General features: G+C 46.2%; 1 protein-coding gene across 1 annotated transcript; it reads left to right on the top strand.

The window, feature by feature from the left end:
* Positions 1-42,877: 42,877 nt before the first annotated feature.
* On the top strand, positions 42,878-49,657 carry LOC309393748 (vomeronasal type-2 receptor 26-like; the record flags this gene model as incomplete). Its single annotated transcript, XM_081956243.1, has 3 exons — positions 42,878-42,961; positions 46,672-46,798; positions 48,747-49,657. 3 exons carry the CDS (start codon positions 42,878-42,880, stop codon positions 49,655-49,657), a joined length of 1,122 nt encoding a protein of 373 aa, XP_081812369.1.
* Between the last annotated feature and the right edge of the window lie 22,432 nt (positions 49,658-72,089).

Below are 72,089 nucleotides of genomic sequence, written 5' to 3'. Positions count from 1 at the left end.
CTATTCAAGGGAGCAGCCTCGCAACCTGGGGCCCCCTACCCGCTCTTTCGGGGTGGGAGATCTGGTATCGGCTAGAAACTTCGCTGGGGATCCTAAGTGGGTACCGGCTACCATTGTGGAAATAACTGGCCCCTGTTCTTACAGGGTTCACCTTGCCGATGGGTCCGAGTGGTGGCGCCATGTGGATCAGCTAAGGCGCCGCCACCCAGCCGAGGGTCCCGCTCAATCTGATCCATAGCCAGCTGCAGTTCTAAGGCAACCGGCAGAAGTTTTTCCCAGTGAGGCCTTCCCCCAGTCAGGCCTCGCCTATCCAGGGTCTGCCGACAGGCAGCCTCTCCAATGGCAGTCTCCATCCGTCCACGCCCCTCCGGGGTTTGAGCTTCAAGAGGCCTTCCCCCTGTCAGGCCTCACCTGCTGAGACGTCGCCTACTGGCAACCTCCCACTATTCCGTCTCCTACGGCCGCGCCCCCTCGCCCCATCCTACCTGGCCGTGCAAGTCCTCCCTCTGCTACGTGTCCGGACGACGTCACCAGGAGCTACCCTCCCACCAGGGAGGAGCTTCCACGGGCACCTCTTCCTTCTACGACGACTCCGCCTGGACTGAGACAATCAGGGCAGGTCCGGCGCCGCCCTGCCTACCTTAGCGAGTACGCTTGTGCTACTTTCGCGCCTGTGTCCTCACTGGGGGGGAAGGAGTGTTATGTCCTGGCAGCCAGCAACAGCCAAGCCGCGCCTGATTGGCTAAGACACGGCTTGGCTGAGCGCGGGCTGTCAGGAACAGCTGATTGGTTGTCCTACCTGACAGCTCCATATAAATAACTGTCAGGCAGGAAAGTGCTGAATCTTTTAGCTGTACATAGTTATCTCGTTGTTGTTCATTAAAGCTGGTTGTTAGTTACCTCAGACCGTGTCCTGCCTCATCCTTCGGCCAATCTTTTACACTTCCCCCCCCCTCGCTCTTTCTCTCTCTCTCTCTCTCTCTCTCACACACACACACACAAACACACACACACACACACACAAACTCACAATCTTATCCCTGCAAGTCCCCCTTCTCTGCCTGCTCCAGAGAGAGAAGCTTCCCTGCGCAGAAGAGGCACCGATCGAAGCGCGTCCCAATAAGTTAATCAGCCGGGCTTTCCTGGGATGCGAGCGATGCTGCCGGGCGCTTGGAAAAGACTTCGGCCACCGGCCCACCACTAAAATCAAACAATGAGGCGAGGCGCAGAGCTGGTTGGAAGAGTGTGTGCATGTGTGTGTGTGTGTGTGTGTGTGTGTGTGTGTGTGTGTGTGTGTAAAATGGGCGGTTTCATCCAAAGGAGTTTTTGTTTCAGGTGGATCTCCTAGCTTTGGAAGGAGGAAAGGAAGGGGTAGAAAGAGAGAGAGAGATGAAAGAAAAGGAAAAAGAAAGGAAAGGAAAAGAAAGGAAAGGAGAGAGAGAGAGAAAGAGGGAGTTATGGAAGGAAGCGAAAGAAAGAGAGGGAGGGAGGAGGAAGTGAATGAGATATAGTTGGATGGATGGGTCAATAGATACATGGAGGGAGGGAGAGAGGGAGGGAAAGAGAGAAAATGAGAGGAAGGAAGGACACAAACCATGGCTTCAGAAGACTCTTTCAAACAGCACAACAATGTTTGAAAGGGCTGGAAGGGATCTTGGAGGTCATTTTCTAGTCCAAGTCCTGCTCTAGTAGGGTCAGAAGGGACCTTGGAAGCCATCTAGTCCAACCCCCTGCTCCAGCTGATGACCTTATATCCCCTGGATTATTTTGGTGCCTCTAACAGAGAGGAAAATTGCCAGAAAAGGGAAGGAGTTTACTAGGACAAGGCTGCCATGCAGAGGAAGACAGAGACAGTCCTTGACTTATGACAATTGAGCCCATTTTGGTTGCTAAGCAAGAGCGTTGTTAAGTGAGCTTTGCCACATTTTACTCAATCCATGACATCTCCTGGCTCTAACAGTCATGAGCAGGCTAGGGAAGAACATCTGAAGGCCTGTGTAATGTTCTAATGTGCAGATGTTAAAGTTAAATGTGTGGCAGAAAGTGGACTCTGGGTGTATTTTTCCAAACGCAATAAGTGAGATTGAATGTGTATAATTTTAGAAGAGCTCTGTGTGTGTGTGTGTATGTGTGTGTGTGTACATACTCATACAGTGTATAAAGTAAATAATGTATCTTTTTGTGTGCCTATACACACACTATACCTTGTAATATGTATGTACACATATGGCATATATACATAGGATTAAATTGTGTATTTTGGATGTTCATTAGTAGTAAATAAATAGACAGGGAAATTGTATCTTGTTGACGCAAGGAGAGGCCAGGCAAGGTACCCATTGACGTGAGTGATGTCAAGTTGGCTACACCCACCCAGTCACATGACCACTAAGCCACACCCACCCAGTCACAAGACCACCAAGCCATGCCCACAGAACCAGTAGTAAAAAGATTTGAATCCCACCACTGGATACAACCCTCTTCCAATAACTGACTCTGTTACACACGAGTGTAAGATCTGCTCACTCTTATTCCAGAGTGTCAGACATGGAAAAAGTGAATTCAGTTACAAGAGAGGAGATTTTAGCTGAATGAGAGAGAAAAATATGATAAAAGGATGAGCTGTTTTAGAGCTTAGCCAGTAAAGCAGAGAAGTTCAGTCTCCTCTTCATGGATCGTCTGATAGCAAAGACTGAGCAGCCATCAGTCAGAAAAGCTTGAACTGGGATTCCTGGAGAGAGGAGGGGATTGGGCTAGATGATCTCAGGGTTTCCTCCAAATTTGTAAAGGTTGTCATGCCACAACATGCACTGTATTTTTCGGAGTATAAGATGCACCGCAGTATAAGACGCACCAAGGTTTTGAAGAGGCTTTTTTTTTAAAAAAAAAGTAGGTATGTAGGTAGAGGAAGAGAAAGAGAGAGAAGTACAGTAGGGAGGTAGGGAGAGAGAGAGAGAGAGTAGGGAGGTAGGGCGGTAGATAAAGGGATAGATAGATAGAGAAATAGAGAGAGATATAGATAGAGAAATACAGTAGGTAGGTAGAGGGATAGAGAGAGGGAAATAAAAAGTGATAGAGAGAGAAATACAGTAGGTAGGTAGGGAGAGAGAGAGAGTAGGTAGATAGGTAGATGTTTCCAGGTGTATTTATTGATGTGCTGGAGAAGGAAATCGCTGACAGTCTGCAGCACCTAAGACTTTGTTTCTGCTGGCCAAGCATTTGATCAATGTAATTCTCATCAACCAGTTAAAGAGCTTTCCAAGAGGGGAAAAAAAGTTTTTACACTCTGCAAACCTCCCCAAAACAGCCTGTTTTTGTGAAACTGCCCCCCTCTTTTAAAAAAAAGTCATGAATAGCCTTGGGGGGGGGGCTTGCAGAATGCTCCGGGGGGGGGGGCAAAAATGAGCAGAAAATGGCCTGTTTTCCTCAAAAACAAGCCCGTTTTTTGTCAAAAGAATTGCATGCATAGCTTTAGGGAGGCTTATAGAGTGCTGCTGGGGGTTGGGGGGCGAGCAAACATGGTCCATCCTTTGCTCCTTACTGCCCTCCCCAGCCCCCAGGAGCTCTCTGAAAGCCTCCATAAGGCTATGCACGGCCATTTTGGTGAAGGGAGCGGGGCTTTGGAGGCAAAAAATGCTGTATTCAATGTATAAGACGCACCCAGATTTTCAGCCTCTTTTTTGAGGGAAAATAGTGGGTCTTATATTCTGAAAAATACGGTAACTGTTGTGCGGTGGTTGCTCTAGCCCCACCTAGTGGCCGGGAGCAGATAAGCCTCACTATAAGGTCTGAAGCCAGACTCCATTTTCTGTCAGCCTTTGGAGAAGACGGAAGCAGCTGTTGTGACCGAGACCCCTGGTCATCCGGAGATGGCCTCCCTCCCTCACACAGAGCATCGCTGAGGAGGTTCCAGCTGCTTCTTTGCTGGCTGTTACTTAATGCTGCCTATCTCGTCTTTCTATTTGATTTCCACTCCTCTTTGCATCTCCTCAGTTTCACCTGCCCTCTTCTCCCAATAAAGCATCCAGATCCACGCCAGGCTCCCTTTCATTGGAGGAGAATAGGGGGGCTTAGCTGCCTCTCCAGCTGCACACAGACCCACCTGCAATGGGGACGGAAGGAAGGTGGAATTCCACCAGGCTAATCACAAACCCACAAATACAGGAAATTATTTTTTAAAAATACAGCATTTCCCAATTAGCAGTGCTAAATATAAAAATGCCATGGTATCTACTCTTTGGAACCATTAATTCCCTGAGTAATTAAATTGGCCAGATCTGTTGAGATGGTTCCCCTCCTTCTCCTCTGCTTTCCTTCTCCAAAGGATCTAAGATTAATGGATCCATATCGGGACCCCCATACCTGCCATGGCTGCAGCCTTGGAGACCCCAACATCTTTTCATCCTCCTTCCTTCCCCACCTCGATCTGGAGGAATATGCAGCATTCAGGGCCTGGGCCAGAGTCTTCATGAGACTGTAATGTTGGTAGTGATTTTGGATCCATTCTCTGTCCCATTTCCGCTGGGTCTCCAGTGGGGCTTTCTGGGTGCATTTTCTGCGGCCTTTGACAGAAAAGACATTCTTTGAAAGAGAGCAATGAAAATAATGATCTTGAAACTTTACTTCCACAAAGAAAAGGGGTTTAAAGGCAGAATCATTTGGCCTTTCGTTTGGCAGAAAAGCAAAGCGCCAAATACTATGGATGTATTTGAGAAGTCTGCGCTTGTTTATTTGATATGCTGCAAAATTTGTGAGGATCCAGACTTTCCCCTCAATGGGTCTTGGGAGACGCATAAGTGTTAAATGGAAAGGAAGAATTCTGTCCCAAAGGGAATCATATTCCATGAAGTGAACAAAGACGTTGACTTGTCTCCACTTAGAGAGGGAATCCCTGAGGGCTGCTGTATATCCAGTTGTTGAGAACAGTTGTGACATAATCACACAAATTCCATTCCTGACAAGCATAGGAGGGAAAATCCTCATGAAATTCTCTCCCTTTTCTGTGTCTGAAGCAAAGACGCCAATCAGGGTCCATTTGAAATGGAGGAGCAGCTGGACAATTGCTGGGTACTGGATCCCTTCTTTGGGGAGAATGTGGTGGAAAAAGGGGAATTTGCTTTTATCACTCAGAGCCTCTGAAGCTGTTACATAATTGATCTGGAAAAGGAATTGAAAGGATTAGAGCCGTGATGGGGAAACTGTGGCATGCAGGGCGTCCTCTCCTGGCACTCCAGCCACCCCAGCCCAGCTCCACTAGCATCCACATGCAGGCGCACCTCCTGCCGGCCAGCTGGTTTTCGGGCTTTTGTGGAGGGCCAGTGTGGGGGACGCGTGAGGATGCAGGGGGGGGGGCTCACATTGTGCAGGAATCTCTGGCAGGCTGGAAGTGAGTGTGAATGCCCCCCGCCCCCCAGTGCTTCCTGGGTCAGTTGGAGGCTTCCTTCAGCCTTCAAACAGTTGCAGGGCTTGTTTGGGGTTTTTTGCTTCCAGGTTGGCGCAGGAGGCTTTCCAGGGCCAAAATGGGGTTCAGAAAGCACAGGGGTTTTTTTCCCCCCATTTTAGCCCTGGAAAGCCTCCTGCACCAACCTGGAAGCAAAAAACCCCAAACAAGCCCTGCAACTGTTTGAAGGGTGAAGGAAGCCTCCAACTGATCCAGGAAGCACTGGAGAGCCAGGCCATTCACACTCACTTCCAGCCCACCAGAGTTTTCTGCCACAGGGCAGAAATGAAAACCTGTCCTGTGGAGCCCACTGCAACTTGGGCGGAGGAGGACGACGACACGAGGAAGAAGAGGAGGAGGAGAATGGCGAGGCTTTGCAGGAGCCGGCAGGGAGCAGGTCAGGTGGGGCTGGCTGGCTGGCTGGGGAGGGGGCAATCATGGTGCTTAGGTGGCAGCAGCCTGCATGCCCCAACTGTGCTGGGGAGGAAATAAGAGGCCCTCCTTGAATGGGTTGAAAGTACACACACACCCTGCCTCCCTGCTCAGGTGTCGGCCACACCAGTTTGGGTGCCCTGGCTGAAGCACGCTTTCTCTGACACACACACACACACAAACACACACACACACACACACACACACACACACAGATTACTCTCTTACCCTCGCTGTCTCTGTCTGGCCCCATTTGCATGCTCAGCTGTCGCCCACACCATTGGCAGCAGTTTGGGTGCCTTGGCTGAAGTGTGCTTTCTCTGCCAAACACCCTTGGATTGCCTGTCTCTGTCTGGCCCCATTTGCTGCTCCTTGAGACAAAGAAGCCTCATTAAGTAGCTAAGGGGAAAGTAATTGGGGGGAGAGGAAGAGCAGGAGACCTGCAGGTAACCACTTTCCCCACCCACCCACCCCCACCCCCCGAGAATGAAAGTTTCTGGATCCCTGACTCTGCAAAAGAAGATGGGTGCCTGAATCTGCACAATATTTTAGCACCCAGGAGCGTCCATTCTTGGTACAAAAAGCATTTCCCAGCCAACTCTCCTCTCCCTTCTTCAAAGACTAAGAAGCCGAGAAACAAGAGAGGAGACGGAGGTTTGGAAAGTAAGTGAGTCCTTGTTGCAGGAAGGGAGGGAGAAGCAGGAGGTATCTTAGTGGGTTGGGGAGGCCTTGAGGGTCTCTTCTATCACTAGGACCCCCATGGCCTTCCCCACCCTGAGATACAATACAATAGCAAAGTTGGAAGGGACCTTGGAGGTCTTCTAGTCCAACCCCCTGCCCAGGCAGGAAACCCTATACTGTTTCAGACAGATGGCTATCCAACATCTTCTTAAAGACTTCCAGTGGTGGGGCATTCACAACTTCTGGAGGCAAGCTGTTCCACTGATTAATTGTTCTAACTGTCAGGAAGTTTCTCCTCAGTTCTAAGTTGCTTCTCTCCTTGTTTAGTTTCCACCCATTGCTTCTTGTTCTACCCTCAGGAGCCTTGGAGAATAGTATGACTCCTTTTTCTTTGTGGCAACCCCTGAGATATTGGAACACTGCTATCATGTCTCCCCTAGTCCTTCTTTCTATTAAACTAGACATACCCAGTTCCTGCAACCGTTCTTCATATGTTTTAGTCTCCAGTCCCCTCATCATCTTTGTTGCTCTTCTCTGCAGTCTTTCTAGAGTCTCCACAACTTTTCCACATCGTGGCGACCAAAACTGAATGCAGCATTCCAAGTGTGGCCTTACCAAGGCATTATAAAGTGGTATTAACACTTCACGTGATCTTGATTCTATCCCTCTGTTGATGCAGCCTAGAACTGTGTTGGCTTTTTTGGCAGCTGCTGCACACTGCTGGCTCATATTTAAATGGTTGTCCACTAGGACTCCAAGATCTCTTTCACAGTTACTACTGTTGAGCAAGGTACCACCTATACTGTACCTGTGCATTCCGTTTTTGTTGCCTAAATGTAGAATCTTACTCTTTTCACCATTGAATTTCATTTTATTAGATAGTGCCCAATGTTCAAGTTTGTCAAGATGCTTCTGTATCTTTAGCCTATCTTCTGGAGTGTTGGCTATTCCTGCCAGCTTGGTGTCATCTGCAAATTTGATGAGTTCCCCATTTACTCCCTCATCCAAATCATTGATGAAGATGTTGAAGAGTACTGGGCCCAAAACAGAGCCTTGGGGTACTCCACTGCATACTTCCCTCCATGTAGATGCAGTTCCATTGAGGACTACACGTTGAGTGCGGTTGGTCAGCCAGTTACGAATCCATCTGGTGATGGTCATGGGCACATTGGTATCCTTGAATTCTGAGCTCTTAGGAAAGTATCCCTTCCTTGTGGTTGCAAACAGCTGTTTCCAGTGGGGGAAAAAGGACAAAGCAATTGGGGAAATAGTTTCCTTTGCTATATTTCCAGTCGGAATGAGACCATGGCAGGGGCCCTACAGAAGAGATCTTTCAAGGATCGTTATGTATTCATAGTAAAGCAACTAACTTAGCTCTGCTCTTAAATGCTAAAGCTGTTGTACATAAAAAACAGAGGAGCTCTGATCAACTACTAGAGCCATCATTTTGACAGTTTTGCTGTCCTGTAGTCTGTCCCTATAAAATGCAAGCATGGAATAAACTGAGCCTGGTTTGTTCTCAGTCTTTTCAGTGGCCACAAACTACTAGTAAAAGTGCCATTTGATCACAAGGCAAGGAATGTTTCCCCTTTTGCATTGGAGCATCCAAGACGGGACAGGAAAGACCAAGAAAAAGACGGAAAGAGGAGAAGAGAGCAAGGAAGCAAAAAGAAGGAAAGAGGGGAAGAAAGAATGAAGAGGGAAGGAAAAAGAAGGGAAGGAAGGAGATTATAATGAGAGAGGGTGAAGGTGTGAGGTAAATCCTGCCTTAGCACGATCACCAACAGCCCTGTTGCCTTTTACCATCTCCTTGTCCCATCCTCCTGACCTCTCCTGGTGGTCTCTCATCCTATCATTGAGGATGCTTTGGTTACAAAGCTAGGTCTCATAAGGAGAGGGAGTGGGCCTCCCTCTGACCCACATCCTTTGACCTCCTGCACACACCATGGGCAACCAAGGAGAGTGAGTACAGCAGCAGTGGGAGCTGGCCATGCATTGCGGTTTGGGCATTCGGTCTCTAAAAGGTTTGCCATCACTGCATTAGAGCATACACAGAGTGTAACCTAATTCAGCTTTTGTTAAATTGCTGTTGAGAGAAGCTCCATTGTAACCTAACGTGCCAACTACATAGATAAAACTTCTAGGCGAATTGCCAAGCTTAGCCTAGCAAAGTAACGTCTTGTGAAAAGTAAAATGTGGAATCTGCCAAGTAGCCTTGCTTGTACCTTAAAATGTGTGTTCAGCATTCCCTAACAAAGCTATGAGTTATACTCCAAAAAATGAATTTCTTTTCCCTTGTACAGTCTACGGTTTTCAGAGTGCTGGCAAAAATCATGAAATTTGTGTGATATCAAATTATGTTTCTATAGCAATGACGTTCTGTGCAAGCTATAAAATGTTTAGAAAAGTTTTTGGCACATGTCTGTTTTTCTCTCTCTGCCTGCTCTGTTAAGGTGGGAGACAAAAAGGTCATCCAGTCTTTTGCTTTCTGCAGAAATAAAATCTGATAATCCATAGCTTCGTCTTCAGAGTTTCACTGGACATCAGATTCTGAGCTGCATTCAAAAACCTTACACAATGAAGAATGCTGTGTTATATTTGGGGCCAGTTCAAGTCCAAACTATTATATTTTAATAAATCCAATCTTGTTTTCATGAAGGCATTAGAATAATTGTTAATTAGACATTGCTTAAAATATTAAAGACAGAATATTAGCAAGATTATATTATAAAAGTGGAAAATAATAAATAAATTAAAAAACTATAAACAATGTAAGTCATATTACTGTATTTCACACCTATAATTTATTGCAATTAGATTAACATGTGCAAATGCCAACTGAAATATTCTATTCCAATAAAGGGCCTACTATAATTTTTGAGGATTGTTGCATATTTTAATGCTTCTAAGGTCCAGATTCTTTGTGAACGAATCTTTTTAGCTTCTCCAGTTGTACAAGAAACAGGGAGACCTCAGTTCCTCATACAATTTGTCAGTAGTAGAATCCAAGATTCGTCTTTTAATTGAAGTTTTCTCTGTTCTAAGAGCCACAATTTTCAGAGTCTGTCAGTTTCCATAGATTAAATTTTATGCCAATACCCATATTTTCTGATTTTAGACAAAGTAGAAATTGTGTAAATTCCCAAATCAGCTCTGAGGGCAGCAGCTGGAGTCCTTTTGTCCACCCGAAGATACTCCTCAGAGGCTGTGATTGGGTTGGTTCTGCTGGTGGTTTCTCTCTGAAGCCCCAAACATCAGATTGATGTAAGAACATGGGGGAAACCTTGGCCTCATATATTTCAATAATTGGGGCTGAGGAAGCTGGGGAGCTATGAGGTTTTCATTTAAGCACCACTTTCAATCATGTCTTTGAGCTCCTTTGATGATGAGGGAGACAAGATTCAGTCTCAGAGAAAACAACCCCAGGGAAGGAAAAGTGTCACTTGCTCTATTGGCTGACCATCTATGGCCGTGATGGTGAACCTATGGCACGCATGCCACAAGTGGCACGCGGAGCCATTTGTCAGGGCATGCGCGCGCTGGCCAGCTGAGTTCACCTTTTTAAAAGCTATTTTTCGCCTTCCCCAGGCTCCAGAGGCTTTATAAGAGCCTTGGGAGGGCGAAAAGAGCTTCCCCTGCCGCCCCCAGAGGCTTCAAGGACCGTCCGGAGGCTTCACTGAAGCCTTCGGAGCGCTTAAAACCACCCTCCGAGCAAACCGGAGTGACTTCCGGGTTGCTCGGAGGGTCGTTTTAAGCGTTCCGAAGCCTTCAGGGAACGTCTGGACGGCGGAGGGAGGGGGGACTCTATAGCCTTGCTGCCATGCGTCCCGCACAGGAATCCCTCCCCTCGGGGATTTGCGCGGGCGTCGCAAGGATTAAGCCGAAAGGGGGGGGGACGGATAACAAGCCCCTGCGCATGTATGTATGTGTGTTGGGCAAAGCTGTTGGATCGCGGGCTTCCTTCTCGTTCACAGCGGAGTTTGGCCGCTAGTTCTGTTGCCCAGTCTTCCTTTTCTGACGTGCCCGAACATGTCCACACTAGAGTCTGTGACATATCTACCAGAAAAAGGTTTATATTGTCAACGACTACCAAGCAGCCGGATACTTGGCGGCACAGAATCGCTAAAGGGAAAAATACCGACAACATGGGCTTCTATGGCACTTTAAAGATGATTTTTTACAATGTAAGTAACTCGCGCGCTTTCGAAAGAGGCATTATTATTCTGTATGTTAGGCAGAAGAGGAAGGGAGGAAAAATCCGTATCATTGTAGATGGCTGCAGTATCTCCGAGGTATCCCAAGGATTAAGCCGAAAGGGGGGGGGGACTTGGAAAGCGAAGGGGGCTTTGTTGTCCTCCTTCTCCTTCTCCTCCTTTCCCCCTCCGGCTCGTACGCGGCGCCGGGGCCCGGCAGGCAGCGAACGAGTGAGAGCCTGCCGACTAGAGGAAGAGGGTGAGAGGCGGGTCCTGTGAACGGCGGCAGCAGCAGCGGCAATAGTCGCAACTCGGTGGCGGGCCGCCCCAGCTGGGAGACAAAGGAGGGGAAAGGCAGCTGAGTTGCGACTATTGAGCGTGGCGCGCCGCCGCCTGAGGCCGGGATCGAGGCGGCTGCACAGCCTGCCTGGTGTGGCGTGGCTAGAGGAGGAGGAGGAGGAGGAGGCGAGGGCGGCGCGGCCGAGGCCTGACGGACTTCCCTTTGGCCGAGCCCGTCCTGGCGGTGCCGGCGGCGGCGGCGGCGGCAGCGATGTGAAGGCCGGGCCCTGGTAAGTGCGCAGAGGCTGGGCGGAGCGGCGCAAGGACACCGGGCCTGAGGCGCCACGCGGCGGAGGCGATCCGGGCCCGGGCGATGGAGACGCTCGTCTCGTGCCTGTTCAGGGACTGTCCCGAGGCTTCCCTGAAGCCTTCAGAGCGCTTAAAACGACCATCCGAGCAACCCGGAAGTCACTTCCGGGTTGCTCGGAGGGTGGTTTTAAGCGTTCCGAAGGCTTCAGGGAGCCTCCGGACATTCCCTGAAGCCTCCGGAGGGCCTCTGGGGGCCAGTGGAGGCTCTTTTCGCCCTCCCCAGGCTCCTATAAAGCCTCTGGAGCCTGGGGAGGCCGAAAAAAGCATTCAAAAAGGGGCGCGTTGTGCACGCATGCGCACTGGAGGGCGCGTTGCATTATGGGTGTGGCACGCCTGCACACGACCCCCCCGCGCTCCCCCCACTTGTGGCACACGAGCCAAAAAAGGTTCGCCATCGCTGATCTATGGCTATGATGTCATTTCCCAAAGACCATAACTTTTGAACTTGATTTACCGGCATTAATTATCAGATAATTATTATGAGAAAAGAACCCAAGTCTTCCTCACATGGTATATAATCCAATGTGTAAGTATGATAATATCACAGTGTAAATCAGCATATTCCAATAGATATTTAGCATGCTAAACATATGTACCCATAACAGAACTTATAACAAAATAAAAGGGTTGGAAAGGATCTTTGAGGTCTTCTAGTCTAACCCCCTGCTCAAGAAGGAGACCCTATACCAGTGGTCCTCAAACTATGTCCCATGGGCCGGATAAAGGCCACTGAAGCCATTAATCCAGCCCACATGGGACCATGAGGCTGCCCTGCCCAAATCACCCCACCCACTTGCCAGTCCCACCCACCGGCTGAGTGCACGCCTTACCTTCGCAAGCCCCACGGACTGAAACTGCAAAGTAAGACCAAAGCTTTTGGCCGGCAGAGTACTTCTGGGGGCTGGGGAGGCCAAAAATGGGATGCACGGAGGCCCCAGGAGGGGAAATGGTGCCCTCTGCTTCAGATTCTTAGCTCGGGTTAAGTGAAATGCAAAGCCATATCGACTGGCACGCGTGGCCTTGCCCGTTGCTCTTCCGGGTTTCTTGTGTGCATGTGAGCACGACGATCAGCTGGCCTTTACATGCGCGGCAGTGCCAGGGACTGGAAGAGGAGCTGCGTGGTGCACATGTATGGACCAACATGCACACTGGTCAACTCCTCTTCCAGATTGCATCCCTGACAAGAGCACTTGGTGCCAAAAGGGTTCGCCATCAATGCCCTATTCCAAGGGTGGTTTTATCAAGGCATTATAAAATGGTACCAATACTTCTCGTGATTTGGATTCTATCCTTCTGTCGATGCAGCCTAGGATTGCAGTGGCTTTTTTTTGGCTGCTGCCACACATTGTTGGCTCACATTTGAGAGATTGTCCACTAAGATTCCAAGATCCCTTTCACAGTTCTTGCTATTGAGCCAGGTTTCACCTAATCTGTACCTCTACATTTGGTTTTTCTAGCCTCAGTGTAAGACTCAGGGGTTGCCACAAAGAAGAGGGAATTAAACTATTTTCCAAGGCACCTGAGGGTAGAACAAGAAGCAATGGGTGGAAACTAATCAAGGAAAGAAGCAACTTAGAACTGAGGAGAAACTTCCTGACAGTTAGAACAATTAATCAGTGGAACAACTTGCCTCCAGAAGTTGTGGAAATCTTTAAGATGTTGGATAGCCATTTGTCTGAAATGGTATAGGGTTTCCTGCCTAGGCAGGGGGTTGGACTAGAAGACCTCCAAGGTCCCTTCCAACTCTGCTGTTGTATTACTTTACTTTTCTCTATACTGAATTTCCTTTTGTTAGATAGGCCCAGGGTTCAAGTCCATCTAGATCCATCTGGATCTTGAGCCTATCTTCTGGGCTGTTGGCTATTCCGGTCAGTTTAGTGTCATCTGTAAATTTGATGAGTTCCCCATCTATCCCTCATCCAAACCATTGATGAAGATGTTGAAGAATATTGGGCCTAAAATGGAACCTTGGGGTCCCCCACTGCTTGTTTCCCTCCATGCAGATGTAGTTCCATTGAGGACCACAGGCTGAGTCCATCTGGGGGTGATGCTGTCTATCCCACATATTTTTAGCTTACCAAGAAGTAGATGGTGGTTTACTTTGTCAAAGCCTTTGTAAAATCCAAGTACTTGAAACTATGTGCACTGTATTTCACTGGTCCACTAATTTAGTAATTTTTGGCAAAGAGAGAAATGACATTTATTTATGATCTGTGTTTGGATCCTTCATTAGTTGAAGTAAATTGTCAAAATGAAGAGAGAATAACAAGGGTTCAAATATGCATCCTTCCCTTCCTCCTTGGTAAGTGTCAATCCTTCTTCTCATTGCTCCATTGAGCCCCAACCTCCCTCTCAAACAAGGACCTGGAGAAAGAGCCTGGATCAGGACTAACAGGTGGAGCTCCATTTTGAGGGCAATCAATTTCCTATATAATATTCCTCTGTTAATTATGACAAATGCACTAATATCTAGAAAGCCAACAAAACCCTGTTTTACTTTGCTGATAAAGAATAGATATTTCAAGACAAATTTGTTACCAATATTAGATTATTGACATGCAATATTTCTTATAAAATCTATATAGCTGTTCACTACCTAAAACCTTCTGTTTCTTCTGCAAGGAATGCATTTTTCTCAAGTTTAACTAAGAGGATCCAGGCATACATTTCAGCCACAATATCTGCTAGTCTATTTGGCCTATAATTGCTAGAGTCCTTTTTATTCCACTTTTTAGATAGATAAAATGCTACTATTACCAACTTCAATCTGAGTGGATATTGTTAATATGTGGAAATGAAGATGCCAATAGAGGCCCCAACAACCAGGGATATTTTTTGATCAGTTAAATAGTTGGTAGAATGTCTTCTCTGGGGAATGTACTGCTTGCATTTCAGGCCTTTTATGATTAATCTCAACATGAACATAAAGGGGTAAAATATTGACATTTTTGCTAATATGGAGAAAAGCAGATTTTGAATTACATGGAGAAGACATGATTGCATCTATTGCTCACCCACCACCACCCACCCCTCACTTTTCCAGATGGAAAAAAACATATACAAACCTGTGTGACTTTGTAGGTGCCTCCTAATGTTGACATCTGGACGGAGATCTCCCTTCTAGCTGCATCAAGAAGAGCCATGAGGTTCTCTTTCCTTCTACAGCTGTAGTTGGGGACATTGGCTTCTCCAGTGGAGAGAATGTCCAGCAAAGCATCTGAAGTGCGGAAAGTGCTGAAATAGTTGTCATGGAGGTTGTAGCCAAGTGTGATATTGTGCAGGAGCTGGGAATTCTTGTTGACCATTTGAATGTTGAAAATGAACATTAAGGCATCTACAAAACCATATACATCCCTATTGTAAAAAAAAATGTTATTATAATGGGCAGCAGCAAATACTTTAAAAAAATATATAAGCCTCCAAAAGCCTACTGAGCTTAAGCCAACATTGATCCAAAAGCAATGATCAGTTATACAGATATGGAAATGGACTGAGGTACAGCAACTACAACTGGTTCCACCACTACTTTAAATAAAATTCATTATTAAAGTGATAAATTAAGGAGTGAACTAAGAGAGGAAAATAATCTGCAGCCCTTTCAGCTTTTTTTTCAGGCCTATTTTCCATTTGAGTCTCTTTCACAAAATCAGAAAAAAGAGAGAATCCATGGAAATCAAAATCATTCAGGAAATCAGACATATCCCCCAATGTAGGTGTAGGAAGTTATCACCCAGCCCTCTCCCAGAAAAATGAAATATCCTAGGAAATATTGAAAAGGCAGAATATTTCTCTGGATGTGAAAAGGCAGAAACATATTATAAAGACAGAATAGCTCCCTGTAGCTTCCTGCCCATCCCCCTTTGTCAATGAGCCATTAAAGCCTAAAATAGTCCACTTTACATAATAAAGAGTTCTCCCCTTCAGCTCCAGCGGGATGGGATTAAGGCATGATAATATTGGCCCTTTATCCAACTCATGGCATCTGAGAACTCAGCCAAACCTGGATTCACAACGCAGCCTAGAGAGTTACCCCTGCATGGCTCCATGGGAATCTGACAACCAATCAGAACGCAAGCTCAAGATCAAAGGCCAGAGAGGGCATAAAACCAGGGACTCAGCTTCTCTTCCTTCCTTCCTTCTCTTCTTCTTCCCCCAACATTGAAGCATGTGATAACCTTTCCTGTTCAGGACTCAAGCCATGTGGTCCTGTCCACCATTAAAACCATCTTTCCAAGCAGCCTCCATCTCTCCAGTGTCTTTTTCCTCACTTGGAGCCGAACCCAGAAGGACATTTCTTTCAACATAGGAATAAATGAATATAAAAACAAAAAAGAAGGAGAGTGCAACTCCATCACCCTGAATGACTTACAGATCTTGGAAAACCAACTGAATAGAAGGAGCCACGTTGAAATGCAACTTAGTATGCAATATTTTATCTCCACTGATGATTATACCAATGAGATGGTCTCCTGGGCTGTAAAAGCTCTGTGGTCTTTTTCCATCCTGGTGCTTCAAACTCTGTGGGCATTTCATTCTCAGCTTCCCAGAGACTGAATGGGACACCAGCAGCATCAGAAGCAGGAGGTCCATAATTCATGGGGTGAATCAATCAATCCCCTTCCTTTTTCTAAAGAAGAATTAGAAGAAATCAAAGGACTCTCACAGGTGGAATATGATCCAGTGTCTTTCCTGATTGAAACACAGAGAAACTCTCAGCTTCATCTGGAAAGGAGAGAGACGTACATTGAAGAGCACAGACCCTGCCTGTCCCAAAACTCCATATTTCTCTGCCCAAAGTCTTCACTGGAGGATTTGGCCAAAGAGCAGAGCTGAAACTTTTATCATAATTCTCCCTCTCAGGAGGGATCCCTCGATAATTCAACCAGTTCTTGGACTCAAAGGTTGTTGGGAAATTCTCTGGAGGGAAATGAAAGGGAAATAATCCCCATGTGATTCATAATAATAGAGGAAGAGTTGGAATTAAATTCATCATCTAGAATTGAGAGTTTTGGGGTCTCCATGGTTGAAACTGGCCCCAGAGGGAATACACGGCACTTATGGCTGAAAATAAAAAGAAATGTGACTTTTGTTGGCATTGTGGTTAAAGAGAAAAATCCCAGAGGCCAGTTAATGCCAGAGCATGTCACAGATCTGAAAAATAGCTGCCGGCTGAGTTGAAACCAAAGTTTACTTTATTTTGAAAGCTATGCTCAAGGGCATCGCACAAAAGGGCTGATGAAATAGTGCAGTCAGTTTCTAAAAACAAAGTGAACTTTAGTGAAAAATTAGTTACCAGAAGTTTGCAGAGTTAAAAAAAAATCAGAGAGAGAGGGGGAGGGGTTTAGAAAAAAACCAAGTGAAAAGAGATGGAGAAATCAAGGCTGCAAAGGCTAGGAAAGAAGGGAGGGAAGGAGGGAGGGAGGGAGGAAGGAAGGAGGGAGGGAGGGAGGGAGGGAGGGAGGAATGGGGAAAGGGGAGCTCAGGATCCTTGTGTTGCAGATGAAAAGGCTTATCTGCAAAATCCAACTTCCATCTTCAGAGACCCAGGAATGCAGAAGCCCATATCCCATGTTCCCCTCCACCCTTTTCCATGCAGAGGCCAGGCAAGGGGGCTCTTGCAGGGATGCCAGACAGGACTCTGCCCAGCTGAGTGGAGAGCCCATCTTGGGAGGAGGAAGCTGGGGAGCCTCGTGTTGGGGAAGGGAAGCAGATCTGCAAAATCCCCTTCCAGGTTCCATCTTCTGAGTCCTGGGAAGGGGTGAGATCATATCCCATGTTGCACTGCCACCTCTTTCCATACATTGGGCACCCAGGGTAAAGCAAAGCCCAGACCCACAGAGAAGGCCCAGGATGGCCAGGAAGGAGGAGGGGATCTGGGGCAATCCTGGGAAGAGGCTAACCTGGTTTATGGGTCCCAGGGTTGAGTGTTGGGGGGACGCAGCCCCTGCGGTTTCTCCAGCCTTGCTTGGGCTCCGTGTCTTTCCAGGAGAGGCTCCTGTGGGGGAGAAGCCATGCAGGGCTAGGTCTTCCAAGGGGGATCGAGCATTGCCTGGGAAGAAAAGGCGGCTGGCCTCACCCTGGAGGGGAGCCTCCATGACTCTGAGGAAGATGGGGGTCCCCCATGGACCTTCTAGAATGGTCTGAAGATGGTACCTCCATTCTGAGAACAAGAAACAGACTTGAGGAGATCATTGGTTATTGACTGATTTTGTGTAATGCACAAACCATGATTTCTTATGGCCATCAGAAGTGAAATATCCCATGCTTAATTGGACTGACATATAACCCCAAAGACCCTGATCATGGTTTGGAAGCCATCCTGGTTGGTTCTTATTACTCTCTAAGTGTTGTGGCCCACCAGCGGTCAGCAGAGCTGGCAGCAGATTCGGACAGTGAGGAGGTTGGGGAGGAACATGGGCCAGTCCTGGAGTCTGGGGAAGGCTTGGACGAGGGCTCTGCATCGGAGGCAGAGTGGGGGCCAAGGCCATCTGGTAGTTATTTGCTGCCTCCGGAGCCTCTGGAGTCTGACATCAGCAAGGCAGAAGAACAACGGGAGCCTGTTCCCAGTGTGTGCATGTGCAGAGCTGCCAGGAGGCAAGAAGAATTAAAAAAACAGGATCGACTTGGGAGTAAGGCTTGGAGATGATTGGCCCCTCCCATAAGACATTAAAAAAGGAGCGAACGGGAGTCAGTTCAAGCTTTGAAAAGTTTTTTGCGACTGTGCTAAATTTGGCCTTGCTCTGCATTTGGCCATTCGGTCCCTGGCAGCATTCCAAGGGAGATAAGGTGGCTGCTTATCAACATTTTCCTGAAAGACTGTGGCAACTCCAGCAGACATCTGTCAGAACCTTCATTTATTTATTTATTTATTTATTTCTTGGATTTCTAAACCGCCCCCTCTCCCAAAAAGGGACTCGGGGCGGTGTACAGTCAAATGCAGATAAAAATACAATAATATAAAACAATTAAATACATTTGGATGGAGGAGATAAGGCTGTACAAGAAATAAATCTACTATAAAAACCCTAAAAACATCCCCAATTAAAATACCCAAACCCAATTAAAATATATCCCCGGGAGGTAAAACTAAGAGAGTGCCAGGCCAGCTGCTTGAAATAGGTGAGTCTTTAATTTTTGACGGAAGGAACGGAGGTCGGTGGTAGTTCGAATGTCAGGGGGGAGGTCATTCCAGAGGGTTGGGCCCATCACAGAGAAGGACCTACTCCTAGGTGTCGCCCGCTGGCATTGCCTAGCGGATGGCACCAGGAGGAGTCCCTCCCTGTGTGAGCGGATAGGTCGCAGGGACGTGTGTGGTAGGATGCGATCTTGCAGATAACTAGGTCCTATGCCATGGAGCGCTTTAAAGATGGTAATCAATACCTTGAAACGCACCCGAAAGGCCACAGGTAGCCAGTGCAGCTCGCGCAGGAGAGGTGTTACGTGGGAGTAACGTGTACTCCCCATGATAACCCGCGCGGCTGCATTCTGAACTAGCTGGACTGTTCATGGACTGTTTGCGAAGCCTTGTGCACTGTTAATGACCATAATTTACAGCCATATAAATAAAAGGGGGGTTTTGGGACTAAGATTGTGATTTATGCTTTCTCAGGAAGCCTAGGTCAGGACACTAAGCCAATATTGAACAAAACTTGGGACTCCCTACGAATTCAGTCCCTTCCTGGCCCTTCAGACTCAGGCAGAGTCACAAAACCTTCCCAGATTCTGAGCGTCTCAAGCCCAAAACCTCCCTGAACCAGAAATGGCTGGCAGGAACTTCCACGAGAGCCTCCTTGGCTCTTTCTCTCCGGCTATAACCACTGAGCCCACTGGCTCTTCCTTGGGTAACAGAATGGCCTCCTCTGAACCTCCATTTTTGGCCTCTGCTAACGGCATAGCTGTGGCTGAGGATTATGGTTGCTGGAGTCCACACATTTGGAAGGTGCACATGGGAAGGCCGCTTGTGGCTGTTCTGGCAGGACAGACATCCATAAACAGGACTTGGAAAAAGACTCTTGAAAGCAGCAGCGTCCATCATTTCTCCCAACGCTTGGCAGGAGAGAGACCTGAAGCCAACTCAGTGAGGGTAATAACCAAATTCCCCTTTTAAATTTGGCTTGATAAACACTCAGCCTTTCTGCTGTGGTGACCAACCCCAGTATCCTGAGGCCTGGCCTAACTGGGAATTCTGGAAACCAGCATCTAAAAACCTCTGGGAGGCTCCAAGCAGGAGAAAGAGCCTCAAAGTCCCCAGTTGATCCTCTGAAGACACAAGGAGAGATCTCTGCAAGTCTCTACCAAGCTTTGTCCAGACATTGTGGGAAATCTCTGACCCCCTCCAGCCACAAAGGTTCATTTCTGTCTCTCTCCCATCATCCAAACTCTATTGCCTGAATGCGAAACCTGGAATCAGTTCACACAATGTGCTAAACCCCGTTCACTTAGCCATAGTTTACTCAAATGAATTGAGTGGCCTGTGGAAAACCCCGAATCCAAAAGCGGATCCTAGGAAAAGTTTTCCATCCTGTGTACAAACAGACTGAATTGGCCACCAGCACACACCGGATTGGTGGTAAATGTAGGTGAGTTCACAGAACACGCTTAACCCAGGTTAATGAAAGAGAACAGCTATTTTGGCAATGTCTGCCATGCCAAAATAGAGAAACGAGATGCTGGCTTAGCGTGATGACCTGCTTTTTTAAATACATTAACACAGGCTGGGGGAAGGTTGCCAGGCACCGGAATGTGTGAAATGGGATAATTGCTTAAAATCTCTGTCAATATTTTCAGGGGCTCCATGGCCGACCAAGGATGAGACCCCTGGTCCTCAGAGGCTCCTTGGGGGGTGGAATGGAGAAGGAAGCCGCTTCTAATCTGGTTCCCTCTAGAGCCCAACCCCTTTGCACCCCCAGGAAACATCCAGGACCGGCTGTGGGCAATGCCAGGCTGAGATGCGCCCAGCTTGTGAAAACTGCTACAGAAATGCCTGGAAACCCCTGGAGGCCCTTAAAGTCAGCTGTAAAGTTGGCCCATTCTAATGACTCCACAGGGCCCAGGAAAGAGGCTTCCTTCCCATTGCAGGTTAAGGAGACGAGACGCTTCCATGAGGGTTAATGGAGTTTGGCTCCCTCGGCTGAATTCTGCAGGGCACCCAGAAGCCTCAACCCCCTGGGGGGACCTCCACGTGTCCCCCCCAAAAGGGCTCTGCCATGGGGTCCTGCAAAGGGGGCTGAGGGGCCCCTCCAGTGCTGGGCTTGGCTGAGGAGGCCCAGATCCCATCCGGATCTCCCCAAAGGCACTGAAAGCCCAGTTAGCCCCCCTATAAGGAGCCCCAGAAACTCTGCTCCGGCCTCGGCCTCTTCCTCTGGCCAGGACCAGCCTCTGGGTCAGCTTCACACAACCCCTGACACACCCGGGGGAACAACGCCCACCCTCTGGGTCCCCAGCAACCTACCCACAGACGGGGGATCCTGGCAACAGATACGGCTCCCCCTCCCCATTTTGCCCCCTCTGTCCTTGGCCACCTGGCTACATCAGGGGGAAATTGGCAGCAGAAGCCCAGGGCTCACCTGGGAGCCCCACCTATCCCCACCTGTGACATCAGAGCTGTGCTCCCTCGCAGCCAATCCCAAGGAGGGCCCCTCCCTCAGAGGTGAGCTTTCCGACAGCCCTGGGCTGCCCAGAGCAGATGGGGTGGGTGGGGGGCTCCCCCTGCCTCCCTCTCCCCCAGCCCCCCTCCCTCCCTTCCCTCACTAGGGAGGGGGAGGATCTCCTGCAGACCCCTCTGGCCCTGAAGGACCCCTGCGTGCCCCCTCCTCACAGCACAGCCTCCTGCAAAACCCTCTCCAAATTCAGCCCATTGGAGGTCACTTGACCGGCAGGGAGGAAGCCAGGCGCAGGGAGGCGATCTGGGTGTGAAGGTGGTCAGGAAGCCCCCAGGTGAAGCTGACCCAGAGATCTCGGCAAGGCTGTTCAGAAGAGTTTGCCATTGCCTCTTTCCCAGGGCTCCGAGAGAGTGGCTGGCCCAGAGTCTCCTAGCTGGCTTAGTGCCCAGGGCAGGACTGGAACTCAGGGTCCCCTGGGATTTCACAACCACCACACCCGACTGACTCTGCTGAGATCCACACAACCCACTGAACCCGGTCACTTCATCAATGGCCACATTCCCATGTGCAACTTTTAACCATGGTTTGTTTCCTGAGGTTGAACCTGTTGGCCGAGGAGTCAGTGGATTATGGGAACTCCGAAGTGGATCAATTCATTGGAGAGAAGCTGAACAATAGGATACACAGGCAGTCCTCGACTTACGACAGTTCGTTTCGTGACCGTTCAGAGTTACAACAGCACTGAAAAATGTGACTTATGACCACTTTTCACAGTTATGACCTTTGCAGCCTCCCCAGGGTCACGTGGTCAGAATTCAGATGTTTGGCCACTGATTCATGTTTATGGCCGTTCTGGCTGTGTCCCAAGGTCACGTGATCCCCTTTTGCGACCTTCTGACAAGCAAAGTCAATGGGGAAGCCAGATTCACTTAACAAGCGGGTTATTAATTTAAGAACTGCAGTGATTCACTTAACGACTGTGGCAAGAAAGGTCATAAAATGGGGCAAAACTCACTTGATGGATGTCTCACTTAACAACAGAAATATTGGGCTCAATTGTGGTCATAAGTCGAGGACTACCTGTATTGGGGACACTTTTCCTCTTGCAAGGACCACGTTCACACAACATACTTGACCAGGCTGGGGTCCCCACAGCCCCCCTGAGACAAACCAGAGGTCCATGTGGAGCCTTCTCAAAGCCTGTAAGAAACTCTGGATGACCACAGCCTCCCCTCCTCTCCTCTGGGGTCTCCCCTGGGACAAACTCAGACATTGGGGTGAGCTCATTCCTGGCCAAGAAGGGGCTTCCTCCTCTCTGGGCAGAACCCGGCTTTGGTAAGACACGGCTGTGAACCCCCTGGAGGAGAACAGAGTCTAATCCCACATCAACCTGGCATTGAGAAGCCACAGCTTGAACCCGGAGCCACCCAGGATCTGGTCTCCAGGCCCTGAGAGCAGAATCTGAGGGACGTTGAATGGGAGAACTTCCAAGCGGTGGACCTGGGATATGGTCCATCCTCTTTTCCTCACTATCAGGATGGACCTTCCTGTCCCTTCGGTTCCCCCCTTTCACTCAGCCCCCCAGTTCCCCCTTCTGGACCAAGAAGTCCATATTAATGTCTCTCACCCCCATTGAAGAGACACAATCCCTGAACAATGGATCCAAATAAACCAGGAACAAAGGAGTTTTCAATAGGACCTTCAAACCCTTTGGAGGTTTTTGGGTATAGAAAGTCTCTGCCTCGGAGATGGGAAGGTCAAAGGGAAGGTCCTCCCCCACCCCAAGTACATCCCCACAACAGAGGAAGCCCCACTAGATCTCCAAAAATCATTAGAAATCAGGTTGCACCAACCACCACACTGTGGGCATCTCGACCATCTTTGTAGAGCTTCCCTGTGATAAAATGGGTGGCCAATACGTAAATGCAATGATTGGATGGATGGATGGATGGATGGATGGATGGATGGATGGATGGATGGATGGATGGATGGATGGATGGCAGATAGATAGATCTCAGCTGTAGACCTTATAGTCCATTCTTTATTTTAAAAAACTAAAAAGTCTCAGCCTCAGACATGGGAAGGTCAAAAGGGTCCCTCCCCCCCAAGTACATCCCCACAACAGAGGAAGCCCCACCAGATCTCCAAAAATCATGTCGCTAGATCAGGTTCCACCAACCACCACATTGTGGGCATCGCCACAATCTTTGAAGAGTTGTTGTTGTTAGTTGTGTAGTCTTGTCCGACCCATCACAACCCCACAGGCAATGTTCCTCCAGGCCTTCCTGTCCTCTACCATCCTCTGGAGTCCCTTTAAGCTCACACTGACTGCTTCAGTGACTCCATGCAGCAACCTCATTCTCTGTCCTCCCTTTCTTCTTTTGCCCTCAATTCTTCCCAGCATCTTCTCCAGTGAGTCCTTCCTTCTCATTAGGTGGCCAAAATATATAACGTTCATCTTCAGGATCTGGCCTTCCAAAGAGCAGTCAGGGTTGATCTCCTCTAGGACTGACCGATTGGATCGCCTTGCAGTCCAAGGGACTCGCAGGAGTCTTCTCCAGCACCAGACCTCAAAGGCCTCCATTCTTTGGCACTCAGCCTTCCTTATGGTCCAACCTTCACAGTCGTCCATTGCAACTGGGAAAGCCACAGTCTTGACTATACACACTTTTGTTGGCAGGGTGATGTCTCTGCTTTTTAGTGTGCTGTCTAGATTTGCCATAGCTCGCCTCCCCAGCAGCAAGCATCTTTTAATTTCTTGGCTGCAGTCCCCGTCTGCGGTAATCTTGGAGCCCAGGAAAATAAAATTGTTCACTACCTCCATTTCTTCCCCATCTATTTGCCAGGAATTGAGAGGACTGGATGCTGGATGTTAGTTTTCTTAGTGTTGAGTTTAAAGCCAACTTTTCCACTCTCCTTCTTCACCCGTATCAAGAGGCTCTTTAGTTCCTCTTCACTTTCTGCCATTAGATTGGTAACATCTGCATATCTGAAGTTGTTGATATTCTCCCAGCAATCTTAATTCCAACTTTTTATTCATCTAGTCCCGCCTTTCTCGTGATGTGCTTTGCATATACGTTAAATAGGCAGGGTGACAGTATTCAGCCTTGCCTGACTCCTTTCCTAATTTTGAACCAAGCAGTGGCTCCATGTCCAGTTCTCACTGTTGCTTCTTGAATAGGTTTCTCAGGAGAGAAATAAGATGGTCTGGTACTTCCATCTCTTTAAGAACTTGCCACAATTTGTTGTGATCCACACAATCAAAGGCTATAGCATAGTCAATGAAGCAGAAGTAGATGTTTTTCTGGAACTCCCTAGCTTTCTCCATGATCCAGCGTATGTTGGCAATTTGATCTCTAGTTCCTCTGCCTCTTCAAAATCCTGCCTGTACTTCTGGTAGTTCATGATCCACATACTGCTGGAGCCTAGCTTGTAGGATTTTAAGCATAACTTTACTAGCATGTGAAATGAGTGCAATGGTGTGGTAGTTTGAACATTCTTTGGCATTGCCTTTCTTTGGAATTTGAATGTAAACTGACCTTTCCCAATTCTGTGGCCACTGTTGAGTTTTCCAAATTTGCTGGCAAATTGAGTGTTGCACATTTACTGCATCGTCTTTCAAGATTTTGAATAGCTCAGCTGGAATACTGTTACCTGCACTAGCTTTGTTGTTCCTCAGATTTCCTAAGGCCCTTTTGACTTCACATTCTAGGATGTCTGGCTCGAGGTCAGTGACCACCCCATCCTGGTTATCAGGGAGGTTAAGCTCATTCTTGTATAGTTATTCTGTGTAATTTTGCCACCACTTCTTAATTTCTTCTGCCTCTGTTAGGCCCCTGCCATTTTGGTCCTTTATCATGCCCATCTTTGCATGAAACATTCCCTTCATATCTCCAATTTTCGTGAAGAGATCCCTGGTCCTCCCTATTCTATTGTTTTCTTCTATTTCTTTGCACTGTTCATTCAAGAAGGCATTCTTATCTCTTCTAGCTATTCTCTGGAATTCTGCATTCAATTGGGTGTATCTTCCATTTTCTCCCTTGCCTTTTGCTTCCCTTTTTTCCTCAGCTATTTGCAAAGCTTCCTCAGACAGCCATTTTGTTTTCTTGTATTTCTTTTTCTTTGGGATGGTTTTAGTTGCTACCTCTTGTACAACGTTGCGAACCTCCGTCCATAGTTCTTCAGGCACTCTGTCTATCAGATCTAATTCCTTAAATCTATTTGTCACCTCTACTGTATATTCATCAGGGATATGATTTAGCTCATACCTGAGTGGCTAGTGCTTTTTCCTATTTTCTCCAATTTAAGCCTAAATTTTGCAACGAGAAGCTCATGATATGAGCCACAGTCAGCTCCTGGTCTTGTTTTTACTGACTGTATAGAGCTTCTCCATCTTTGGCTGCAGAGCACATAGTCAATCTGATATCTGTGTTAATCGTCTGGTGATGTCCATGTGTAGAGTCCTCTCTTGGGTTGATGGAAAAGAGTGTTTGCTATGACCATTGTATTCTCTTCACAAAATTCTACCAGTCTGTGCCCTGCTTTATTTTGTACCCCAAGGCCAAACCTGCCTGTTATTCCAGTTATCTTTTGGCTTCCTACTTTAGCATTCCAATCCCCCATGATGATAAGGACATCATTTTTCGGTGTTGATTCTATAACGTGCTGTAGGGCTTCATAGAACTGGTCAATTTCATCATCTTTAGCACCAGTGGTTGAAGCATAGACCTGGACTACTGTGATGTTGAATGGTTTGCCCTCGACTCGAACTGAGAACATTCTGTGATTTTGGGGATTGTATCCCATTATTGCTTTTCCTACTCTTTTATTAACTCTAAAGGCTACTCCATTTCTTCTGAGGGACACTTGCCTGCAGTGGTATACCTGATGGTCATCTGAATTAATTTCACCCATTTCTGTCCATTTTAGTTCGCTGATTCCTAAGATGTCGATGTTCAGTCTTGTCATCTCTTGTTTGACCACGCCCAGCTTGCCTTGATTCATGGATCGTACATTCCAGGTTCTTATGGAGAATAGATCTTTACAGCATCGGACTTTCCTTTCACCACCAGATTCATCCACAGCTGAGAGTCCTTTTGGCTTTGGCCCAGTCGCTTCACTCTTTCTGGTGCTACTAGCACTAGCCCTCTGCTCTTCCACGGTAGCATATTGGACACCTTCCGACCTGAGAGGCTCATCTTCCAGCATCATCTCTTTTTGGCTTTTGGTACTGTCCATGCGGTGTTCATAGGAAAGTTCCTGGAGTGGGTTGCCATTTCCTTCTCCAGTGGATCACGTTTTGTCAGAGCTCTGTGCTATGACCTGTCCATATTGCAGATTATCCATGCAGATAATTCTGTCTCCTAGGCCAAGGTGGACATATTAGTGTCTCTCCTCCAGATAAGAACAAAATCCTTGAACAACCTACCCACATAAACCAGGAACCCAACTGCATCTTCAAAGGACTTGGAAGAAACAGTAACAGAGTTGAAAGGGACCTTGGAGGTCATATAGTCCAACCCTCTGCTCACGCAGGAGACCTTTACTAGAGATTCGAACCACTGAACTGCCGACCTTTCTGATTGACAAGCTCAGTGTCTTAGCCACTGAGCCACCTTTTGTGAGGCTTCATATACAGCCTTAGTGATGGGATTGTCAAGGAGATGCCACCTCACCAAGTACATCCACACAAGCAGAAGAACTGCCATCAGGTCATCCCAAACCGGTTTCTTGGTGGGTGTTTTAAGAAACCTGATCACACTGACAGGTACTGATGAAAAAGTAATTTAAAAACTTTATGGACACTTATTAGATGTTAAGTTAGAAGAAGAACAAGTTAAAGGATCTCTGATAGCCTGGGGGGGGGGGCAATTTGAGCATGGGATTGAATTAGAGAAGTGGCAGAAATTGTGGTCTCAAAATTATAAAATGACAATGTCAACAGCATATAAAGAAAATTTGTATAAGATGTTTTACAGGTGGCATCTACCCCCAACGAGAATATCAAGAATGTTCAAGAATAAATCAGAAAAGTGTTGGAAATGTCATCAGACACCGGGTTCGTATTACCCTATATGGTGGACTTGCGCAGAAGCTAAAAGATATTGGACTAAGATCCACACGTGGTTGGAGAAAATGACACAAAAACACATAGACTTTAAACCAGAGATTTTTCTATTGGGAATTATATCAGAAATATATAATAGAGATTTGAAATATTTGATTGTAAATGTTTTAACAGCAGCTAGAACTGTATTTGCAAAAAAAAATTGGAAAAATGAGAAAACACCAATGCAGGAGGAAATTATTCAAAAAATAATGGAACGTATTCGGAAATGAGTAAATTGACATTTGAAATTAGAGAACAAGAAGATGAACAATTTTACAAGGTTTGGGATTTGTTTTATCAATGGTTAGATAAAAAATCATGGTAATGGAAAATGTTGGAGAACTCTTTATATTTAAAGAATAATAGAATGATATATACAATACTAAAATGGTTTAGCATTGTTAAACAGATTAGAACAATGTAATGGAATGATGTTGTATGTGTGATTTCAATATATAGAATAGTCTGTTTAAAATGTAGGAATAATAATTTGAGTTGAACTATTGATGCAAAATGATGTTGTATGTATGAATTCAATATTTTAAAATTAAGGAAAAATAATTACAGTTGAATAATTGATATATAATGATGATAATGTACTTATGTTTATCTAATGAACAATTTGTGATTCAATATAGAATTGTAAGTGGTGACCATGGAAAGGATGCACAAAATCTTGTAACCAAACGACACACTATATGAAATGGAAGAAGGTTGTATGTGTTTTATGTTTTTGTTTGTCTTTGTTTGTCTAAAAATAAAAATATATATAAAAAAAGAAATCAGGTCACAGATCCACCATACTATGGACACTGCCACTATCTCAGTTGCAGATCTCAAACTTCTCTAAACATCGAACTGTAAAGGATCTCGGTGTCTTACATGAATATGGACGGAAAACAGAGAGAATGTTAAGGGAAAAAATATTTCCACTTTATAATGATTACTATCTTCCTATTTACCCAACAATATAGTCCCTAGACTGTCACTTTCCTGCATATTAGAGAGCTCTCATATCAAAATTGGTATTTCTGAAACAGTTGGAAAAATGTCACTTCAGGCACAAGCAATTTTAAAATAACCTCCGATTTAGGATTCATATATGGAGTTCTGATATAAAAGAAAATCACCAACAGGCCCTTCTCTTAACATTAGGCAGGGTTCAAGGGGACTGATTGCTTCCTTGGTGTTTCAAGACAGGCAGCAGTAGAGTTAAGTGACATCAACCTCCATAACTCTGGGAGACCTTCCCCTGCAGTCTCTGGAGACAAGAGGCCATGTTGAAGGAGAGCAGAAGTCCATTTCCTTGTTATTGAACTATCTTCATCCATCATCACTTTCTGGGCATGTCCTGACAGGAAGGATCACAACCACTACAGAGCAGGGTCCCAAGGGGTGTCTCTGTGATTTTTCACTAATCAGCTTTCCTTCAGCCTCTCCTCCGCCCATGAAGCACAGAAGGTCAGGATCCCAAGGGGAGAAATTGCTTCTCACTGAAATTATAACCACCTGAACTTTGGGATCTTATGCTGCTTCTCCAGTAACTGCCTCTGATGTAGACCTCCGCATGAAGCCACATGCAAAGGTTCTTGTAACAGAAAAGGATATAAATTCCATAGGCCATGCTCTGTGGGAACAGGTTTTGGAGCCGGCATGGCCTGTACTCTTGAATGTACCTTTCTTTCTTTTTTAGGTGAAGTTCAGTTGGTTGCTGTCTGAATCAGGAAAGCCACTGGCCTTTCCATCTTGTGGGAGTGCTTGGAATCCTTCCAACTCGTCTTGTTGTTCATATTAGAAATTGGAAGAGGATTAATTCAGCTCAATGAATTATGGACCTCCTGCTTCTTATTCTGATGTTGCTGCTGTCCGAGCCAGTCTCTGGGAAGTTTAGAATGAAGTGTCCACTCATTCTGGAGAATAAGGATGGAAACAATCCATGGAGCTTTTACAGGCCAGGGGACCATCACATCAGTATAGTCAGCAGTGCATCGACAATATTGCATACAATATTGAGTTTCAACATGACTCCTAATCAGTTGGATGTGTAAGTGATTCAGGGTGATGGAGTTGCATTCTGCTTCCACTTCTAACACTTGTCTTTCTCTTTTCTTATTTCACTTATTTCTATCTGTCTAATTTCCTGAATCATTTGGATTTCCACGGCTTTTCTCTTTTGTCTTGGTGTCTGGAAGGGACTCAGCTCCAAAGATGGGGCAGAAAATATCTGAAAGAAGTCCACATTATTTTCCTCTCCTATTCAATTCTGATTTCATTACTTGAATACTGATTTAAATGAATTGTGATTGTTGTAGCTTCCCTTGCCCAGCCCATTTCATGTTTTCTAAGAGCTTATTGATCTTCAATGCCTGATTCTTATAGGAATAGAGGATAACTTGTCTTTAGAATGGCTAGAATGGCCCAGAAAATTCGTAAAATAAAATAAACTGCAGAAGAAACTGCAGAAGAAACAATTCCAACCAACCTTCCTTCCTTTGAGGACCTGTATAATGCATGAGCCAGACAGAGGGCTGTGAAAACATCTACAGACCACTCGCATCCTGGACATAAATTGTTTCAACTTTTACCCTCAATAAGGAAGCTATAGGACACTGCACACCAAAGCAACTACACAGTTCCCCCCATAATTCCCACAACATTGTCTATGCTTTAGGAATAGGATGTCAAACTGCCTAGTAGGGCTGTATTACTATTGTCCTCCTCATCTATTTAGTATCCTATTATGATTTATGTTGATTGCTTTTATTTAGTATCCTATGACTATCACTGAGTGTTGTATCTTATGATTTATGATGACTGTATTTTATGATTATGATCATGATTTATCGCTTGTTGCTTGCATGTACTGTACACTGAGCGCTTATTCACTGGAGACAAATTCCTTGTGTGCCCAATCATACTTGGTTAATAAATTATTCTATTCTATTCTTATTTCATATTCTATTCTATTTCCTCTGCCTTTTAGGATAGTTTTGCTTTAATGTTTGGATTATTTTAAAACCTGGTTACTGGGCTGATGAAAATTAATACTGCTACATATCATGATGCAAGTGTGATGTTTAACTCTATTGGAAGACGTACTGCGTGTGTCTATCCTAGACGTTTTGTGCTTTAGTGGCCCAGCTGGGGGGAGGGCAGAAGAGGGGAATTGGGCCACAAGAGTAGTAGGCTGGTGCACACATGTGCAGCTCAATTTGCACAAGTGATGGGCCAACATCCACATGTGCAAGTGCCCATCAGCCCCCTGCTTGTGCAAGTTGAGCTGCTCGCATGTGCACACTCCTGCCAGTCACTCCCACTGCCCAATTCCGAATAGGCCATGGCCCAATAGTGGGCCTTGTCCCAGGGGTTGGGGACCTTTGGTCTATCCCATTTTCTCAACCCTCATGAATATAAAACACTGATGGGTGACTATATTTTGCCTCTGCTTTGGGTCAATATAGGATTCAGTAGGCTTGTGGAGAAAAAGAGTATTAAATACTGTAGGAAAAATAATTTATTTTGGTTGTTGATGATGCTAATATTAACACGAGCATTTTTTAATATTAGTTTATATTACAGTACTTTTGGAATACTAGAATATATTTTTGATATTCAATTAATCGACAAAAATCATGACCTCCTGCACAATCTCACACTTGGCTACAACATCCATGACAACTATTATAATGCACTTGGCACTTCGGATGCCTTGCTGGACATTCTCTCCACTGGAGAAGCCAACGTCCCCAACTACGGCTGTGGAAGGAAGGAGAACCTCCTGGCTCTTTTTGATGGAACTAAAGGGGACATCTCCATCCAGATATCTACATTAGCAGGCACCTACAAAGTCCCACAGGTTTGTGTGTGTTTTTCTCTATCTGGTAAAGTGAGTGACGTTTTGGTGAATGATCCAACCATCTTTCCTATAAAATTCAAAAGCTATTTCAGCATTCCAGAAGAACCAAACTGCAGATAAAATTCTGAGAAAGGCATTTTCTCAAAGTTCCTATTTATTAGAGTAGGTATACTGGCATATCTGGGAAAACCTGAATCTGAGAGTTCCGGGTTTTCTCTCAGTAAATCAAAACTCCAAATCCAGCCCCTGCACCCATCAGTCCATCACATGGTCCAATCCCAATCCTTCCCAACTGGAACAATCCCTTCAACCACTCCTCCTCCAGGTGCAGGAATACTATGACCTCGACCGAAAAGAAGAATGCTATTATGTCTAACTACATTCCCTTTACTAAATCCCCCCTCCTAATTTCCCAAGCACAAGAATGTGGCAGCATGGAAGCCTCCGGTGTTAATATGGCTTCCAAAGCAACAAGCTGCTTTTCTCCACATTAGCAAACACATCAGCTAAGTTTTATCTTATTGTGCTGGTGTTCAAATTCCCTGGAGAGGACTTCCTATTCAGCCATTCAAACTATCCCTAGTTGTAGGGCCTCTATTGGCATGTTCAATTTCACACATAAATAATCCCTGCCATATCTAATTGGATTCAAATTGACAATAGTGTGTGTGTGTGTGTGTGTGTGTGTGTGTGTGTGTGTAATCCTGAAATACAAATGTCTAAGGTGCTAAATACATAATCAGATGTCCTGATTTACACTGATAAAACAATATCATTCTCATATATTGGATTATGTAAAGTGTTAAGAAGATTTTGATCCCACTATTATAATAACTGATTATTAATACATCTAATTTAAAATTATGGGGTTTTTTGAAAATAACATCACTGCCATAGATTCCTATTTGATGGTAAGCTAATAGAGCAAGTAACACTTAGGGATAGTTTTTCTAAGATTGCATGTCGGATCCCTCATCATCAGTGGAGCTCATTTAGAAAGGTCATGAGTGAATTTACTGATTTTTTAAAATCGTATTTAGCTATGTAGCTTTCTTCCATTTATTAAAGTATATCATGCCAAAGCTAAAGTTTGGAACCTAAATTATATCAGTGATAGAATGAATACAATAGCAGCACCTGAAGAATATATTGAGTGAGAATAAAAGGACTTCAGCAGCTGCCATGATGGCTGAATTGGGATTTTATACAATGATCTAAAATCAGGGTGTATAGTTGTTCGTGTACAATTAAAGCTATGGAGTGTGACAGATTCCCAAAATTCTCCATGTTAGTACTGACAAAATTTCAATTAAAGATATCTTGGATTGGACAAGTAACAATTAGGGCTTGTAGTCTTCTCTCTTTTGTACAATTGGAGAATGAGTTAAAAAATAATCAAGGCAGGATAGAAATAAAAAGAAAGAAAGAAAGAAAGAAAGAAGGAAGGAAGGAAGGAAGGAAGGAAGGAAGGAAGGAAGGAAGGAAAGAAGGAAAGAAAAATATTGCTGTACAAAGAATCTGGGATATTGAAGCAGAGAAAGACAACCATCCTCAGTAAGGTTGCCACATTGAAATGGATGTTCTACTACAAATGGACCTTCCAAATTGACAAGTATTTAAATGCCAAAATGCCTAAATATCTTATGTCAGTATTTTCTTAAGCAAGGTTTGAGAACCTGGACATAATGATTAAATATGAAAGATGTAACAATATAGAAGTAACACATCTACAGTATATTGAATGTCAATTGTCTAAGAAAGAGGGGACATTATCTTGGACTGCAGGTTAGACAAATGACGTGTTGGGATTCATAGATTAAAATGTTTCATATTATATGTATATAACTTTTGGATACAATTCAAAAATTATATACCATATGGACCCTTATTTGAGCCAAACAGTTCAGTTAAGACCTGGGTATGTGGGCCAGCTTTTGATAAATAGTAGAGTTGGTACAGAAATGATTTACATTCTTTAATCTTATTCTTTCATATTTAACTTTTCTTGTATTCTGTTTTTATACATGAACTTATTAATGTTCTGTGTTTTGTATTAAGCATATGGATATGGCTTAATGGCTAATTAACAATAAATTACACTATTATATTCATGACAACCAGGTTGGACTGATTGAAAACTAATACATTGAACTTGATCTGACCCCCAATATAACACAGCATTCTTCATTGCTTTTTCAGATCATACATGGGATTGCTTCAAAGGTTCTCAGTGATAAAAGCAAATTCCCCTTTTTGTACCAGATTGCTCCCAATGAAGATGTCCAGTACCCAGCAATTGTCCAACTACTCCTCCATTTCAGATGGACCCTGATTGGCCTCTTTGCTTCAGACACAGAGAATGGAGAGAATTTCATGAGGATTTTTCCTCCTATGCTTGTCAGGAATGGAATTTGTGTGGTTATATCACAACAATTCTCAACAACTGGTCATATAGCCCCCCTCAGGGAGGTCCTCTCTAAGTGGAGACAAGTCAATGTTTTTGTTCACTTCATAGAAAATGTGTCCCTTGTGGGCAGAATTCTTCCATTCCATGAAACACTTGAAAATTTGCCAGGGCCCATTGAAGGGAAAGTCTGGATCTTGTCAGTCTTGGGTCTTTTGATACCAAGAACGCACAGACTTTACGAATATGTCCATAGTATTTGGAGCTTTCCTCCTCAGTCAAAAAATAATGATGACTTTGGACCCATATTGCGTATGAATCCCAAAAATCAAGCTAAGTCTTTTCACTGTTCTTTTTCCAAGCACAACTGTTCTGTTAAAGGTCGCAGAAGATGCACCCAGAAAGCGCATCTGGGTTTTGGAGGGGCATATTTAGGCCTTCAGATCATAAGTGAAGAACCTTTCTATAATGTCATGAAGACTCTGGCTCAGGCCTTGAATGCCGCCTATTCCTCCCAATCCAGGAGGAGATGGAAGGGCGACAAGAGGCTGGGAGCAACAAGGCTGCAAACGTGGCAGGTATGGGGTCCTGATATGGATCCATTAATTTTTGCTACTTTGGAGAAGGAGGGAAACCATCTGAACTGTGTATCTTTGTGATGTAAAACGTGAACTGGTTTGGCCAATCTTAATTACAGCATGGCAAATTTTAAATTTATGTATACATTTTTAAATAAATTGCTGGAAATAGGGATTCAGAATTAACATCATAGAATTTTATATTTATACCTTGGAAGGAGTTCCTGAGATCATCTAGCCCAACCTCTCCTCTCTGCAGGAAACCCAGTTATCTTTTCTGATTGGTCTTTGCATTAAGACTGTATAGGAGATGAGCAGGCTGAGTCTGAGGGTCGGGTTAAGCAAGCCATCAGTTTGGAGTCATTACATTGCCACAAGAGACCCAAGTCCAGCCCTGCAATAAATCCCATTGACTCTTATTTATTTCTTAGATTTTTAGACCGCCCCCTCTCCCAGAAAGGGACTCGAAATCTAAGAAATAAAATCTAAGAAATAATAGACTCTACTTACTGTTAGTAGATCAAGCTAATGGTGTAGCTTATAGGTAGGTAGCATGCAAGAAAATCTTTGTGCTTTGAAGTCCGATTCTTGGCAATTTACTCCTGACAAAGACAAACATTGAAGGGGAGACTAAACTTCTCTGCATTTGCTGAATTTGCTTTCTTGTAACTGAGTTCATTTTTCCATGTCCTCTTACTCTGGAATAGTAGTAAGCAGATCTTAGGCTTCTGTGTTAACTTCTTTCGGTTATTGGAAGAGTGCTGAATCCTCCCTTCTCCAATCTAGAGATTCTTCTGATGTGTCCAGCCTAATGAAAAGAAGGATTAGGGGAGACATGATAGCTGTCTTCCAGTACTTAAGGGGCTGCTATGAAGAAGATGGTTTTAAGCCATTCTCCAAAGGACCTGAAGGCAACAGTTGGAAGCTTGTTTAAGAGACACCCAACTTTGAAATAAGGAGAACATTCCTGACAATGATAACAATTAATCAATTGAAAAGTTTGCCTCCTGAGATTGTGGGTCTCCGTTGCTGGATGTTCTCAAAAGTAGACTGGACAGCCATTTGACTGGGATGGTACGAGGTTCTTGCCTTGAGTAAGGGCTTGGCCTAGAAGATCTCCAAGATCCCTTCCAGCCCTATGATTCTATGAAACGATGGTCCCAAACTCCCTCTAATTTTCAGCTCCCTTGGTCCAATAGGGCTCTTATCATTGTTTTTCCTCAAGGCTAAGAGCAGCAACTTTGTTTGTATTTTGTGGCAAGGGGACCTAGTGCTTGAGTTGGGGTCTCCCCTGACCAAAGCATTCACGCTGCTGATTCACAATTATTTTGAGATCATTTTCATAAATATCCCTCATCCTTCTTCTCTTGCATCTCACTTCCCTTCTTCAAAGTGCTGGATTTTACTTGTGCCCCTCTTCTCTATTAAGAAATAGTAAATGTTGTTCTGGAAGTTGGGAATTTTTAAAAGGATATCAGAAGAGCTTTGTATAAATGTTGCATCACAAAATCATATTTTATCAACTACTTGCCTGTATTAATGAGAATACAGAAGAACAGATGAGCAAAGACTAAATATTATTCATAACTCCCCAGTTTTATAAGGTACATTGAAATTAATTGATTGATTGAGAATTAGGAACTAGTTTGTTATATCAATCAATCAAGTTATATCACCAGCATTTCCACACTCTATGAAGGAAGTGTGATGATATATGCAAATAAGTTATGGCATGAGGCTAGAAAGCTGGAGGTCATGACTTCAAATCCTGTCTGAGCCATGAAAGCCAGCTGGGTCCATTTGGACCAGTTGCTCTGCCTCAGCCTGGCCCACCTCACAGGGTGTTTTTGTGGGGAAAGTGTGTTGGATTGTGCTATTTGTAAAAGTAATAAAAGTGGGATACCAAGAAACAAATAAATGAAAATCAATAAATGACCTTGGTGTACATGGGGAGGAGATGCTGCCAAGGGAATGATCGGATAAGGTGGGGGAGCCCCCACAGCTGCATAAAAGGGCAGAGAAAGAAACTCAGGAAGGATCTTCCCTACGTTTTCAGGTTTTTAAGAAGAGTTGATGGGGGATCTGCATCTCAGACATGCAAGATTCTTCTGGTCTCACAAAGTTCTCCTGCATTCCTGTACTCCTGCTCAAGAAGCAGGAGGTAGTCACACCTTGAAGAGCCCTTGTACAACTTTGTGTTGTGCCCCAGTTCTGGCCTGGATCAAAATTCCCTGCACTCAGTCATTCAGGCCGTAGTCATCTTCAATCGGAATAGAGCTGGAAGGGACTTAGAGCAGAAGACGCTGTACCATTTCAAAGAAGTGCCTGTTCTGCCTCTTCTTAAAAACTTCCATTGATGAAGCACCCACAACATCTGGAGCAGGGGTGGGCTCCTGGAGGTTTGGCAAGGTTCAGCCAATCCTCTAGGCAAGGATCGCCGGGGTTTGGCAAACCCACAAATGCCACCCGTGGCTGGCCACGGCCACCCCACCCTGACCCTCCCAGGAGTCTCCACGTGGCCCATTTATCATTCCAGGTAAGTGCAGGGGCCACACAGAGGGTCTGGGAGGGCAAAAAACAGGCTTACCGGAGGTTCCGGAAGTCCAGAAATGGGCCTGTTTTCCCCGAGCCTCTGGGAGGGCAAAAAATGACTCTCCCGGAAGGTCCAGAAGGCTGGAAAGGGGCTCATTTCTGGCCTCCACAGGGCCTCCAGAGCCTGGGGGAAGCAGTTTTCACCTTCCCGGAGGCTCAATAAAACCCTCCAGAGCCTGGGGAGGGTAAAAAATGCCCCCCTCCATGGTGCAGGCAGCCGACTAGGCCACACCCACCATGGCCACACCCACCCAGCAACAGGGCAGCAAACCCATTGCTAAAGGATCTGAAGCCCCCTCCCTCCATGATCTGGAGGCAAGCTGTTCCACTGGTCAATTGTCCTCGGTGTTAGGAAGTTTCTCCTTAATCCCAGGCTGCTTCTCTCTTTGATTAGTTTCCATCCGTTGTTTCTTGTCCTGCCCTCTGCTGCATTGGAGAATAAATTGACCCTCTTCTCTTTGTGGCAGCCCCTCAAGAACTAGAACATTGCTATCTTCTCATGTTTGGCCTATGGTCCTGCACACGTAGAGCGTTCGGAAACTACAGCTGGTGAGGAGAGGGGTGGCATGGTCGGTTTTGGGGCAGCCAAGAATGGTCCCTGTAACACCACTGCTCCACGAGTTACATTGTTGTTGATCTGCTTCCGGGTGTAATTCAAGGTGTTGGTGATTACCCTTAAATCCCTTCATGGCATGGTGATTAGAGGGACTGTCTCATCTCACTAGCATTGGCCTGTGTCCCTCTCATGCCAGTAGAGGAGGCATGCTGCAGATCCCGTCAGCCCAATTATTCCAGCTGGGGGGTCCTGAAGAAGAAAAGGGCCTTTTCTGCTGTTACACCTGCCCTCTGGAACATCCTCCCCCCTCCCAGTGTGAGATTGGTCCCTCCTATTCTTTCGTAAGGGCCTAAAGGCTGGCTCTGCCAGTTAGCTTAGGGCCCCAATGGGGCAACAGCTGAGTGGAGGTGGGTGATTGAATAACAACAGATCCCAGCTCCCCCCCACTCTACCCCTGCCCTCCCCACATATAATTAGATTTTAGATTTTAATGGGTTTTTTAAACCTTATTTATGTTTTAATTATAGAGAAATGTAAGTTTTTTTATGACTGAAAGCCTCCCAGAGTTACCCTGTGGTATGATGGATGGCCAATAAACTTTGTAAATAAAATAATAATAAAGATTCTCTTGATGTAGTTTTCTAATGATGTAGAATTAGCTCATCTGGTCATTGCCTATCTGAATAATCTCTTTGTTTTTTCCTTGTTCAATTTTTTTGTTCTATTCTATCTGTTCTAACATGTTCCCTTTAGTAGAGAAATTTGATCAATTATGGTTTGTCAATACATATTTTTCAATACATGCTTGATAAATTTTGCTGAGCCTTTTTCAGTTTTGAAAATAGTGGTAATCCTTCTCCCAACTATTTGCAAGTCAAACGACTGTAAAAGAAAGACTACATGGCATAAAAAAACCCAAGGTTTCTGCTGTTAAAATTCCTGCCTGTTTCTATTCTAGTTCCATCCCTTTCTGGAAAAGAAGGAATTTTGCAATATTTCCCGCTTTAAGCTCTATTTGGACCAAAATGGAGACATAACAGCAGATTTGAGCATCTGGAGCTGTTTGGTTTTCCCTGATGAGGATTTCATCGAGGAAAAACTGGGCAGTTTTGAAAGACAGAGACTTATTATCAATCAAGATGCCCTTTCACGGCTAAAGTTGCTCAACAAGGTGGGTGGTTTTTCTCAATGTTTTCCAAAGCTTTAGGAGCCATTTCAAGTGGGCTAAGCCTAGTCTCCAAGGTGGATGATTTTCACTGAGATTAAAAGTGGGGATCAGACCTTGAAAGTTTCTTTGATTGTTTGGGAGGCCTCAGTACTATTGACCAGGCTGTTCTTCAGAGACTGGGATATGGGACCCTGTTTTCAGCTGATTCAGCAATGTCCAACATATTTATAGTAGTAGTTTAATTTATTGTCATTGCACCTCATACAACAAAATTAAATGAACATTATAACTATACAAATAAAAACACAAATACCCATCCTTCATACAATTGAATTGAAAACCCCATGATATTGCATTAATATTGCACTGTGCAGTAGAATTCAATATAGTTACTGCCCTGGGATAGAAGCTGTTTTTCAGCTTATTTGTCCTTGTTTTTATTACCCTGTACCGTCTGCGAGAGGGTAATAGTTCAAAAAAATAGTGCCAGGATGAGATGGATCTTTAAGAATGTTTTGACCTTTCTTAAGGCAACCGGAGCTATAAAGCTCTTCCAAGGAGGAAAGTGTTGTGTACTGAGCCGATCCACCAGTAGGTGGCGCCCGTAGACCTTCCTTTTTATTGGTTCCCCGACTGTCGGCGTTTGTATAAATTGCTGTCAGCCGGAAATTCGTGTATCTTGGCTTAGTCAGTTACTGTTGTTTTTAAATAAAGATTAACGTCTAGCAGCCGTCTTTTACTCCCTGCCTTGGAACACAAAACTGGCGATGAAGGTGAGCGAACCTGAACCTCACACCATAAGAACTATGGCTAATACAGCTTTCTTTGCTTCATTCCGCATTGAGGCTGAATCCTGGGAGGCGTTTATGGAACGGTTTGAATGTTTTCTTCAAGCCCATGACCTGCTGAATCTCTCGCTTGAACGTAAGAGGCGTATTTTCTTGAATTACTGTGGCCCAGAAATGTTTGCCACGGCAAGGGCACTATCTGCCCCCACCCCTGTTCATACCATGCCATGGGAGCTTCTCATGGCAAAACTTAAAACGCACTATGAGCCAGCGCCCTCACGCTTTGCCAGGCGCCAAGACTTTCGCCACTGCGTTCAACGAGATGGACAATCTATAAGTCAGTACGTAGCCGCGCTTAGAGCTGCTGCTATTACTTGTGAATTCGCCGACCTAGACGAAGCGCTCCTTGAGCAATTCATCTATGGTTTAAAGGATGTTAATCTCCACCGGCGCATTCTCTCCCGCTCGGACCTCACGTTGAAGAATGCTGTCGATGAGGCTTGCGCTTACGAAATGGCAGGTCAATCCACTCCTGACCAGAGGCGTTTTCCTCCAGCTATTTCTTCAGCCACCAACCAGCTTGTCGCCTCTAACTCTTTTCAAACTGACTTAGATTTGGCGATTGACCGCCTGCAATCTTTGAGCCATAAAGATACACGGAATTGCCTCAGCTGCGGCGGCCACCATTTGCGCTCAGCCTGCCGTTTCCGCACTGCTGTGTGCCGAAAGTGCGGTAAGCGGGCCATTTAGCAAATGTTTGCCGCTCTACTGTTCCTGGTTCCCGTCCTGCTACGGTGCCTTCTATCTACCGGCCAGCGCCGCCGCCTCTCCCTGCCAGGCGCCAAAATTTTCTCTCCCTAGGTGACATTGACGACTCTTGTCCGGAATGGGTCGTCGACGCTTCCTCCTCCTCCCATGGAGAACATGGTAAGATCCATCTCTCGCTTCAGATCGAAGGCAGCCCATGCTCCATGGAACAGGACACCGGATCTGCCCGTTCTATCATGTCCTGGAGCACCTTCTCTTCTCTTCTGCCTAACTTCCGAACACGTGACCTAACTCCTGCCTGCTGCCGTCTTCGAGACTACCAGGGCAACCCAATTCTGCTGCTGGGTTGCGCGACGCCTACTGTTACCTATGGTTCTTTCAGTGGGCGTCTGCCATTATTAATTGTAAAAAAAACCCTAGCTTCTCTACTAGGGATGGACTGGTTCCGTGCTCTTGGTCTATTTGTTTCGGGGATCCACTCTACCCGGTGTTCTTCTTCCCTTGGGGATGACCTTTCTTCCCTTCTTTCTGAATTTTCTGATGTTTTCTCTTCTTCTCTGGGCTGCTGTACAGGCTCTCCTATTTCCCTCAACCTTGATCCTACTGTTGCTCCGATCCATCTCAAAGCCCGACGTCTGCCTTTTGCCTTAAGGGCAAAGGTAGACGCTGAAATTGATAAGCTTCTTGCCCAGGGGGTGCTTCAACCTGTGGACTTTTCTTCGTGGGAGACTCCTATAGTAGTCCCCTTGAAGTCCGACGGATCCGTAAGGATCTGCGCGGACTTTAAGTCAACTGTCAATAAGGCCCTTCAAGCCCATCCCTATCCTGTTCCAGTTGTGCAACACGTCCTGCACACACTCGGCCAGGGCAAGATTTTTGCTAAATTGGACCTTGCGCAAGCGTATCAGCAGCTCCCTGTTGACGACGCCACGGCGCTTGCGCAAACAATCGTGACCCACCACGGCGCTTTTAAATGCAAAAGGCTCCAGTTTGGCATTAGTGTTGCTCCTGGCATATTTCAAAGTCTCATGGAGCGGTTGCTCCATGGGATCCCTGGCGTCACTCCCTACTTCGACGATGTCCTGATCGCTGCTCAGGATCAATCAGGACTCGCCAAAGTTCTTCGCTCCGTCCTACAGCGTTTAAAGCTGGCCTCTGCCTTAAACCCTCCAAATTCCAGCTTGGTGTTCCCTCTGTTGAATTCTTAGGTTTCCTCATTGACCGGCATGGCGTCCATCCCTCCCCTTCCAAAATAGACGCCATTCTCTCCGCCCCCACTCCCTCTAACAAGGTTGAGTTGCAGGCATTTCTTGGCCTCCTCAACTTCTATTCCTCTTTCATTCCTCATAAAGCTTCCCTTACAGAGCCTCTCCATAGGCTTTTAGATAGCTCTGCCGCCTGGACATGGACTAGCCGCGAAGCGCAGGCGCTCGCGGCTGTCAAGGAATCTCTCACGCGCCCACCTGTCCTGGTACAATACGATCAGTCCCTTCCTCTGCTCCTTGCTTGCGACGCCTCCCCCTTCGGTGTCGGGGCTGTTCTGAGCCACGCTTACCCTGATGGCTCGGAAGCCCCTATTGCCTTTTACTCCCGCACCTTGTCCAAGCCTGAGTGAAATTACAGCCAGCTGGACAAAGAGGCACTGGCCGCCGTTGTGGGGGTAAAACGTTTCCACCACTATCTCTACGGCCGTACTTTCTCCCTCCTTACGGATCACAAGCCTCTTTTGGGCATCCTCGCAGGGGATCGCCCTACTCCTCCCATCCTCTCCCCTCGCATGTTGCGCTGGGCCGAATTTCTCTCTGCTTACAATTACTCCCTCATTCATAAGCCCGGCCGCCACATGGGCCACGCGGACGCTCTTAGCCGCTGCCCGCTTCCCCTGCTTCTTTCCGACCCAGCTCCCATCGAGTCCATCCACCTCCTGGATGAACTCCATCTGCCCATTACCGCCTCCGATATAGCCCTGTCCTCTCTCTCTGATTCCACCATTTCTGCTGTCCTTAACTATGTTCGCAGGGGATGGCCTCCCTCCTCTGTCGAACCCCGTTTTCTCCCTTTTTACCGGCGCCGCACAGAGCTCTCCGCGCTTCAGGGTTGCCTCCTATGGGGCCATCGCGTGGTCATTCCTGACCATTTGCACCAGTCTGTGCTTGCACACCTCCATGAAGGGCACCCAGGCATAGTCCGGATGAAATCCCTGGGCAGGGGGTATGTCTGGTGGCCCTCCATGGATGCAGACATTACGGCTTGGGTGCAGCGCTGCACCCCATGCCAACAGGTCCATCCCGCCCCTCCCTCCGCCCCTGCTCGCGAGTGGGAACATCCTAGGGCTCCGTGGAGTCGTCTCCATATAGATTTCATGGGCCCCCTCGCAGGCACTTCCTTTTTCCTTGTCATAGATGCCTGGTCTAAGTGGGTGGAACTTTTTCCTATGCCCTCTACCACCTCCGCGGCCACTATCCGCATCCTTAATTCACTGTTCAACACCCATGGGTTGCCGGACATCATTGTCTCGGACAATGGCCCCCAGTTCACTTCCCAGGAATTCCAACAATTCCTTGCAGTTTTGGGTATTCGCCATGCCCCAGTCGCTCCCTTTCACCCTGCGGGGAATGGCCTGGCTGAACGTGCTGTGCGTTCCGCCAAGGAATCACTTGCCCGCATGGTTAATCTTCCTTTATCCTCCCGGATTACTACTTATCTGCATTCCCAGCATTCCACCCCGTGCCCCCTCACAGGCAAAAGTCCTGCTGAACTCCTCTTGGGCAGGAAAATCCGGACCACCCTGGACCGTTTACACCCTCTGTATTCCTCTTCCCCTCTTCCTACCTCTCCCCCTCCTAGGGCTTTTCGGGTGGGTGAGAGGGTTTTTGCACGGAACTTCGCGGGTGATCCGAAGTGGGTACCCGGAAGTATTGCGGACATAACGGGGCCCTGCTCTTACAGGGTCCTACTCGGTGACGGACGAATGTGGCAGCGCCACATAGATCAGCTGCGGCGGCGAACTGACGATGGGTCTCTGGATAGACCATCAACTCCGAGTAGACTAGGCCCTAGCGATGTCGCCTGCCGGCCCAACGACAACAACGCAGCTAGCTCTGAACCCGTGTCCCCCACCACGTTTAGATCTGCAGACTTATCTTGTAACTTTGGTGCACCTCCCGGGGCGGGGCCTCTGGAACCGCTCCGCCTGCCTTCTGGACCGAGCCATCCTCCTACGTCAACCACAGACACTCCTCCCCCGCGAAGATCGCTGAGCGTGTGCCAGTGTCCCGGGTATTTATGGGACTACGTCTGCGCGAACCAGGGGAAAGGGGTGTTGTGTACTGAGCCGATCCACCAGTAGGTGGCGCGCGTAGACCGTTTGTATAAATTGCTGTCAGCCGGAAATTCGTGTATCTTGGCTTAGTCAGTTACTGTTGTTACTGTTGTTTTTAAATAAAGATTAACGTCTAGCAGCCGTCTTTTACTCCCTGCCTTGGAACACAAAAGAAAGAGGGCAACTAATGATCCTCTGGGTAATGGCGTTAACCCTCTGGAGCACTGTCCTATCTGCCATATACAATTGGTAAACCATACACAGGTGAAGTAAGTTAAAATACTCTCTATGGTGCAGCAGTAGAAGGTCAACAGCAGTTTTTCATTCAGTTGTTCTTTCCTGAGAAGTCTCAGGTAGTATAATCTTTGCTGGGTCCTTTTGACCAGGGCTGCAATGTGAGTGCCCCAGGTCAGGTCCTCTTTTATGACAAGACTCAGAAACCTAAAACTGGCCACTTGCTCCACTCGCTCTCCATTGATAAGCCAGGGCTTAATGTCAGATCTATTCTTTCTATAGTCCATTATAAGCTCCTTGGTCTTATTGGAGTTAAGGACCAAGTTATTGTCTCCATACCACGAAAGCAACCGTTCCACCTCATCTCGATAGGCAGACTCATTCCCGCCTCCCCTGCCCCCCGGAGATGAGTCCCACCACCGTTGTATCATCTGCAAATGTAGTAATAGTATTACTGGCATGAGTTGAAATGCATTCATGCACATAAAGAGTATAGAGTAAGGGACTCAACACACAACCCTGTGGTGTAACAGGGCTAAGAATAAGGGCTGAAGAGATATGATGACCTAATCTGACCCTCTGAGAGGGGCCAAACAGGAAATGCAGAATCCAAAGGCAGATTGAATAAGAAAGCCCAAAATCCATAAGTTTAGGCACTAGTCCATGTGGAAGAATTGTGTTAAATGCAGAGCTAAAATCTACAAAAAGCATCCTCACATAGCCCCTCCCCCTCGGCTGTTCCAAATGAGTCAGAGCAGTGTGAAGAGTAGTGATGCCTATAGCATCCTCTGTAGATCTATTTCTTCTGTATGCAAACTGGTGTTTATCCAATGTATGCGGAAGAGCAGGAATGAGGTCCCGGCAGACCAATTTCTCAAAGCGCTTCATGAGGATCGGAGTCTGTAATTGTTGAGGTTATTGATAGGGAACTTCTTTGGCAGCGGAACAATGGTGGAAGCCTTCAAACAAGTTGGAGTAGTGGACTCCAACCAATTGAAGACCAACTGAAGATCCTGGTAAGGACTCCAGCCAACTGATCAGCACACTCTCTAAGCACTCGGCCAGAGATACCTTCAGAACCATCAGCCTTTCTAGGGTCCACAGCTCTCAAAACGCTCCTCACCTCCCCTTCCTCCACAATGAGGTGGGGGCTGCAATGGGCTGGTGGTTGTATTTTGTCTGCTCTTCAAAGCGAGCAAAGAAATGATTCAGCTCCTCTGCCACCATTAGTTTGTTTAATTTATGTGCTGCCCTTTTCACTGTAGAAAGCAATATGGGACAGAAAGTGAGAAGCCTTTAAGGAACAGATCAGGGCATTTTCAGTCCCCTCTGCCTTCTGGGGTCTTCCTAAAACTGGTGAAAGAGACTTTCAAGTGCTTGGCATTGTGGCGCTGATAGCCTCAACCTGGCTTGTTCCTTGCCTAACACAATCTTTGGGATTGTTCTGCTGTCATATCCCTTCATGATAGGAAACAGAGAACATGGGGAGCAAGGTTGGAGAGCTGCCTTATGGCATTCCCCCAGATTGTAGCCATTAATGAACCATTTCTCTGCACAGAGTTCCTAAGTATAAATAGGATGTCCTTTGATCTACATTCCCTAGCCAGGCTCCAGTTACAGTTAGCCTGCCTCTTCCCAAAAACAACTATTTTAGTTTTGGATGGTTTTATTGAGGACGTTGAGTGCACAGGACATACTAAACCTGTACCTAGATTGTTATCTGCCATGAGTCTCTCTGGCCAGAAAGGAGACTCTAAATGTAACTGATAAGGAAAGTGGGACTGTCTTTCCAGGCCAGTTGATGTCATCTAATTGTAGTTCTTTTACATGCTGCAAAAGTTGCCTGACTAACCCTGTTTGAGCGACACGTTCTCATCAGCTCAGTTCCAACTTGCCTCACTTCTAGAAAGTAGTCAGTCAAATTTAGTCTCATTTCAGGAGCATGGAAACCATATGAAGAATATATATATATATGTTGTATTTGTACTGATAAATAAATAAAGGGAGACTAGTATAGATCTATTTCGAGCTAATTAGCTCTCATCAGCTAGCCATACCCTTACTGGGATTTGAACCCGGGCTGTATATATCGTAGGCAGGAGTTTTAGCCACTAAGCCACGGGCTCACTTCCTTATCAGTTGAGCCAGGGAAATAGGTATGTATTTGTGTTACAACCCCTGGTATGCCTAAATATGGGAGGAAGGTCACTACTCCCTCTTTTTGTCCTTCGGCTTATCACAAAGACCATGCAGGCAGAAAACCATATTTTTATTTATTTATTTTTTTTAAGTAGTGACCTTCCTCCCATATTTAGGCATACCAGGGGTTGTAACACAAATACATACCTATTTCCCTGGCTCAACTGATAAGGAAGTGAGCCTGTGGCTTAGTGGCTAAAACTCCTGCCTAAGATATATACAGCCCGGGTTCAAATCCCAGTAAGGGTATGGCTAGCTGATGAGAGCTAATTAGTTCGAAATAGATCTATACTAGTCTCCCTTTATTTATTTATCAGTACAAATACAACACATATATAAAAAGGCAACATTAAAAATAAAAATATGGTTTTCTGCCTGCATGGTCTTTGTGATAAGCCGAAGGACAGAAAGAGGGAGTAGTGAGCTTCCTGCCATATTTAGGCATACCAGGGGTTGTAACACAAATATATATATACACAAATAGAGGTCTGTCAACTATTTTTCCCCTTGGTAACTTAGTTGAGACAGTTTTGGATTTCTTTCAAAGGGGAGCAGCTTTCCAATGTTTTCTTTATTTATTTATAAAGTTTATAGGCCACCTATCTTACTCTGGGCAAGTTACCTTGAGGTAGTAAGTTGCCTTTTTGTAGTCCAGAAGAAATCTTTGCAGATCCTACTGGTAAAAAATATCTTTGTTCATCACTGTTTTATACTATTTTAATAAATACAATATAATAAAAATTTACTGAATCTTTAGATTCAATTTTATTCTAAAATTTAACATGAATTAGTTTATCAATCTGAAAAACATGGATATATGAAGAATAGAGGAATGGATATTAACACGGCCATGAGGAGGAACCCACCAATTGTCACTTAATGCTTCAATCTTTTCTCAATTCCTTTCCTCCAGACTTTAATAAGTAGAAATGTGCTCCTAGTTGTATCTCTTGTAATCTTTTGGGACTACTAGTTAGAGCTTTCATATTTATCTTACTGAAGACCAGGTACTACTTGTCTAATATTTATTTCTATCTCCATTTTCCATGAATGAAGAGTCCTAACACATTTTCTTGTGTTCTTGCTTCTTTCTCTGCATAGCCCCTGCCTCAGTCCAAATGTGTGGAAAGTTGTCATCCTGGATTTGTCAAGAGGGCTCGAGAAGGAGAGCCAGTTTGCTGCTATGACTGCGTTCCTTGTCCGGAGGGGACCTTCTCCACTCAGGAAGGTGGGTCACACTGAGGAAAATGGGAGGCTTTGTGGAACTGGATCCATCCAGAACATTTTGATAGAAAGGGCAAGTGAAAAGACAGATTGAAACTCAACTCTTTTTTTATTTATTATCAAAATGCCTAATTTCTTACCTAACGGGACAAGTAGCAAAAGGATCTTGAGGGGGGGGGGGCGGGTAGAGAAGTGATAGGAAGCCATGGCAAGTAGGTAAACTTTACTACTGCCAGAGAAAATGTATCTTCTCCTTTTTAGCTTGGATGTTCCTGCCGCATTTTTCTTTCAAGGAACATTGGAGTTCTTCAAAACTGAGGAATTGTTTTAGATGCACCTCCTGGAAGGACTTCTGCAATGCATTGCACATGGGCCCTTTAGGATGACTGAGAAGGTGTTGCTGGTCCAGAGTGAGGTGGTGTGGTTAATTATGAGTGCACCTCACCAGTGACGTGCAGTGAGGTTTATGACTGGTGAGGCACTGACACAGTGCTGGGTTTCAAATATTTTTAGACTTGTGGACTTCAACTCCCAGAATTCCACAGCCAGGCATGCTCAGTTCCAATTTAAAGCGACAGCATTTGTTTTTCTCCTTTGCTCCTTCTTTCTTTTTCTTTTTCTTCTCCTTCCCCTCATTCCTCCCTCTCTCCCTTCCTCCCCCTCTCGCAAACACAGACACACACACACACACACAAGTTGGATTGGACTATCTCTCCTACCCCTTTCCTCTCTTACTCACTCTCAAACAAACCCCCACACACACAAAAGTTGGATTGGATATCTTTTCCAGTGGCTTGAAAGCAGCTCCTCTGCCACCCCTCCCCATTCCCCTGCTGCCTTTCCCAAACACCTCCACCATTGCAAATGCAGCCTGCTGTCTGGGTGGGAAATGCCTGGAACACAATAAAGCCCACCCACCACCTCCTGCTGGCAGACTGGGGTGAGACGAGAGGCAGAGAAGCCGGAGGGGAGCTGAGCCGAGCCTTCCAAAAGAAAGAGGCTGGGGGAAAGTGTGTGTACTACAGCATGGCTCTTTGCCTGGCTTCCTGCCTCCTCCTGTGGTCTCCTCAGTGCTCGCTTGTGCTCTCCCTCCCCAAGTGTAGTTTGATTGCAGGTGGAGCCACGTTGCCTTTTCAAACTTGTAATCAGTGAAGCTGGGCTAGATTTTTATATAGTTTTATCCAGCTGTGTGTGTGAGAGAGAGAAATGAATGGGGGCCTGGGGAGGAAGTCACTACACTTGGGGAGGGAGAGCACCAGTGAGGTCAAGCAGAGTCATCCACGGTGAGGCAGCAACTAGCTCAGCTTTTTCCTTTTACTTTTTTTTTCATGATGAGAGTGGTGAGGCTGTGCCTCACTTGCCTCACCTGACTGCACGTCACTGCACCTCACTGCACCTCACTACACCTCACTACTGATATATTGCCACTGCTCCCAGTACCTTCTCTAGATAATGTTCAGGACTAGTTTTCTCTTCCAGTCAACTAATTTCAAAAGATGGGCATCACCTGGGTCCAATATTTCTTATTTATATCCTACTATTATTATTTTTACAAATAACTCAAACACACCTTCCTCCCCCCATCATTCTCACAACAACAGCCCTGTGAGGTGGGTTGGGCTGAGAGAGAGAGAGTGATAGGCCAAGTCACCCAGCAAGATTTGATAGCTAAGGCAGGACTTGAACTCATGGTCTCCCACTTTATAGCCTGATGGCTTAACCCCTAGACCAAACTCTCTTTAATAAGAAGTGCCCTGTGTCAGAGGCCAGGAAATTTATGAGAAAATAGTATAGATATTTAAACCTGAATTTTCCTTATCTTTTTATCTGTGAAATTGTTCAGAAATGCATCCTGGAAAATAGTCCTATTAACACCTGTTGTTCCCAAAAAGGGATTTCTTGAAATGTCAAAGACAGAAAATTAAAGAAATATTGCTTTTGGGGTTTTTCAGATATCGAAAAATGCACCAAATGTCCAGATGATAAATATCCAAATGAGGCCAGAGTCCAATGTATCCCCAAAGTTATAACCTTCCTGTCTTATGAAGAACATCTGGGCATCATCCTGGTCTCTTTCGCCCTGGTCTTGTTCCTAACCACAGGCCTTGTTTTAATCATCTTCATTAAATATCGAGAAACAGCTATTGTCAAAGCCAACAACCGGGATCTCTCCTACATCCTCCTGGTCTCCCTCCTGCTTTGCTTCTTGTCTTCTTCTCTCTTCATTGGTCAACCAAGGAAAGCCACCTGCCTTCTCCGACAGACAGTTTTCAGCATCATCTTCTCAGTTGCCATTTCTTCTCTCTTGGCCAAAACCATCACTGTGGTGCTGGCTTTCCTGGCCACAAAACCAGGAAACCGAGTGAAGAGATGGTTGGGGAAGAGCTTGGCCAACTCCATCATCCTTTCTTCTTCTGCTGTCCAAATTATCATCTGTTCCATCTGGCTGGGAGCTTCTCCCCCATTCCCTGACTCTGACCTCCACTCTCAGCCTGGAGAGATCATCCTGCAATGCAACGAAGGGGCTGTTGTCATGTTCTACATCACCCTCAGCTACATGGGCTTCCTGGCTGCCATCTGCTTCACGGTGGCTTTCCTGGCCAGGAATCTGCCTGGGGCCTTCAACGAAGCCAAGCTGATCACCTTCAGCATGCTGGTCTTCTGCAGTGTCTGGGTGACTTTTGTGCCCACCTACCTGAGCACCAAAGGGAAATACATGGTGGCTGTTCAGGTCTTCTCCATCCTGGCCTCCAGTGCTGGTCTGCTGGTCTGCATCCTCATCCCCAAGTGCTACATTATCCTTCTGAGGCCAGACCTGAACACAAAGGAGCATCTCACAGCGAGAATAAATGTAAAAGCATGAGATATAATACCATTATGATATTGGAAGAATTGCTAAGTTTTCTTTTATTTGAAAGAAAATATTATTATTTTTCTACTTAGATAGTATGCAGTAATCCAAGAAGAATATATGTCTCTGTTTGTTTAATCCCCTTCTCTTTCAACTCAATAAATCTTAATAAAGAGAACTCTGTGAAGGTCATTCAGGAGAATTTGATGTTCAGCAGCAGCCAATGAACCTGATGCCTTATAAAAATAATTGGAGTAGGTTTTCTTACTGACAGAGCCAAAAAGTGTCTGTGTGTGAGAAAAAACCCAGAGGAGGAAAAATGGCAAGATGAAAGCTGTGGGAAAGAAGCTCCAGTCATGCTGTGAGATAATCTCTGTGAGAACCCATGAAATCCCGAAATGATGTGAACTGCAGGGTTTCACCTGCTCTCTGCTGGGGAGGGAAATCTGCACAACTATTCAATGATCCTTTCTTGATGTCCTGATGAAACCGACTCTGCCATAGACGTCCGGATGTGAATCCCTTGTTGTGAAATGGGGCCCTGGGAGACAGTTGGGCCTGCTGATAGTATACCTGGCTCCTCGCTATACATCAGCGGCCCTGCCTGAACTCCTCGAGCTGATCGCATCGGTGGTGGTTGAGACCCCCAAACTTCTAGTGATGGGGGATTTTAACCTGCCATCGGTGGGAGAAGCATCCGAGGGGGTTCGGGAGTTCATGGCTTCCATGACAGCCATGGACCTGACTCAATTGATTCAGGGCCCGACACACGAGGGAGGACACACCCTGGACCTTGTTTTTGTCTCTGGCCAGTGGTTGAGTGATCTGGGAGGAGGGGACTTAACCATCACTCCCCTGTCATGGTCAGATCACTCACTCCTTCGACTTGACTTCCCTGGTGCTACCTCCCGCTGCGGGGAGGCGGAACCGGAAAGCACTAGATGGTTCCGCCCCAGGCGCCTGATGGAACCAGATAGGTTCCAGACGGAGCTTGGGCCACCTCCTGTAACCCTGACCCGCCCCCGGGTAGAGGACCTGGTGGTCGCGTGAAATAATGCGACTACCGGGGCCTTGAACCGGGTGGCGCCTTTGCGGCCTCTCCGGCGGCAACGATCCACCCTGGCCCCTTGGTTTACTGAGGAGCTAAGGGTGATGAAATGCCGCAAGAGACGCCTAGAGAGTAGTTGGAGATCCTCCCGTTCCGAATTTGACCGAACACAGGCACGAGCTCATTTAAGGACGTACCTTGTGGCATTGAGAGCGGCCAAACATCAATATTGTGCCACTCTCATTGCATCCGCAGAGAACCGCCCTGCCGCCCTGTTCCGGGTGTCCCGCTCCCTCTTGTTTCAGAGGCCGCGGGAGGCCCCTTTACAGGGCAGGGCAGAGGAATTTGGGAAATATCTGCAGGATAAAATCGCTCAAATCCGGAAGGATTGGGTCCCTGTCAGTGGTCCAATGGAGACGTCCGTGGCGAGTCTTGAGGAATCGACCTGGGAGGAGTTTGACTTGGTTGCCATCGAGGATTTGGACAGAATGCGTGGACGACTGCGACCCACCACATGTTTATTGGACCCGTGCCCCTCCTGGCTTGTACTGGCATCCTGGGAGGTTACACGAGACTGGCTCCTGGGCCTAGTGAACGCTTCGTTGAGTGAGGGGTCTCTCCCCGCCGCCTTGAAAGAGGCGGTGGTGAGACCCTTGCTCAAGAAACCTTCCCTGGACCCTATGGAGCTGGCCAATTATCGTCCTGTCTCCAACCTTCCCTTTTTGGCGAAGGTTGTAGAGAGTGTGGTGGCTTACCAGTTTCCACGACATCTGGAGGAAAATGATTATCTAGACCCGCGCCAGTCCGGCTTCCGCCCCGGGCACAGCATGGAGACGGCCTTGGTCGCATTGGTGGATGATCTCTGGAGGGCCAGAGATAGGGGTTGTTCCTCTATCCTGGTCCTATTAGACCTCTCGGCGGCTTTTGATACCATCGACCATGGTATCCTGTTGCGCCGGCTGGAGGGGTTGGGGGTCCGGGGCACCGTTTTGCGGTGGTTCGGCTCCTTCCTTTCCGGCCGGATGCAACGTGTGTTGGCAGGGGAAGAGAGGTCGACCCTAAGCCCCCTTACTTGTGGGGTACCACAAGGGTCGGTCCTCTCGTCACTCCTGTTCAACACATATATGAAGCCGCTGGGTGAGATCATCCGTGGTTTCGGGGTGGGATATCATCTGTACGCTGATGATACTCAGCTGTACATTTTCACCCCGAACCACCCCAACGAGGCCGTCGAAGTGATGTCCCGGTGTGTGGAAGCCGTACGGGTCTGGATGGATGACAACCGACTCAAACTCAACCCCTCCAAGACGGAGTGGCTGTGGGTACCGGCTCCCCGGTTCAGCCAATTAATTCCATCTTTGGCCATCGGGGGCGTTCAACGTGCCCCCGTGGAGCGGGCGCGCAATTTGGGCATCCTCCTGGATGCCCGGCTGTCCATGGATGACCATGTAACAGCCGTGGCAAGGGGGGCGTTCCACCAGGTTCGCCTGGTGCGCCAATTGCGCCCCCTACTGGACCGGGACGCCTTACGCACAGTCACTCATGCGCTGGTGACGTCTCGCCTGGACTACTGTAACGCTCTCTACATGGGGCTTCCCTTGAAATGCACTCGGAGGCTACAGTTGGTCCAGAACGCAGCCGCGCGGGTAATTATGGGGAGTACTAGGTACTCCCATGTGACACCTTTCCTGCGCGAGCTGCACTGGCTTCCTGTGGTCTATCGGGTGCGTTTCAAGGTTTTGATAACGATCTTTAAAGCGCTCCATGGCTCAGGACCTAGTTACTTGCGGGATCGTATCCTGCCCCATACATCCCTGCGACCAATTCGCTCGCACAGAGAGGGACTCCTCCAGGTGCCGTCCACCAGACAGTGCCGAGGGGCGGTGCCTAGGAGTAGAGCCTTCTCTGTGGCGGGCCCAGCCCTGTGGAATGACCTCCCTCCGGATATTAGGACTACCTCCGACCTCCGCTCCTTCCGTGTAAAGCTCAAGACCCACCTATTCCAAGTAGCTGGCCTGGCTCAACCATGATCTAACTATATCGCTCCTGACGGGTTTTTATTTGTGTAATTTAATTGAATTTATTTATTTATTTAGGGGTTTTTAAATATTGTGATTTTAATTGTTTTTATCCATCAACCCACCTCCTCCTTGTACACGTCTTAGTATATGTCCTTGTTATATGTATGTCTTGTTCAGATATGTATTTTATATGTTTTATTGTACGCCGCCCCGAGTCCTTCGGGAGAGGGTGCGGCTAAGAAATAAATATTTATTATTATTATTATTAGAAAAAGTGTGGCTCACAACAGCTGTCTGAGATTTCACTTTGGGGTCATTGTGTAGTTCTGTATTTTTTTCTTTCCTTATTCAAGAAATAAAAGAGAAATATCTGAATATGTTCAGGCCCTTTAATTGTCCACTATACCACTTGTACCTAAAGCATTTTCTCTGCTCCTCTTCCAAGCTTGTCTTGTTTGTGAAGGGCTGGAGAAGATGTCCAGAGAAGGGGGACCTTGAGACTCTCCCCTGAAGGAGGTTGGAGGGATCCTGTCTAAAGGCAGCCGCATCATTGACCAGGACACAAACCTTCAATGCTGCATAATATCCATCCAGGTCCAAGAAGGGGGAGAATAAGGGGGGAGGACTTTGAGGTTTCTAACAAGAGGCACCCATGGAAGCTGTTCTGCTCTCTAATCACAGAGTTTGATGATTAATTAGAAACCAATTTTTATGTTTCAGAATTGCTTTTACTGTAATTGTGAATCAAATCCCTTTCGCAAATTCCATTTTAAGGAGAGAAGAAAAGCTCTGATAGATCAGATGGAGGTCAGCCTAAGATTCTCAGTGAGCACAGAGAGGCCTCTGGTTCTCCCACAAGCAGAAGGAAGAGACTTTGCCCAACACGCAAGGGTGTTTCCCCACAACTGAACTTTCCTCCATCACATCAGACAGTGTTGGACACTCAGCCATCCCGCCATTTGGGAACCCCCAATTCTGATACCCCAAATGTTCTGATACCAGAATTGGGGATTCCCAGATGGAGGGATGGCTGAGTGTCCAACACTGTCTGATGTGATGGAGGAAAATTCAGTTCTGGGGAAACACCCCTTGTGTGTTGGGCAAAGCAATAATAATAATAATAATAATAAGTTTGAATTTATTAGCCGCTCCCTTTCCAAGTAGGACTCGGGGCGGCGTACAATGGGGCATATAAAACACAGAAAATATATAAAACACATAGGCGTACATACAGAACATACATACAGATACACAAACACGGACTCGGAGGAGGTAAACAATTTACATCGTATAGACAATTAAAAGACCCGCATTAAAATACCCCAATTGTAAAAACCCGATATAAAATTAAAATTTAACGTTTAAAATACAATTTAAAAACAGTTAGGAGGAATAAGAATAATTACGATTGAGCCAGGCCAGATAATTGAAAGAGGTGGGTCTTCAGCTGTACACGGAAGGAGCGGAGATCGGAAGTAATCCTGATGTCACGGGGGAGGTCATTCCACAGGGCTGGGCCCACCACAGAGAAGGCTCTGCTCCTGGGTGTCGCCCCCCGGCACTGTTTGGCGGACGGCACCCGGAGAAGTCCCTCTCTGTGTGAGCGAATTGGTCGTAGGGATGTGTGGGGCAGGATGCGATCCTGCATATAACTAGGCCATAATAAATCATTAATATGAGAACATTCATGTGAGAAAATGTTTCCAAGTTTCACTCCCCCAATCATAAAGTCCTAAGGCAGGACCGGAACTCAAGAGTCTCCTGGCAATTGGCCCAAAGTCCCCCAGGAAGTTTTCATGCCTAAGGGAGGATTAGAATTCAGAGCCAGCTGGCTTTCTTGTCTAAAATAGGACTAGAACTCAAATCCCCTGATGATTGGCTCCAAGTCCCCCATTTGGCTTTTCTTGAAGGTGGGATTAAAACTCCAGTGATTGGCACAAAGTCTACCCTGTTCCGAGGGGTTTGTGCTTTGATGAAGTCACCTTGGAAGCCTGTTTCTCTAGATGCAGTGCAGAGAGAGGGGAGAAAACGCGGGGGGGGGGGTTCTCTTGATTAGCGTCAGAGCGGGGTGGGAGGCTGGAGGGGCAACTGCGAGAGAAGGCTCCGAGGGGGTTTGGCAGTGCGGGACAAGGACGTCGGGGTCGGGTGGAGGGGGCTGGTCCGGCTTCTTTATGCTGCCCCCCTCCCCGTGCAAGGGAGCAGTGCAGGCAGGACAGCTGGATATAGGGGCAAGGCGCGTGGGAATCAGGGAGGGGCAGGAGGAGGTGGTGTTTGTGTGCGATCTCATCCAACGACACAATCAGGCTGATCCCAATGAATGGGGGATTTGCACTGACTCTGGGTCCTCTGAATGGAAAGAGTGAAATGGAAACGGAGGCAGGAAGGGAAGGAGGAAGCAGGAGTGGGTTGGGAAAAAGAAAGGAAAGGAAAAAGGGGATGCGAATAATGCATGAAGAAGTTTTACTTCTTTTGTAACAACAAATAACGGAATAAGACAAATAACCGAATAAGCGTCAGCCTGACCTACTCAAAACTTCAGAGATCAAACCAGTGAGGACGCTGCTTCGTCAGAAGGGACCCCAAGTCTTCTGGGCATTCCTTGGTCTCCCCTCCCCCCTTCCTCCCGTCTTTCCCTTCCACTGAGTTTTCCTCCCTCATCAGCTGCCACAAAGTGCCTGGAGGAGCCTATTTGTGATGTCCTCTTATTACGCAGCTCTTACACAGCAGAGCAAAACCCAGCCAGCCAGTCTTGCCTGGATAACCAACCCAAAAATCCCCGGGAGCCTCGATCAGCCCCGGGAAGACGGAGATTCCAGCCACAGTTGGAGAGAAAGGGATCTAGCGGGATACCAGCTACTTTGAGAAGTTTGATGTGGGGAAGGAAAAGTCTCCTGTGACGGTGGAGCTTCTGCTAATGGGGAAGAAGAGCGCCTCCTGTGGGAAGGGCTAGAATAGCAGGAGGAGGCAAAGAGGCCTGGGAGCTGTCAGAGCGAAGGGAAAGGAGGAGCTGGGATTTTGAGAAGGATGGGGGCCAAGTGCAGAGAGCCCCGCTTTCCTTCAGGGGAAGAAAAAGGCAGGAAAAGACTTCCCTACTGATGGCCAGCTGGCTTTTCCACAGCGCTCGCCCTGGTCGCCCATCTAGGTGAGAGCCTCCGCATCTCTGCTGAGCCCCGGAGACGCTCCAGGCGCGCTGCCAGCAGAGCCCTTGAAGCCGCTCCGGGAGAATCGCGGATCTTTGGCCCCTTAAACTGGCTTCTCTCACAGCTTCCCTGCTGCCTTTCTCGGGCGCTTTGCCCGCTCCTCTCCCGCTGCTCTCACTTTCCCTCTCGTTCCCTCCCTGCCTTTAAGCTCCCTCCTCCAACCGCTCTCCTTCGCCCACACACAACACGCCCCCACAAAAACAACACCTTACAACTAACCTTCCACTCAGAAGTCGAGACCCCCACACTCGCACCCAAAACACTCTCCCCTAGCAATAAACACCGCGCGCTCCCACCACACACACCTTGCAGCTCCCAAAGCCCCAAACGCCCATCCTACAGCTGCGCCTCCTTGCTCCCCCCCCTCGCCTTGCCCAAACAGACAGCCGTGGCGCCCCCTTCCCCCCACTCTCTCGCACCCGGGGCAGCCACGGCCAGCAACACACTGCCTCCTCCTCCTCCCTCGAAGTCTTTGCCCCGCGCTGCCCCAGACCTCCGCTGCTCATTGGGGACGGGACTTGAGCACGAAGCCTTCGCCTGCATCGCCCTTTCGACCTCCCACCCACAGAGGACACGCCGCGCTCAGCCGTCAATCAGTTGCTCTCCCCCCCCCCTCGCATTTTCTCGCTTTCCCACAATTAGCATCTCTAGAATAATGCGCATTCTTTTAATAACCTCCTCAAGCCCCAATCGCCTCCGAACAAGGCCCAGATCTCTCAGTAACCCCACCCTCCCTGGCCTTGGGGAAATGGGCGGGGAGCCTCAGAGAGAGCGCGGGGGAGGAGTCGCCTGGCTCCGTCCCGTTCCTGGCCTTCGAAGGGATGGGGAGTTGCTTCCTCTCCCCCGGGACCCTCGTAGCCTCCGGGCACTGGGGGAATCGCTTGGATGGCATCGCCTGACCGACCAGTCCTGTCCTCTGTCCTGCCAAATGCCCTCGCCCGATGGTTCCCTCAAGTGCCGGTATGAATGAAAAGAAGCAGGAAAGAGAGGGAGCCTGCAGGGCCACGTAATTCTATTCACGTGTTGACAGAATGTGTGGATGCTGGGCAGGGCCGGATTTTCCTATAGGCTAACTAGGCTTCAGCCTAGGGCCTCAAGATCAAGAGGGGCCTTTTATTTTTATTTATTATCCGTGCCACATTTTTTATAAAGGTTAGTACCAATTACAACATGTTTCATTTAATATATTGATATATATCACAGTAATTATGTATTTTATTATCTCTCATGTAATTTACAAACTTAAAAATGGGAGGTGAAAGAGCCCCATAAGTGGAATAGCCTAGGCCTTAGGGCCTCTTTTCATCTAAATCCGGCCCTGATGCTGGGAAGGTCTGGACGGAGAGAACCGGCTCCACCTCATCCCGAACAAAAGGGAGGCTTTGCCCCTCCTGCACCTGGACTGCTGCCCTCTTTTAAATCTGCCCCAAGGCAGAGGAAACTTGGTCTCCTTCGGGTGTTGCTCTCTGTAGTTTGGAGAGCGAAGACAGGCTGAGCTTTCTCCATCCTCCCCCTGCAACTTCCCAGCACATAGAAGGTCCAGATATTGGGGAAGGGGTTCCGGGAGTTAAGGGGCTTCAGCGCAGCCATCGGCAGAGGCAGAAAGGGGGCTTTTCAGTCCTGGGGGAGACACAGTCCCCCTCGCCTGCTCCTCCACGGGCTTCTCAGCAAGCAGCTGCCAGGCAGAAGTACGGCCTCCATAGAGCTGCCGGGTGGGACAAAGGCCGGGAAAGCGACTAAGGCGGCGGCGGCAGGGGAGACGGGACGTCCTTTAACATTGGGAGAGAGGGAGGGAGGCAGAACCGAGAGAGCTCCGTGCCTTTGGCTCTCCTCCCCTGCAGACACACGCCTAGGCTCCTGAGCCTCCCGCCTGCCCACTGGGGGCTTCTGCCGCTCTCAGATCCATGGGGAACGCTCACTCGCCGCGGGTCCTCCTTCCGCTCTCCTCGGCGAGGGTGCTCGCAACCTCTGCAGACGGAGCCCGGGAGGGAAGAGGCTCGGAAGCCCCGCCCTCCGTCCCCGCAGGTGGGCTGGGAGAAAGCCCGTCCAGGCGCCCTCACCCCTGCCCCGCTCCTCTCTCGCCCACTGCGCTCGGTCAGCCCCAGAGACGGAGGGAGGGAAGGCAGGAGCAGGGCTCCCGACCTGGGTGCAAGGGAGCCAGGGAGGCGAGGCGGCGGTATATTTGGGCAGGCGAGGGGGCTGCGGGGAGGCGCAGCTGCCGAAGGAGCCGTTTGTGTGGGGAGGGGGCAGGAATCAAAATCGGGGGAGGGGCTAGTGGGTGAATTTCATCCACTCTCCAGGAGGTTCTGAGTTCTAATCCTCCCCAGGCACCAAAAATTCCTGGCAGAGTGTGGACTGTCCAGGGGGCTCTGAATTCCAGTCTCGCCTCTCTACTGATTGATTGGGGATGTAAAACCTGGAACAAATTCAGGTTAATGTGGGATACCAGAATTAGGCATTGCTAGATTGTGAGATGGCTGAGTTTCTATTACTGTGTGATGCGATGAAGGAAAGTGAAATTGTGGGAAAACCCACCTGTTCCATGTTGGGCAAAGCCATAAGTCTCTGCTTTCTGCTTGTGGGCAACCAGAGGCCTCTCTGTGGTCCCTGTGAATCTTAGACTGACCTAGGTCTGATCCATCAGAGCTTTTTTTAACCGGCTTAAAATGAAATTTGCAAAAGGGATCAATTCATAATTAGAAGCCATTCTGAAATATGAAAAAATGATGACCAATTGATCAGCAATATGTTCTGTATGGTTGGAAAGCAGAAGACCTTCCATGGCTTCATGTCCCAAGAAGTTCCCACACTTGCTCACTTCCTTCTTGGACCTGAATGAACACCTGGGTGAATAAGCATTGGACACTCCAGGCAAACGATGCGCCTGCTTTTAAACAGGATCCCTTCAACCTCCTCATGGAGAAAGTCTCAAGGTCCCCTTTCTCTGGACATCACCCAACCTTTCACATCCAAGCCATGCTTGGAAGAGGAGCAGGGAAGTGCTTTAGGTAGAGTGGGAGATTAAAGGGCCTGAATCATGTTAGAAATTGCAATTTTAATTCTCTGAATAAAGAAAGAAAAACATGGACTGGAAAGTTCTTAGAAGTAGACCCCTAAGTAAGAAGAACTCCAAAGAAAAATCCCAGATAGCTGTTGTGGCCAACACTTTCTGTAAAATGATCTTATCAGGAAATCAAGAAAGAACCATGTAATAGTGATAAAGAATTGCCTCCCCAGCCAAGAGCAATCAAACAATGAATTTCACACATCTTTCTGACATTCCAAAGGTTTTCATAGAGATTATCATATGACAGGATTAAAACTTGGTTCCCACAGCTTCCACCTTACCTCTTTAGGTAAGGAATTTAGAATTTCAATGGGAATAATTGCTCAAATGATTACTTACAATGTGTCTGTTCATTGGCAGTTCCCGAACAGCAAATTCCTTTGAATGGCTTTCACAGAGTTTAATTGAGAAAATTTTATTGAGCTGAAAGGGAAAGGGGTTACAAGAAACATATACATATAATTTCTTTGATTCCTGCATACTCTATAAGTAGAAATAATTAATATTTTCTTTCAAATAAAAGAAACTTTTAACAATTCTTCCAATATCGAATGGAGTTGTATATCAGGTTTTTACATTTGTTCTGGCTGTGAGATGCTACTTTGTGTTCAGGTCTGGCCTCAGAAGGATAATGTAGCACTTGGGGATGAAGATGCAGACCAGCAGACCAGCACTGGAGGCCAGGATGGAGAAGACCTGAACAGCCACCATGTATTTCCCTTTGGTGCTCAGGTAGGTGGGCACAAAAGTCACCCAGACACTGCAGAAGACCAGCATGCTGAAGGTGATCAGCTTGGCTTCGTTGAAGGCCCCAGGCAGATTCCTGGCCAGGAAAGCCACCGTGAAGCAGATGGCAGCCAGGAAGCCCATGTAGCTGAGGGTGACGTAGAACATGACAACAGCCCCTTCGTTGCATTGCAGGATGATCTCTCCAGGCTGGGAGTGGAGGTCAGAGTCAGGGAAGGGGGGAGAAACCCCCAACCAGATGGAGCAGATGATAATTTGGACTGCAGAAGAAGACAGGATGATGGAGTTGGCCAAGCTCTTCCCCAACCATCTCTTCACTCGGTTTCCTGGTTTTGTGGCTAGGAAAGCCAGCACCACCGTGATGGTTTTGGCCAAGAGAGAAGAAATGGCAACTGAGAAGATGATGCTGAACACCGTTTGTCGGAGAAGGCAGGTGGCTTTCCTTGGTTGACCAATGAAGAGAGAAGGAGACAAGAAGCAAAGCAGGAGGGAGACCAGGAGGATGTAGGAGAGGTCCCTGTTATTGGCTTTGACAAGGGGAGTTTCTCGGTATTGAATGAAGATGATTAAAACAAGGCCTGTAGTTATGAAGAAAAGTAGCGCAAAAGAGACCAGGATGATGCCCAGATGTTCTTTGTAAGATATGAAAGTTATAATTTTGGGGATACATCGGACTCTATTCTCACTTGGGTATTTGTCATCTGGACACTTGATGCATTTTTCTATATCTAAGAAAGCAAAAAAAACCACCATATTTTTTTAACATTCTGTATTTTTACAGTTCTACAAATACATTGTAGGAAGTGAGCCTCCACCCCTCTCCTAGAAAAATGAAATATCCTGTTAAATATTGAAAAGGTAGAATATTATATTTTCCCTGTATAAGAAATGGAGAAACATGTTTTTAGACAAGAAAGAGACTCACTCTTAATAGCCCCACCTTTGTCAATGGGCCATTAAAAAAGCCTGAGGTAGTCTACTATACATAAGAAAGGTAGGATTAACCTTCTGCAGAAACTTACCACATGGCATCTGGGAACTGAACCAAGCTTGGGACTCAAAAGACACACATCCTACAAAGTTAGCTAAGACCCCACCCCCACTCCTGGGAGTCTGACAACCAATCAGAATACTTTTCTTACACAGGACCAGGAAACAGAGAGGTGGGGCCGAACAGAGAATATAAAAAACCCAGGAACTCTCAGCAAGCCCCTTTTTTCTCTCTTTTCTCTTCTTCACCCAATATCTTGAAGCACGTGATCACCTTTTCCCCCAGGACCTCACATCATGTGGTCCTGTCCACCATTAAACCATCTTTCCAAGCAGCCTCCATGTCTCCAGTGTCTTTTTCCCCACTTGGAGCTGAACCCAGAAGGACATTTCTCCCAACACTTTCCTGGGACAACAGCTGATAAAAGGGATATTTTCTGAAATGCTTAAGAATTCCAGGGATTGCTCTGTTAATCCCAGTTAGATAACTTTACACTGACAAACTAATAAGAATCTGTTTGTTTCTTTATACAAATTATAGGTTGCCTGACTCCCAGCATCTCTAGATTACTTATTATTTTAAAAAGTGAAACATTTCAGGAGACAAACAGGATCCTGAAGGGTCCCCAAAGCCACCCATAGCCCCAGATGACCCCCTCCAGCAGGGGCTCAGCCTCCCTCTGCTCCAGAGCCTGGAGGGGCAGCCTGGCCTTTCATGGCTTCTGGAAGCCTCCTCCTCCCCATGTAGGTGGAAGCCATGGGGGAATGGAGGTCCTCTTACACCAGTGGTGGGTTTCTGCCTGTTCACACCGAATCGGGCGAACCGGTTGGTCAATGAACCCGAAAGTAAGTTCCTGCCCCGCCCCTGTCACTCGCTTGCTCGCCCCCACCCGTCCAGAAGCCGCTCCATTGCTCGCTCCCCCCGCCCGTCTGCACTATCCTAGCCCCACCCACCACTCACTGATTGGTTACTTCACCAATCGCCTCGCCCGCCTCTAAGAACCCTATCTAAACCCACTTACCTTTTTTCCTGTTTGGCGCTCTATTGCTGCCTGCCGACTCCGAGGAGGTAAGTAAGCTGCAACTAAGCATGGGGCGGGGAGGAGGGCTGCCGTGGCCCTGCACTATAAGCGAGTCCGGTGACATTTTGCGGCCTTGCGAGGATCCCGGGCTCGCTTATAGCGCAGGACCGCAGGGATGCCAGAAAGCGCAGGGGTGGGGGCGGTGGCAGGAGCTTACGCGGCGTGGCCGGCCCAGGTTCGGGGACCTTGCAAGGCCTTGGCATTTTTTGCATCAGGGCGTGCTGCAAGAGAGAGGGAGTAAAGACCTTTTCCGGATTGTTGCTGGTGGAGGTGCGGGCCCGTGCTCACTAAAGCAAATCCGGGGAAGTCTTTTGCGCCAGCTGGAAAAGGTCTTCACTCCCCCCCCCCTGCAGCATGCCCCGATGCAAAAAAATGGTGAGATCAGCGCACTTGGGGTTGCTGCTGCAATGTCCAGGGAGGCTAAACCAAGCCGCACGCCTCTCCCAGCCACTTTCGTAGCTTCCTGGAGTGCCAAGAACCTTCACGCTCTTCTCCGCGCTCTCCTCAGCTCCTCGCGACGGCAATAGTTGTCCAGAAGTGGCGGGGGCCAGAAACCCTGGCCCCAAAAGCCAATTCTGGACATCTATTGCAGTCGTGAGGAGCCAAGGTGAGCGTGAATAAGAGCGCGAAGGTTAGGGTTCCTAACCAATGTGTGTGTGTGTGTGTGTGTGTGTGTGTGTGTCTGGAGTTACGCCCCCCCCACACCCTCCCTCCCGGGGGTCGAAGCGCCTCAAAGGGACAGGCAGGCTGCCACACCTCCACTGAGAAGACATTTCTGAGAAGAGAAACTTCTCCAATCCCGACCTGGTGGAGCGCCAGCAACCGCTGGCCCATCGCCAGGGAGACAGTCAGTGAGGTGTACCGCGTGGTTGCTCGGATCGCCGAGGCGCAGCCCGACCGGAGAAGTTTCTCTTCTCAGAAATGTCTTCTCAGTGGAGCTCCTGCAAGGGACAGGCAGGCTGCCACAGCTCCACTGAGAAGACATTTCTGAGAAGAGAAACTTATCCGGTTGGGCTGCGCCCGTGTGATCCTAGCAACCACCCGGTTCACCTCACTTCTGTAAGTAGCTCTTTTATTGTTTTAATCTTATTTAAGTAGTAAGTGCACAAAATAATAAATTTCCTTTTTTATATCTTCTTTTCATAGAACATCCATTGGGGCAAAAAATTCAATGACATCGTCTTGGCCACTCCCATCCGGTCACATGACTGCCAAGCCACTCCCACCCAGTCACATGGCCGGCAAGCCACTCCCACAAAGGAGGCCATACCCACAGAGTAGGTTCCAAAAATTTTGAAACCCACCACTGTCTTACACCAAAAGTCGCTTTAGCTTCCTAGATTTTTAGCTTTTCCTTTTCCTTTTATTTTAACGCTTCTATTTTTGTGGAATGAATTTTTTTCTGGCTTCCACACTCCTGGGGCTATTTTGAGATAATTTTCTTTTTCTCCTTTGTAAATGTTTCTATCCTAGAAAGCTGCTATGTAGCCTCAGTCTTCCTATTCTAAGAATCAGCAGATGAAGCAATTTCTGTTCATTCCTGTCTAGATTTACCCATAAGTTCAAGCACTGAGCTAGTTCCATGTAAATCAGTTTTGTAGAGCTTGTTATTAATATTATTTTTCCATTTTCCCTTGTTTTTGTTAGTTCTGTTTCATTTGAATCACAGTTGTTTATTAGGAGATTTTTCCCCATTTTGAGACACAACTGGATTTCTTTTAAATCCGGGCTGTAGTTGTTTGTATTGCACTATTCAACAACAACAATAACTCATAAAGCCCATAAATTAGAACTGATTGCTTGATACTACTTTTTATGCATCAATTTTGAAGGATGACATAATGTGAATCTGCTTCGGATGAGGAAAATAAATGGGCAATTTCTGAAGTTTCAAAGGACTGAGATGTGGCTAGAAAAGTAAAGACAGAAGGACACAGCCAGACTAACAAGCGGAGTAATTCTTTTCTCTGGCAATGGTAAAGCTTGCCCAATTTCCCTTTCTTTCTCTTCCTAGCCTTTTTTTCAAGATCTTTCGGTTATTCTTCCGGTTAAATAAAAAATCGTCACATTTTGACAATAAACAAGAAAACAGATAATCATCAAATTGTCTCTCATCATGTACTGTCTATCAAAATGCTCTGGATAAATCTTTTTCCACAAGGCCTTCCTTTCCTCCAGAGTCACCCACCTTCCTGAGTGGAGAAGGTCCCCTCCGGACAAGGAACGCAGTCATAGCAGCAAACTGGCTCTCCGTCTCGAGCCCTCTTGACAAATCCAGGATGACAATTTTCTGCACATCTGGACTCAGGCAGGGACTGAGCAGAAAAACAAGGAATGCCAAAGAAAATGTGTTAGGACTCTCCATCCATGGAAAATGGAGCGAAAAATGGACATTACATTCTAGGTTTCACTTAGGTAAATATGAAATCTCTGACTAGTCCCAAATGGTTGTAGGAGATACAACTACCAGCTGAGTCTTCAGTTAGTTCCTGCCTTTTGCTTCTAGCAAACCACATTGCAAAAAAGGACTTTTCTACTTAATAAAGTCTGGAGGGATGGAACTGAAAAAAAGATTTAAGCATTAAATGACAACCAGTCAGTTCCTCCTCGTGGCCTTATTAACATATATTAAATTCTATATTTAATATTAATAGATGATCATACTTAATATCAAGGGTATATGAAGAATGGAGGAATGCATGGTTATAAAATCATGCTAATTTTTATATTTATTAAATTTTTACTGTATCAGATTTAGCAATATAAACTCTGCGGAAAAAAGAAACCTCTGACTTGTAGGATCTGCAATTTCTTTTTTCTTTTTTGGAGTACATGAAACAGTGAAAACCCGCCCAGTAAAGTAATCCAGAAGAGTCTCCCAGCTGAGATGGAAAGGAGAAATTTCTTTCAATTTGTGGCCATCAGCTTTGAAGGAGATGTTCTTTGTTTGTATGTTTATTTAGTGAATTTTGCCATGCTGCTAAAAAAAATAATAATAATAAAACGGACTCTTCAGTTTCTAGAATTCTGGTGAGATGAGATGGAGGTGAGGTCGTGAGAAGGGCTCTCTCAAACAGTGAGGCATCTTTTGCGGTAGCACACAGACATGGAGGATGAGCCTTGGATCAGTAAGGGATCATATTTCTAAAGCCCATCTAGTTTTCCAAGAAAAGGTCCTTTCTATTCAAGCACCTACACTTAGGTGACCCCAAATGGCATGGAAAGAAATGTATCCAAATGTATTATTAGTTAAATTTGAAGCCTCCTTTTCACCTAGGGAGATTAAAGGGAGTTAACAATTAAGAAAAACAATGCCACTCAAGACATTTTCTTAATAGCCAAAAACCAAAATCTAAGTAGCATTTCTTTCAAATTGCCCCTCAGTGCATTTGGTATCAGGATGGGCTTTTCTTTGGATCAAAGAAATATTTCAGGGCTTCAGTTTTCTGTGTCAGAGGATTATACAATATGAGATATTATACAAACAGTACACTATTGGAAGCAGACTGGAGTCATTCTGGACAGGGAGACAAGCAGCATATAAATTTAGAGGAGTGAATTCTAATTCCAAAGCTTATTTCTCACTGGGACTCACAGGACCTCCAGCCAGTTTTGAATCAACTCCACTGGATCCAGTCCATTCCTGAACTCTAGTGTTGCTCAACAGAATTGCTGCCTTCTTCCCTTCTATTGGAGGACAAGGAAGAAGTGAGTATGAGGATATTAGCATCACAATTCCCGGCACTTGATGGCTTCTCTAGCCAGGTTTATGGAGAAGATAAATAACAGAAGGGGCACAAAAGGGTCATCATCTATGTTGTAAAGAATTATCACCCCAGATTCCAGGTTGTCTCAGCTTAGACATTGTTTCATATTATAGCATCTGAAGTTAGCTTTTTCCATTAATATTGAACCTTCCCAAGCAGTCTAAGAAAACTTCCATTCTCAGTGAAGGTCTTCCACCACGGTGGTTAGATTTAGCCCATTTGAAATGGTTCCTAAGGTTTTGGAAAACAGAAGAAAGAAACCAATATTTCACCCACCTTTAGCCACGAAAGAGCATCTTGGTTGATAATAACTCTCCCTCTTTCAAAACTCCCTGTGGGCTGATCCTGCATGAGATCCAACTTGGGGAGAACCACCCAGGTCCTGATCTTCAGATCTGCTGCTACATCTCCATTTTGATCCAAGTACAGTTCCAAGGTGGAAAGATTACAAAAGTCATTCTTTGCCAGAAAGGAGTGAAACTAAAATGAAAAATCCAGAAAAGTTAAAAACAGAAATTTTGATTTTTTATCTAATGAGTCTTCTTTTCACACTTGAATCTTTCGTATATAATTATCTGACTTGCAAGTATTTTTCGTTGGGGGAACCAGAGTTACCACTATCTTCAAAAGTGAAATACAAAGATTTAGTAACATTTGTCAATCATATATTGATAAAAGAAAATTAACAACATTTCTCAAATATAGAACAGTCCAGAGCAGTCCCAAGGGATGCTGTCGATCAGAAAGATCAGCAGTGTGAGTGTGGCTGGCTGCCACGCGGCGACCTCGTCTGCTTTGAGTGTGGACCCTTGCAAAGGTGAGCCGGAGCTAGGCATCGAAACCCCTGCAGAGGTGAACCTGACTGAGCTCGGCTATGGGACCCCCGCTGGGGTGCGCTTAGGCTAGGCGGGTCTGATACTGCCAAGGAAGAACGGACTCCATGGTGTGTTGCAACGCATCAACCAGCTCAGCAAGATCCAAAGACCCCGGCTGGCCAATTGAGACGGTATTTATTAAAATCATACAAAAGGTTTCTGTCTTACAGCGTGTTATTACATGATTGGTTAAAATACTTGTTACTGGGCAAGCTTTGTTCACTTGTTACGTATACTTGTTACAAAGAGATGTTACAGAAAAATGTTCCATAGAAATGTTGCAAAGCAAAACCTTGAGCCGGCTTTGTGCAGGCTCAGCAAGAATGTGATGCAGCTAGCAACTTTAAACATAATCGCTACATCTCCTCTGTTTTTACTTTATTAAAGCTGAAAACATGGAGCTTTTACGTCCATGGAGGTGAGTGCTATTTCAGGTCGCGTGTTGCCCTCCGACCCCAGGCTTCCTGTGTCCGCACCTACCATTCTGTCAGCGTCATCTTCCGAATCGTTATCCGAGGAGAAATGTAGCAAGGGTTGCTTACTTTCATCTGTTGGTACCAACATATACGCATTATTCTCAAGCATCATATTAATTTGTGCAGTAGTTTTTGCTTCAGCAATGGCATTCAAACTACGCTTAATCATGAATACAAAAATAGGCAATAAGCAGGGTAATAGTATACATCCCATAGCAATCATTGCAACAAATATAAAAACAGCTTTTAAACCTGGGAATTTGGGTAAAATACCATCGAACATACCTCCAAAATCAAATCCATTCCATGTTTGCACAGGAACATGGGCAATTTTCATCATTTTGTCAGTAATTTCCTTAATTACTTTACCACTTTCATCAATTTCAATACAACAATTAGTTAAATTGAATTTTCCGCATACTCCTCCTTCTTTAGCAAGCAGGTAGTCTAGTGCAAGTCTATTTTGCATTATGTATGTTCTAGATTTTACACTTTCTTTGGCTAATTGTGTCAAGCCTTTGACAGTCTCATTTGTTATTATTTCTACTACAGCTTATAAACGAATAAGTCGGTTTAATAAGTAGATGGGTGTGCGGTATCCATACATACCATCTTCGGCCCATGTGGCAGGGCCGTAGACTTGTATGATACGTTCAGCTGGCCATTCATCATTTCCCCATGTGCCTTGGTTCCCTCCCACGACAACTTTACTTATTGAGGAAACAACGTCCTCGCGCTTTCTGCGGTGGTTCCCTATTTCGTCGTAAACGGGGACCCCTAAAACTTGTCGTGTGTTTAGTGGGAGGAGAAAAAACCCAGGTCTAATAATGCCCAAGACACATGTTCCGCACCAATTAGCTGGGAGGTGTCCATAGGCCATTTTTCCACATATCCAATACAGCCCATCGGGTGCTAACCATGTGAGTGATTGATTGTTTGGATTTGTCAAGAACTTTTTCATGTTTGTAACTTTAAACAAAGCAGTTTCGTCTTGTCCAGCTGAGCTATTTTTTCCTGACCACCATATCCCATTTTCCCATTTCCCAGTACAAATTAAGTTCCCTACTTTTGTACATTTGGAACCAACAGGTCTGGAGAAGCAAACATTTCCCACAAGATTTGTTGTAAGAGTCCAGTCCCCATCTTTCCCTTGTGTGTATGACAAATTACCTAGCTTGTCCATTTCCATTATTTTAGAATAATTTAGTTCTTGGGCTTCCCAGGGCCATTTTTCCCCCATGTTGGTTCCCCCACATACAAAACAATTAGTAACATTCAATGTGTTAGCAATGTCCTCTGCTAGTTGGACAAAAGTGTTAGTAACATGTTGTGGTATTTCGGGGATATTCAATTTCTCAATTTCCTGATAAAATGACCAAAAAAGTCCTTTAGTTGTTCGCAATTGCTTAGTTTGCTTGGTTACTGTCCAGCGTAACGCAATATAATGTTCTGAACCTTCAGGAAGCCATGTGTTGTTAAAAAACCATCGCCAAAAAGTACCTTTTTTCTTGATAGGAGATCGTTGTCGACAAGACATGGTGGGAGCATATGGCACTCCTTGTATGAAGGTGTAGCGTACCTGGTGTGTTCGTATGAGGGAATTGTATTTTGGAAAGTCCGGTGCGTTTCGGCGAATCCTTGCTCCTGGGAGAGGCTTGCTTACTCCTGGTGCATAGTCTGGAATTTCTTTGGCTTTCCACAAACAAGTATTCACATCGCATGGCTCTGGAAAACAGCATGAAAAATGGCGAAGCAAAGTTCTTGAAGAGGGGTGAGGAGAGGTGCGGACAAGAGTCATCCAGGAAAGAAAAATTGAGGATAATGGAGGATAAACCACAGAGGGTGTTGAATAGAGATAAACAGTTTGGTTAAAATAGGTGTTATTGGACAAAAATCCGATGCACGAGTAGGAGCCAATAGTTTGAGGAGTTACTTGTAAGGAAAGACAAACTTGACAAGAGTCATGATATAAGTATTGAATTAATATCAAAGGTTTTAAAGAAGGGAAAAGAAATTGGCCCTGATGCTGCAAGGCATAGGGGCAAGCAGTGAGAAGAGTGTCTTTGAACACAAAAGTCACATGAGTGTCAAGAGGTGCAAAAATCACCTGAGGGTGAACAACAAATCGAGCAGAGGCATAAGATAACAATGAGAGAAAGAGTTTAAAGAAAAAGGAGTGATATATCAGGGGGAGAAGAAAAGGCAGGGTCATCTTGATCTTCTTCTGGTATGCGGTGATACGGACGAACACAACGAGCAGGAACCCAGAGAGTCTTGTCGTCAATTTGTACCGCTGCGTAGCCTTTTCCCCAAGTGATCAATTGTGCCGGACCTTTCCACTGTGGATCCGGCAATTGCCTGTAGTAAACAAGAGGTCGGGAGGCAGGGAGAGGAGGTTTAGAAAAGTGACGAGAAGCTGCAGAGGAGGCAGGTGTGCCAGTAAGGTTAAGAAAGTTGATAGTATAAAGACAAGTATTTAGAATATTTTGCAACATCAGGAGATTGGGGGGGGTGTAACCCTTTTGACCCCATATGCCGATCAAGAGCTAATTTCAAGGTTTTATTTGCTCGTTCTACTATTGCTTGTTCTTTTGAATTAAAAGGAATTCCAAATTTGTGAGTAATGGACCACCTATAACAAAATTCAGCAAAGGCAGAGGAGGTATAGGCAGGACCATTATCAGTTTTTAAAATTTTTGGACACCCCAATGTTGCGAAAGATCAAATACAGTGATTAATTGTTTGTTTGGTATTTTCACCCCTTTGCGGGGTTACCATAATAAAACCCGAAAAAGTGTCCACAGAAACGTGAAGGTATTTCCATGGGGCAAAGGGAGAATACTGAGTGACATCCATTTGCCAAGTTTCACAAGCCTCAGTACCCCTTGGATTTACTCCTTGCGGGATACTATTAGCTTGGAGACTACACGTGGGGCATTGTTGAATAATGGCAGTTGCTTCTGCCATTGATATGCCAAATTGCTTCATCAAGGCTTTTTTGTTTTGATGAAAAAAGGTGTGACTTTCACCTGCTGTCAATGGGGCAGGCTGAGGTGAAACAATAGTTAGAGGCATCATTTTACAGGCCTCGTCTGCCATGTGATTTCCTTCAGATAGGAACCCAGGCAGATGCTGATGACTACGAATGTGTGCTACAAACAAAGGTTTAGTCCTTGCGTGTAGTACTTTTTGCAATTGTGTAAACAACATCAAAAGGGAAGGTGTTAAAGAGGGTGAGATATAGGCATCAAAAATGTGCAAAGTTAATTGAGCAACATACAGACTGTCTGTGATGATATTTAGAGGTTCGGAAGAAAATAATTCCAAAGCCAGAATAAAAGCTGCCAGCTCAGCCTGTTGTGCAGATGTTTGTGTATCAGTCAATTTCTTATGCCATATCTGTTGTGTATTCCAAGTACATGCACCATGATTTTTGGACCCATCTGTGAATACGGTTAACACATCTTTAATGGGTTGTGATGTTATTGGTGTAAAAAATTGTATCGGAATGGTATTAATAACTTGTAGCCTTGGGTCAGCTGGCAGATGACATGAAATTTGACCAGGCCATTCCGTGAGTGCATCTTGGAGAAGAGTGGAATTTTGAAAAAGAGGTTCCCATTGAGATAACTTGAAAGGGAGGTAAAGCGTAACAAAATCCATTCCCATTAAGGCACGGGTTCTTCTTCGTGCTTTTTCAATGAGCAAAGCCATTTGGGCTGCTCTGGGTGTGAGTGAATTACGAGGTGTATGTGCTAGATGTAACCATTCTAAAATGTAAAGTTTAGGTTTTGGGATCAGCACTACTTGTATGATGATCCCTGTCAAAAGTTGAGGAGTTGCAAGAAGAGCTAATGAAAGAGGAGTGTGTGGGAGTGCTCTATCCACCCATATAGTTTGCAATGTATGGTTGATCTTTTCCAAAGAATCAAGTTGTTGCTGATTCAAATGTATGGTATCAGAAGGATGTTTAAGGCCTACCAAGCCTTGAAACAGGGGGGAAAGGTCATTTGTAGAAAGGGATAAATATGCCAGAGTTCACAAGTCCTCACATACACAAATCCTCACATATTCATGTTCATGTTCCGTCTTCAAAAACATATCTCTGAAAAAACATATCTCTAACTTTCTTTCACTTACTGAAATCCTTTCTTGCATAGACCAGTTGCTGTACAAAATGCACATTGATTTGGTTCCAAAATGACCTCACCAACTGCCAAGCTTCAACTGTCCTTAGCAACTTGCTTTTTTCCTCTCTTTTGTTTCTGCAACATCTCCAGTACCTTCCATTCAACAAAGCACATATTGTTCTTTTTCCCACGTCCATCCTGACTTCCAATTTAGGTCAGATGCCTTTTACAACATTCTCTTCCTATCTATATACAAAGTAACCTTTTTCTGGCTCCAATATCTGATCGTCCCTCTAAATGTCCGTGTGAAACTGATCTGGATTCTAGCAAAAATGTTACTCATTCCTTCTGACTGCATTTTGTATTTTTTAGGTCATCTCTGTTAAAATTCTAAAGGGGACAGCGACCAGTGCTGCCGACAAACAAACAGACAAACAAACAACCAACAGACCAACAAACTATTAAACAAACAGACGTGACATCTGTTAAGCATACAAAGTGCGCGCAAACATAAAAACATAAAAAAAAACGCAGCTGCAAAAATAAAACAAACAATTAAGATAGTTTGAGTATACTCTGAAATAGAAGGCAACGTTGCATTGAAACTACAAATGCAGGCATCAAATATCACCCTTAACCTCGCCTTTCTGAGGCTGGCAGGGAGAGGAGAGAAAAAAAATGGTGAAAAGAACACAGCCCCCCTCCTCCTGCCTTCTCACCAGAGGCAAAGAGGGGGGTGAGAGGAAAGGAAAAAATGTTTAGTTAAAACAACAGGCTCCCTTTTCCTGGGAAGACAGGGAGAAAATAAATCTTTTGCAATAAATCAGTCATTAAATTTATTTCAATGAACTAGCTTACCCCCAAAGCAGTGAAAACCCAGTCAGTAGTTTTAATCACAAAAGTGATAGGGCCCTTTAACGACCGCCTGTGTTGGCCTGCCTCAAGGCAAAAGCACATTCATTTTGCTGGCCAGCAATTAATTAATTAAATCACATTAATTTTACACACTATCATTATAGATGCAAAAAACGGTAAGTCAAA

The sequence above is a fragment of the Natrix helvetica genome (genome assembly GCF_964273705.1).
Source record: "Natrix helvetica genome assembly, chromosome: 5".
In the NCBI taxonomy this organism is placed as follows: domain Eukaryota; kingdom Metazoa; phylum Chordata; class Lepidosauria; order Squamata; family Natricidae; genus Natrix; species Natrix helvetica.
This window is presented reverse-complemented; position numbering and strand designations above follow the sequence as displayed.